At 37.7% G+C, this 72,089-nt stretch overlaps 1 protein-coding gene across 1 annotated transcript; it reads left to right on the forward strand.

Moving 5' to 3' along the window:
* ZC3H15 (zinc finger CCCH-type containing 15) lies at positions 25,349-45,550 on the forward strand. Its single transcript, XM_005675879.2, has 10 exons — positions 25,349-25,647; positions 33,961-34,062; positions 38,339-38,450; positions 39,097-39,249; positions 39,684-39,775; positions 40,857-41,039; positions 41,530-41,676; positions 41,991-42,092; positions 42,880-43,003; positions 44,732-45,550. Exons 1-10 carry the CDS (start codon positions 25,573-25,575, stop codon positions 44,920-44,922), a joined length of 1,281 nt encoding a protein of 426 aa, XP_005675936.1. The 5' UTR covers positions 25,349-25,572; the 3' UTR covers positions 44,923-45,550.

Genomic DNA, 72,089 nt, shown 5'->3' on the forward strand with positions numbered 1-72,089 from the left:
CACCCATCCCAGTCCATTTTAGTTCACTGATTCCTAAAATGTCGACGTTCACTCTTTTCATCTCCTGTTTGACCACTTCCAATTTGCCTTGATTCATGGACCTAACATCCCAGGTTCCTATGCAATATTGCTCTTTACAGCATCAGACCTTGTTTTCATTACTAGTCACATCCACAACTGGATGTTCTTTTTTGCTTTGGCTCTCTTCATTTTTTCTGGAGTTATTTCTTCACTGATCTCTAGCAGCATATTGGGCACCTACCGACCTAGGGTTCATCTTTCAGTGTCCTATACTTTTGCCTTTTCCTACTCTTCATGGGGTTCTCAAGGCAAGAATACTGAAGTGGTTTGCCATTCCCTTCTGTGGTGGACCACATTTTGTCAGAACTCTCCACCATGACCTGTCCATCTTGAGTGGCCCTACATGGCATGGCTTGTAGTTTCATTGAGTTAGACAAGGCTGTGGTCCATGTGATTAGGTTGGCTAGTTTTCTGTGATTGTGGCTTTCAGTCTGTCTGCCTTCTGATGGAGAAGGATAAGAGGCTTATGGAAGCCTCCTAATGGGAGAGACTGACTGAGGGGGAAACTGGGTCTGTCCTAATGACCGGGGCTGTGCTCAGTAAATCTTTAATCCAATTTTCTGTTCATGGGTAGAGCTGTGTTCCCTCCCTGATACTTACCTGGGGCGAAACTATGGTGGAGGTAATGAAAATAATGGTGACCTCTTACAAAATATCTCATGCACGTACTATTCCACTCAGGGCCCCCAACCCTGCATCAGGCCACCACCAACCCACGCCTCTGCTGGAGACTCCTGGACACTCACAGCCAAGTCTGGGTCAGTCTCTTACTGCAGAGCTATACAAGGGCTTCTCAGGTGGCACTAGTGGTAAAGAACCCATCTGCCAATTCGAGAGACATAAGAGACAGTGGTTTGATCCCTGGGTTGGGAAAATCCCCTGGAGGAGGGCATGGCAACCCACTCTAGTATTTTTACCTGGAGAATCACATGGACCGAGGAATCTGGCAGGCGTTGGTCCATAGAGTCACAAAGAGTTGGACATGACTTAAGGGGCTTAGCACGCAGCATACATGTACAAGGAGACAGTTGGTTCATGCCTTAAAAACCCTAAATTGCCAGGAAGCTTTCAGCAAAGTGGAAAACTGAGGAAGGGGCATGATTAGCTGTTACAGACTTCTTGGGGTCACAGCCTTTGGTCTTGAAGTCAGGCACAAAATAAATGTTATTTTCTGTTGTGAGAGGAAAGAGCAAGATCTCAAAGCTCAACTTTTGCCCTCTGGGGTCCAGGCCCTGGCTAAGAGGAGGGTGGTCCCTGCACAGGCTGTTTACCCTGTCCAGGAGCATTCATCCAGCACCTGATCCAGGTCCTCCCCCCAGGGTCCAGACCTATCTGAAGACACAGATCTTAGTGGGTAGTGTCCTCAGGGCAGGTCCCCAAACCCTGCCCAGTCATCAGAATTGAGGAACCAGGCATCCAGGACCCTGCCAGCCTTCAGGCTTTACATTTAACTGGAGAGAAACATTTATATAGGATCAATAAGAACATGTGTGTGCATTCGTGCTAGCTAAGTAGCTTCAGTCGTGTTTGACTCTTTGCGACTCTATAGACTACAGCCCACAGAATTCTCCAGGTAGGAATACTGGAGTGGGTTGCCATGCCCTCCTCCACAGGGCCTTCCCAATCCAGGGATTGGATCCACGTCTCTTACATATCCTGCTTTGGCAGATGGGTTCTTTACCACTAACACCACCTTGGAAGCCCCAGTAGGAATATATGTTGTAGCAAATACCAATCAGGTTAATTCCCAACTCACAACAACTGTCCTTTTTTTTTGTTTGTTTTCTTGAGAATAGCCCCAACCACAGAGGTGGGTCTGCAGTAATGAAATGCAATGCCCTTGCCGCTTAACCCTGACCTCTGGCCACCTGATCTAGTCAACTGATCTAAGCATACCAATTTTTGAAACTTGAAAGGAGAGAGTGAAGTTGATTGAAACTGTTACGTTAATGGCAGCGTCAGCGTACTTCAGTTGCTAAGACCTCCAAGAACTGCACCCCGTGGCAGAGGTGGGGATGAGGGACAGGTTCAGTGGTGCTTCAAGGCCTGGGCCTGGCCAGTGGGCTGCCATTGCAAGTGCTCTGGAACCCTGCAGGATATAGCCCCCTAGCTCACCTACCATCCCCGCGGTCAGAGGGCCTGGAGGACCCTGAGGATAAGGCCACAGGTGGGCTCTCACCATACTCGCTCTGCGGTGACCTCTACAAGCTGACTGTTGGCTGAGCAGGACCTCTAACCATAGTACACAGGATCTCGCGATAACAGTCGCAAGCTAACGGCTGCGTGCCCTGCTCCACCCCTATTACACTTTAACTACATTCCCTTCCGCCCTACTAGGTTTCTGCTAAGTAACCTGCTAACAGTCTTATGAGGGTTCCCTTGTGTATAACAAGCTGCTCTTCTCTTGCTGCTTTTAATTATACTGTGTCTCAGTGTGGGTCTTTTAGATTTATCTTTTTTGGAATTTTCCTGGCTTCCTGGATCAGTTCAGTTCAGTCGCTCAGTTGTGTCCAACTCTTTGCGACCCCATGAACTGCAGCACGACAGGCCTCCCTGTCCATCACCAACTCCCGGAGTCCACCCAAACTCATGTCCGTTGAGTCGGTGATGCCATCCAGCCATCTCATCCTCTGTCGTCCCCTTCTCCACCTGCCCCCAATCCCTCCCAGCATCAGGGTCCTTTACAATCAGTCAGCTCTTCGCATCAGGTGACCAAAGTACTGGAGTTTCAGCTTCAACATCAGTCCTTCCAATGAATACCCAGGACTGATCTCCTTTAAGATACACTGGTTGGATCTCCTTGCAGTCCAAGGGACTCTCAAGAATCTTCTCCAACACCACAGTTCAAAAGCACCAATTCTTTGGCACTCAGCTTTCTTCACAGTCCAGCTCTCACATCCATACATGACCAATGGAAAAACCATAGCCTTGACTAGACCTTTGTTGGCAAAGTAATGTCTCTGCTTTTGAATATGCTATCTAGGTTGGTCATAACTTTCCTTCCAAGGAGTAAGCATCTTTTAATTTCATGGCTGCAGTCACCATCTGCAGTGATTTTGGAGCCCCCAAAAATAAAGTCAGCCACTGTTTCCACTGTTTCCTCATGTATTTGCCATGAAGTGATGGGACTGGATGCCATAATCTTAGTTTTCTGAATGCTGAGCTTTAAGCCAACATTTTCACTCTCCTCTTTCACTTTCATCAAGAGGCTCTTTAGTTCTTTTTCACTTTCTGCCATAAGGGTGGTGTCATCTGCATATCTGAGGTTATTGATATTTCTCCCAGCAATCTTGATTCCAGCTTGTGCTTCCTCCAGCCCAGCGTTTCTCATGATGTCCTCTGCATAGAAGTTAAATAAGCAGGGTGACAATATACAGCCTTGACGTGCTCCTCTTCCTATTTGGAACCAGTCTGTTGTTCCATGTCCAGTTCTAACTGTTGCTTCCTGACCTGTATACAGATTTCTCAAGAGGCAGGTCGGGTGGTCTGGTATTCCAGTCTCCTTCCTGGATATGGATGTATATTTCTTTCCCCAAGTTAAGGAAAATTTCAGCCATTTTTTCTTTGAATAAGCTTTCTGCCCCTCTTTCTCTTTTCCTTCTTAGGCCCCATTAGGGCAGATATTGGTGCCCCTTAAGTCTCATAAGCTATCTTCACTCTTTTTTGTTTTTCTTTTTTGTTTGTCTGATAGAACGAATTCCACTTCCCTTATTCAAGTTTTCTGTTCCTTTCTTCTATTTTATCTATCCTTTTCTTGAACTCCTCTACTGGATTTTTCAGTTCAGTTATGAGTTCCTTCAACTTTATGATTTCAGGATAATACTTTTAATTTATTTATATATTTATATTTTTATTTATCTACCTCCTTATTTTGTCTAGTACTTATATTTCTACTTATATATTCTACTTATATTTCTCTATATTGAAATTCTTGTTTTATTCATGCATTGTTGTCTTGACTTCAGTGAGGACATCTTTATGCCCATTATTTTGAACTACTAGGTAAATCATTCCTCTACTTTATTGATATTTGTTTCAGGATATTTATCTTGATCATTTGTTTGAGACATATTCCTTTCTTCATTTTCCATGACTCTCTGTGTTGGTTTCTGCATATTAGATAAAACAACCACCTCAAGTCTTGACTGACTTCTGTACTTCTATAGGGTTTGAATCTCATCAGTCAGCTTGATTGGAGCTCTGTTTCCCTGTCAGATCTTGGTAATTGTGCAAGTTGGCATCTTTGTTCTTAATAGTTCCTAATATTTAAGGATGCGCCGAGACTCAGCAGTGTCCTAAAGGGGAGAATGGCAGTCAGCACCTAGATGCAGGCTGCATAGAATCCAGACCCTCAAGCAACAGCTGGGGAAGTATGCAGTTAAACCGTTTCCAGGGAGAAACTGGGAGATGGGCATTTTGGCATGCTCCCCGTAGGCCGAACCCAGGAATATAGCCAGGGTTAGAATAGAGTGCCTCTGCACCCACTTAAAAACTGCTTTTTTTGTTGCACTGTAGTCTTGTGGAACTTGTAAATACATACACTGTTGGCTATCAAAGCTATATGGTTTGGGGACTTATCCCTTAGGTAATGGCCATAAAATTTGGGATGCCGTATGTGTGGACAAGGGACAAAACTATGCCATTCCTTTTCCTATAGGCTCCCACAACAAAATAGCTTTAATATTATACAAGGTGATGTATTCAGAGATTAAAATAGCCCTTTAACACAAATGCAGCATCTTCACTGCGTTGGTCTTTTTTTCCAGCTTTGTGTATTATGAATTATGAATTTAACCAAAAACGTGTGGTATCCAAAAAAAACCTCAGTTATCAGTTCTGATATATTTCTTAAATAATATCATTAGTATTTTATGTGCTTAATTTTAACACTTCTGAAATATTCATTAATATTACAATTTATTCATTAATCCTACTGCTCTATAGGTAATTCTAGGTCAATATTCTGGCAGAAACCAATGCTCTGAAGGCAGGGAGAAAGAGGAGAAATGTATTCAGTTTGCTTTATAAAATACTCTGAAGAATCTCTTTAAAGCACACTTATACAATGAGATATCCATATTTAGAATTTCAACAGTTTTATGCTTTTAGTGATTGCTTCAATGCTGATGTTATTAAAATAGAGAAATCACATTAAAATTACCATAATAAAGCATCAACATAATTCATTTATTTCACAAAAGATGTTGGCTGCCATCTCCTGGACTATGTCAGTATTATACTTTCAAAAAGAGCAAACAAATTAGGTCTTCTGGCTTTTTTCATTGTTCAGTCACTCATTCAGGTCCAACTCTTTGTGACCCCCTGCACTGCAGCACACCAGGCTTTCCTGTCCTTCATCTCCTGGAGCTTGCTCTAACTTATGTCCATTGAGTCAATGATACCATCCAACCATCTGTCATCCCCTTCTCCTGCTTTCAGTCTTTCCCAGCATCAGGGTCTTTTCAGCTTCAGGCGTTACATGGCTAATATTTCTTCAAGAAGGAAATAAGAGGAATTCTCTGGTGGCACAGAGGATAAGAATCCACCTTGCAATACAGAGGACATGGGTTCGATCCCTGGTCCAGGAAGATTCCACATGCCTCAGAGCAACAAAGCCCATGTGCCGCAACTATTAAGCCTGTACTCTAGAGCCCTGGAGCTGCAACTACTGAGCCCATGTTCTGCAGGTGCTAAAGCCAGCACACCTAAAGCCTGTGCGCCACAACAAGAGAAGCCACCAAATTGAGAAGCAGCACACCACAGCGAAGACTAGCCCCTGGTCACCGCAACTAGAGAAAGCTGGTGCAAAGCAATGAAGATCCAGTGCAGCTAAAAGTAAATTTTTAAAAAGAAGGAAATAACAAAAATTGTAAAGAGCTGAGCAGCAAAAAATATTATTTGCATATACATATTTCATTAAAAATCTGGCTTCTAAAATATTTATATGTGGTTAAATTTTCCTAGTTGCATTCAAAGAGATTTATCCAAACAGAGGTGCACATGTGCACATGTGCACACACAACACACACACACACACACACACACAAAGTATACATTATCCTAACTTTAAGCTTTATGGGTTTTTTTTTTTTTTTAATAATACTAGTCACATATTTCCATTCAGTGATTCTTTTATATTCTCATATAGTTATAGCTACAACACTGGTCATTTCTCTCCTTAAAATATTGGTTATTAAGATGCCAAGGCTGATTAGTTTCCTCTGAAGCTAACTGACAATTGAATCCTCAAGAGATAATTATTGTTTCTCATTAGGATCAAGTTTATTTTTATTTTATGTACATCATATACCTGGAATTAATAGGACAAAGAGAAGGATTAATTATTGGTATAAAACTAGAGTACATCTAAATTATACTCACTTTATGGAAGTTAGTGATAAAAACACACACTTTAATCTTTTTGTTACTTAGTACTTCTGTATGATATCTGTATTTTTAATATTTTATAGATTAGTGATTTTCTAAAATTTAGGGAGAAAATATTTGAGATGCTTCAATCTCTAAATATGTATATTTAGTTTTACCTAGGAAATACTTAAAAGTACAAGACTGAAAATTAAAACCATAGAATATTAAAACAAAAGGAATTTATCCTTAATTTTAAAAGAAATCCTAAAACAACCTGCAAATAAGTAAATGAACATTTTAAAATGATTCTGTCTTTCAAAGTAAAAATGTTAATGAGCTCAAATATAATCTATTTAGTCTTACTGTGTGTGAGAAAAGTAAAAATGATGGCAATAAGTAAATTGCAGTAATAGGTATGAAAATTAAAGAACATTTTGTCACTTAAAAAATTTGGTTTTCTATTTTTAATGTGTTCCACTAAACAATTTGAAAAGGTAAAAAGAACACCATTTAATTGTGCCTGAGGTAGTGAAAATTGCCCAAGTATTTAAAATGATCTAACATTAAAATAATTTTTATTATGTTGTTGAGTATTGCAAGTGCATGTAATTATGAATTATTCACTCTCTCACTAGGCAGATCATCTCAGGATTACAGAAAAAGTAAGGAATAATGTGTCTCACATGCACATCATTTTGAATTCCGACTCATTTGTTTAAATAGTAAAATCTACTTTGCTTGATTTCTTAATTAGGCAACAAATTAAAGGGAAATTCTGAATACATGGAAGGTCAAAAATACATCAATAGAAATAGAATCCTAACAACTGATATCAAGAGAAGTTGTTGATGTCACTGTCTTAAAGTAATAAGCTCATTGTGACACCTGGTGGATATTGTTGAAAAAGCAATTAACAGCAGTTTGGTTCCAACACTTGATACGTTGCTAGCCCAACTTGAAATGTTGCAGCCCTTGAATGCAGCAGCACTTGAAATGTTGCTAGCCCAAATTGAGATGTGGTGTTGAAAGACAATGTTTTTAAAAGGCATGATATCTCCCCCATAATGTTCCATATTGATTACATGCTGAAATGATAATATTCTGGGCATAGTGATTAAATGAAACATATCATTAAAATTTATTTTGAAAGTTGAAATGTTAGTCACTCAGTCATATCCAACTCTGCAACCCCATGGAGTGTAGCCCACCAGGCTCCTCTGTTCGTGGAATTCTCCAGGCAAGAATACGGGAGTGAGTAGTCATTCCCTTCTCCAGGGGATTTTCCTCACCCAGAGATCAAACCCAGGTCTCTTGCATTTCAGGTAGATTCTTCACCATCTGCTGCTGCTGCTAAGTCGCTTCAGTCGTGTCCGACTCTGTGTGACCCCACACATGGCAGCCCACCAGGCTCCCCGTCCCTGGGATTCTCCAGGCAAGAACACGGGAGTGGGTTGCCATTTCCTTCTCCAATGCATGAAAGTGAAAAGTGAAAGTGAAGTCGTTCAGTCGTGTCCGACTTTTAGTGACCCCATGCACTGCAGCCCACCAGGCTCCTCTGTCCATGGGATTTTCCAGGCAAGAGTACTGGAGTGGGGTGCCATTGCCTTCTCCGTTACCATCTGAGTCGAAATTAATTTTATTTGTTTCTATTTACTTTTTCTTATGTGGCTACTAAAAATAAGTCTCATGTGGTTCACATTTGTGGCTTACATTATATTTCCACTAAACAGTGCTGTGATAGCATCTAAGCCTTAGATATTGTATAGGCATTACAGAATTTCTCAACTTCTTTGTGAAAATAGGAAATATATTTGTAATTTAAGATCGATATATGTGGAAGGCAGAATTTTAGGATGACTCCCAGTAATCCACACCCTTGTATAATCCCGACCCGTTGAGTAGAAGCAGGGCCTGCAAATATAGTGGGATAGCATCCCTTTGGTTGGTTACACTATACAGCAAAGCTGAAGGCATTTTTCAGATGTAATGACGGTGACTAATTAGTTGACTGTCAGTTCATCAAAACTGTGCTGGGTGGTGGTCTGCCCTAATTAGATGAGCCCTTAAAAGAGGCTCAAAGCAACAGCAGACACCATCGCATTGGTCTAGAAGCAAACTGCTGTCATGTTGTGGAGTCAGGGGAAGGATGGCAGGCAGTCCCCAGGAGCAAAGGGCCTTAATGCTTCGACTCTAAGAAACTGAATTCTCAGCAACTTTGGCAAATTTGAAAGAAAAGCCAAGCCTCAGATGAGTTGCAGCTCCATCTGACAGCTTTACTGCAGCCTTGCAAGACCCTGAGATAGAGGACCTAGCTAAGCTGTGTCTGGACTCCTGACTCATGGAAAGTGTAAGATATAACTGTGTGTCACTTTAAACTACAAAGCTTATGATAATTTGTTATGTAGCAAAGGAAAACTAATACATTATGCCTTTGAGTTATTTTTAGTTTATTTGTGTTACATTATTATAGTTCATATTTTTTGTTCTTTTTTCACCTGACATATTCATCACAAGAAGTCAAAATCAGCAGTGAAAACCATAACTGTATTATAACATACACTTTACTGTAACTTCATTCTAGCGGGTACTTTATCATAGTAAGCACAATAGAAAGAGAAATAAATACAAGGAAATAATAGAAAGGCTAATATAAATTTCTCATTAGAGATGTGCTGCTATATAAATCATGGTAACTCCAACCCAGAGTTATTTTAAATTTAAGCAGTGATGCATTTTTTTCTTCATCATTTACTGCTGTTTTGACATTTAAGGTCCCTTGACTTCTAATGCTGAAGAGACAAAGGGGTGCTAGCACAGGAAAATTTGGATATGCAGAGAGGTGAAACTAATCCCCTAACCTAAGCTGGGACATTTAAACAGAACTCCTACCTATATAAAAGTTCATCCATTATCAGAGACCTTTCACTCTGCTGCTTTGAATTCCTGAAATTTATAGCATACTCTTGACCCAAGTTCCTCAAGTTGAAGATTAGCTCAAAGAACAGTGGCACTCAAAGACTTGTGCCCTGTGACCTCACCAATGATTCTAAAGGTGACAGCTGTCACTAGCTCCTCCAATCAACTTCCTATTCACCAAACTCACCGTAATTTTTCTATGCTCTTGAGCCTTTGCACATGTATTTTGCTTTTCCTGGAATGAATTTTCCATTGCTTCCATGCCTGGGAAAGAGCACTTTTCTTGAGAACTTTTCCCACTATCCTCTGTTGACTTCCCGGCTTTTGCTTTTGCTTTTTTTCCCAGTCAGAAGTTTCTTCTATTCAGTGAGTCCACCTGGGAGGACAAGAGTGGTAAGATTATGTGACCATTTTGTGATGAATCATCTACACTGATTTCATCAGAGTCAGTGAGGGAGGCTACTTTAGGTTTGTATAGTACTCAAAAAGTCCCCAGGCATACAAGCTTGAATATATATATTTATACCAAAAAAAAAAAACCACAACTCCTCCTCTTCCCTTTGTTTCCTCTCTTGACCACTCACTCACCCAGGGGTTTCATTAGACCCCTGCCTCCTCCTATTTGCATACTGTAATAATACAGGGAGCTGACCTGTCCCCTTGGTATTTCTCCCTAAGGCCTGCTGGTATTAAGCCAATGAGATCTGTTTCCTTACTATCCTTGTATTTTCACTTCCAATTTTTGAAAGAGGCTTTTTTTTTCTTCATTTTTACTATGTCAACACATTTCCAAAATATTATAAAACCTACCCTTACATCACATTACATTTCTTGTCACCCCAAGATGCAGCTCATTGTTCTTGGCACTTTGGTTTCAGAACACATTGCAGACTTCTGTTACAAAATTTACAACGTTGTATCATAACTACTTCATGTCTATATCCACCATTACTAACAATAGGGGCCATACCTTATTTAATCTGGCATCTTTAATCTCCAAAAGGCAACAAATAAAATAAAATCTTTATTTATTTTTTTTTTATTATAAGCCAAATTAAAATAAAAACACTAACTTCTCGCCTGGAGAATCCCAGGGACGGGGGAGCCTGGTGGGCTGCCGTCTCTGGGGTCACACAGAGTCGGACACGACTGAAGTGACTTAGCAGAAGCAGCAGCAGCTTAAATGAAACATTTAAGACAAACTTGTGTTATCACTGATAGTAATTTTCGTATCCCTCTGCTAAAGCAATAGGCTGATGTTTCAGCTAGCTGAACCAGTGGGGAAGGGGGAGGAAGATGGAGGAACAACCATGAGATTGCAACCGCCTCCTTCCCCTCCAGCTCCCACAGTGACTAGATAATTGTCATTATCTAAGATTTCAGAGCCAGAACTTCTTTGACAAGTGCTTTTTAACTTGCTTAAAATGTGACTTCCCTACAGGTGAAGTTGACGTTGTAGCTTACAAAAGAAGAAAATAAGAAAAGATGGAGAGCAGGACATAGTTCCTAAGGGGGAAAAGAAAATTAAAACTCTGCTCCACTTTTCCACACTGAAGGTCATGAATACCCCTCAGGTGTTTTGGTTAGCTTCACTTCTCATTACTGGTGATATTTATTTTGATAATTATAGTGTAGAAAGATTTTTGTAAATGAACATTTTGTGACTATATTTATCTCAGTTATTATCTCTGTATGAACTGAGCTATTGTTTGAGCCTATCTCAGCCAAGTTCATTGGCAATTGCAGTGTATTTGCCAACATCTTAGAAGCACTTATTTTAAACTAAAGTACAGCCCAATCTTTAAATGCAATCTTGCCTCAGGTTCATAAAGCCAAATCAATAGGATCATTCAAATCCAAGGTTAACTCTTATCTTGGAACCAAGCTCATTTCTATTGATTAAACTTTTATTTTTGTCTTATTATGACAACCAAAAGGACCTTGGGATGGCTGTAGAAAGAAAGCACCAAAAACACTCTATTTATGTCCCTTTGTAATTCTAACTACTTCATACAATTTTTATTTCCAACTTCATTCTAAATATATATATTTTCTCATATATGATTTGTTTGATGGAAGACTTATTTCCTCAAAATATCAGGGAAACAGAGGAATGTGAATGAGTCAGATGTATAGCACATGAAACAGTCACACAGATTTCTATAAAACCAGAAACATGAAAGTATGTTTGCAGATGCTTATTTCCCATAATTAACGTTTTTACGTATTTTAATTTACACTAGAACTGTAATTGACACTAGAAACATATTTGATATTTTTATTCTCTCTACTTTTTCTTTATGGACATTCTGATATCCTTTTTATTTTGTCTATGATGACAAAAGCAAATATACAGGTAATTGTAAAGATAAAAGATGTATGAAATAAAACTAAAGTTTCCTAGAAAAGAAGGAATCCCACCTCAAGATAGTAGCAAGATTGCAACACGGACACTTGCCTGAGTTTCCAGCTGCCAGCTTACCCTACAAATTTTAGACGTGCTAGCTCCCAAAATTATATGAGCTAACCCCTCATAATAAACAAATACACTAGTAGGGCCACTATGGAGAACAGTGTGGAGATTCCTTTAAAAACTGGAAATAGAACTGCCTTATGACCCGGCAATCCCACTGCTGGGCATACACACTGAGGAAACCAGAATTAAAAGAGACACATGTACCCCAGTGTTCATCACAGCACTGTTTATAATAGCCAGGACATGGAAGCAATCTAGATGTCCATCAGCAGATGAATGGATAAGAAAGCTGTGGTACATATACACAATGGAGTATTACTCAGCCATTAAAAAGAATGCATTTGAATCAGTTCTAAGGAGGTGGATGAAACTGGAGCCTATTATACAGAGTGAAGTAAGCCAGAAAGAAAAACACAAATACACTATACTAACGCATATATATGGAATTTAGAAAGACGGCAATGATAACCCTGTATGCGAGAGAGCAAAAGAGACACAGACGTATAGAACAGTCTTTTGGACTCTGTGGGAGAGGGAGAGGATGGGATGATTTGGGAGAATGGCATTGAAACATGTATAATATCATATAAGAAACGAATCGCCAGTCCAGGTCTGATGCATGATACTGGATGCTTAGGGCTGGTGCACTGGGATGACCCAGAGGGATGGTACGGGGAGGGAGGAGGGAGGGGGGTCAGGATGGGGAACACGTGTACACCCATGGCGGATTCATGTTGATGTACGGCAAAACCAATGCAATATTTAAAGTAATTAGCCTCCAATTAAAATAAATAAATTTAAATTTTAAAAAATAAACATGTATGTGTACATGAACACACACAGACATACACAAGTTCACTGCAGAATTCTAACTGATATAGTGAGTATATGAGGTGCTTCCCAGGTGACTCAAAAGTAAAGAATCCACCTGCCAAAGCAAGAGATGCAGAAGATGTGGGTTCGATCCCTGGGTTGGGACGATCCCCTGGAGGAGGAAATGAAAACCCACTCCAGTATTCTTGCCAGGATAACCCCATGGACAGAGGGGCCTGGTGGGCTATAGTCTATAGGGTTGAAGAGTTGTACTGAGTGTGCACACATACATACTGAGTAGATACTGTATCTTCAACCACAAACAGGTGTGCAAGAAATGTCAAACTCCATTATTTCTTTAAAATCAAATTAATTCCAAGTTTCCATTCCACACACCAGGAAGAAATTCAACCTAGGTCCTTTAGAGTTCACAAACATCCTCTCAGCTTTATCGTAATCCCCTTTGATATCTTATTTTTCAAGGCCACTTGGCTCCTGAAGACAGATGGCTTTGCCCATTCCATGTCAAACCTGAGCACTGGAATCTCTGTCAAAGCGTGGAGTCCCATTTCCCTGCCCAGTCTCTCTAGGAGCTCCACACAGTAAACCCACTCGATGTCTTGCCAGGTCCTAAAGGTATTGCCAGGGCATGGAGTGTGGATTACCATTAGTTTTGGAGCTCATAAACCTTCTAATCAGTCTTGGGGAACTCCTCTTTCCTTCTTCACTTCCCTCAAAGGAATTCAACTCTCTTCTTTGCCCTAAATATTCTTCAGAAATTGGGGTCTTTCTATAAAACAAAAATGAAAAAAAAAAAAACAGCTCTCTGTAAGCAGTATCTGCTTTCTAGCAGGTAATACAAATTCTTTATGAGATGAGGAATCTGTAGCTACATCAATAAATTATCATACTCTGTTACATTAAAATGACCCATCCTGTATTTTGAATGGATCTTCTACACATCTCATTCTGTTCATTCATGCTTTGATCTTTTGAAAAATATCAGTTCAATGAGTTATATAGATCTACCAAATGTTCATTATAAAATGATTATTTTAAAAAATCACATCTGTTGATATCACCACCCTCATCATCACAAAAGTTTTTAGATATTATGAAGCTGTCAAGTCCATAATGACCAAGTTTTTTAAAGTTCTGAATTTTGCTTAAAGATTAAATTTTATCATTGGCAACAAATGATATCAAAGGTTTTTCTTGAAGTGACAGTCTCACCCATTCGTTTTTCAAGAAACCGTTTGCCAAATACCCAAGTCTAAATAATCATAGTTCATTCATTACTCTGTCAAGCAAAAATGCTGTTCCACAGAAAAGCAACTAATTGAGCTTCCAACTCAATTTCACAAATGCTTTTCTTTGAGATTGCCATTATATTTACATGTGCATCAAAAATAATTACTATAAATAATTCTGATTTTTGTCACACAGAATGCTACAAAGATGTATTTAAGGGCCAAATTTTAATAAAATTAATAGTTTACACCACTTTATCAGGGACATTCTTAAGTGAAGCTTGCCTTGTTCTGTATGTTGTAGTGAAGAATACAATGACTGCAAGTACTCTTGGGTGCCATCGCTTTGAAAAAATAGAGTGAAAAAGTGCTTACCTATAGCATTTGACATAATTCCTCTTAAAAACTTTCCTCCCGTGGCTGTTTCAACACTCCTCTTTCTGCTTGTTTCCTTTCTATCTCTCTGATAACTTCTTTTTTCCTTCAATGTCTTTGTATTAGTTATATATTACTATGTAAAAAAGTACCCTAAAACTTAGTGCATCTAAACAGTAAGCATTGCTTCTCAAAGCATCTGATGGTCAAGGAATTCAGGTACAGCTTGGGGTGGGGGAACTGGGACATTCTGGATCAGGGTCTCTGATGAGGTTGCAGTGAAGGCATTGACTGGGGCTGCAATTATTTAAAGACAAATAGGGCAGGAGGATCCACTTCCAGGAAGATTCACTCACATGACTGTTGGCAAAGGGCTTCAGTTCCTAACCTGTTACATGTGTCTCGGTTCCTCACTATATGGGTCTCTCCATGGGCTGCGTGAGTGTCTTCATGGCATGAAAGCTGGCACCCCCACCCACCCAATCAAGCCAAGACAGACAGACAGAAGAGCTGCAGTACCTTTTATGCCCTCATCTATGAAACTGTCAGAGAAGGAAATGCAACCCACTCCAGTATTCTTGCCTAGAGAATCCTGCGGACAGGGGAGCCTGGTGGGCTGCCGTCTATGGGGTTGCACAGAGGCAGACATGACTGAAGCAACTTAGCATGCACCCACGCATTGGAGAAGGAAACAGCAAACCACTCCAGTGTTCTTGCCTGGAGAATCCCAAGGACAGGGGAGCCTGGTGGGCTGCCGTCTATGGGGTCGAACAGAGTCAGACACGACTGAAATGACCTAGCAGCAGCAGGAGCTATGGAACTGCACACTGTTGAGAGTTAAGCACTGAATTCATCCCAGCACTGGAGAAGAGAGGAATTAGGTTCTGCCTCTTAAAGAGAGTCAGTTACACTGTGGACATATTTCCTTACTACCACAGAATACTACATTTCATTCCTTGAAGGTTACTACTACTTAGAGATCTTACCAGTAACTTTTACCATCTCACTTTATTCACTTACCCTGGGTGATCTCAACTACCCCTGGTTCCAAGTGCCATCTATATTGATGAATATATTCATCTATATAGAATCTCAAACCATTATTTCAGGTTCATTATTTTAGTCCTCATCTTTCTTCCAAAACCCATATTTATGTTTTCAGCTGCCAAAACCAAATATTTGTCTTCCTCTCTCTTTGTTCCCATTCAGCTTTCTTTTTTATCTTCAACCCAGTTACCCAAAATAGAAAAAATACAATTATCCTCAATACCTACCTCATATCTTTGATGTAGATTTATCCTCATTGTTTATGCCCCCCTAGATAACTCTCAATTTATTTCCTCTCTCCATCAGTACTATCTCTGTACAGGTTGTCACCATTTCTAAGACAACTACACTAGCCTGATAATTGATCTTTAGGTCTAGTCTCTCCTTTCTCTAATTTATCTTTTGTCAGATCTATCATGGCTAAAATATATATCTGAGATCATATTTCTCTATAAAAACCTTGAATGACTCACTAATAACTTCAATTTAAAGCCCAAGTCATTTAAAATGATATATAAGACCCTTTAAAATCTGATCCTAATATATTTTTAGCTTCATCTTTTGTCACTGTCTCAACACATCTTCCCAAATCATTGTCACTCCCCCAAAATATCACATACTTTCATATATTCATATATTTGCACATGCTGTCTTCTCTGCTTGGCATACCAACTAGCTCCACTTTGCTTGGTAAATTCCTATATTCCCAGTGCAAACAGCATCTCCTCCAAGCTTCTCTCTCTGACTTCTCTAGGCGAGAAGTCATTTTCATCTACTGGGGTTTCACATCATCCTGCATATACTGATGGCATATCTTTGTCACCTATATGTTGTGGACGTTTTTAGAGCTGTTTCGGTTTCAAATGTTCTGTCTTTATGTCCATATAAGAACATGAGTAAATTTATCTGAGTATACTTCCCACTTCTAATGCAGAAAATACAATTACTAGTGACATTACTTGTCCCCTCTAGGAATTCCAGAATAACCTATTACAGGAAGAGGCTTTGTTGTCTCTTAAAGAATTTTTGAAATCTTTTCTGATTTTATGTTGCAAACCTGCATCATCGAATAAGGTAGAATGTCATTTAAAGCCCAGAGCACAAGTAAATAATTTACCAATGTTTATATCCTTCTCCACATTGCCCATTCCCCGTTCACCACAATTCCCAGAACACCATTACAAACCCACTCCCACAATAAGCTTCAGAGTCAGGAGAACTGAAAGAAAGGAAGCCTGCAAGTGTGTCTGTACATCTAATTAAAGATGTTTATCCTCAGAAGTCTCATCTATAGTTTTTTCCTGTTCTTGTAGAATCTTGGCATTCAGTGACACACATCCTCATTATTGCTAGAAAATTCCCCAGCTGGATCTGGATTCTCATATCTGGGCACAGAGGTTTTTATTAAACTCATCAATAGATAAGATAAATACCAAAGCTAAATATACTCTTGCAGAGAAAATGGTAAAGAACCCTCAGCTCTCACCTTCGTTCTTGCCCATCACTCACTTTTTAACACATTGACTGAGATCCTTCTAAGAGGCTGGTTATGTTAGGCACCATCAAATGGAGCCGCAAACAAGAGATCCAGGGTCCCTACTCCCACGAAGCTTACATGCTGGGGTAAGAGACAGTTAATTAAGAAATAAAGACACAAAATCACAAAGTAGTTATAGATTGTGACAAATGATATTAAGAAGTGAAGAGAGTGATGAAGTAAACAGGGACTGAGGGAGGGAGGCCCCTTAGATATAACGGTAAGGGTGGGTCATTAGAGGAAATGGCACTTGATCTCAGACCTCTGGGATGAAAGCAAGCCAGATACGTGGAGATTTGGGAGATTAATATACCCTATAGAGGGAACAAGGGTAACCATACCCTAAATATAGTATCCTAATCAACAAACAAAAAACTAACAAAATTTCAGGTTATTAGCAGATGGCAATACCCATAAATACAAGAAATACAAGCCAAGACAGCTTAAAATATCTAATTTCAGATGTCTATGTCTTAAATTGGATGTCCAGTATGATTCACCTTAATTCTGATTGAGTAGTCACATTTTTAAGCCAACTCCAGAGTCAAAACTACTCTGCCAACAACCTCCAATTTGAAAGGCTCTTCTCCTTAAGCATCCCTATCATAGTTGCCTCTTCTCACTTTGCTTCCTGAGCTGCTTTTATGTATTTGCTTTTTAAATTTTATCCCTTACATTCTTACTCTTTTGTTGTTGTTCTGTGCAATTCTCCTCAAAGTTCTCCATTCCCATTGGCACCTATACGTTCCAAAGTCTCTCCTGAATTTCCAAGCCAAATATCCACATTCTGCTGGATTTCTACACACGAATGTCCCACTAGCTTCCCTAATTCAATAGAGTCAAAACTGGATACATTATCCCCTGCCCTGCCCAGACACTCCATTCACTCCACATGTAACCTTCTAGCAGCATCAGTGATCTTTTGCCCATGCTATCAAGCATGAAAATCTTCTGTTTTCTGACTTCTACCCCCTCAGCTCCCACACATAGTCACCCAATCCCCAATTTCACAAACTTAACATTTCTTTCCTGTGAGTTCCCTCAGAAATTAACAGGTCAACAATAAATTCTTTACTTCTTTACACTATGACCTGGAGTTATAGTAATATAAACTAATGATGTGCTTACTATGTGTCAGGCACTCTGAATGAGTCACATGCACTATGTCATTTCATCCTTCAAATAGCCCTGTGAGCTATGAACAGTATGATTATTTATCTTGTATATGTAAAGAAACCAAAGCTTAGAAGTGTTCAGCAATTTGCCTTAAGTCCCCTATGGAAGAGGAAGGGATAAGATTTAACCTACACATTTCTGACTCTAAAATCTGATCTTTTAAACATGTTATATTAGCTTTCATAACAGGAAAATTAAGCAATTAACTTCACAGTTTTTCTAGGAACAAAGTTATCACTTCAAAGACTTTTAAAATTCTGGGATAACAGGCACTAAATCTAGCTATGAAGGTGACATGGTGTTCGATTAATTAAATCAGTTATTCTGAAATGTGTTCAGTAGCAGACATCTGAAAATTGTGGTGTTATTTGGGTAATATGCAGAAAAAGATATGTTGAATTTCACCAAAAGCCTACACGTTTCTAACAAAAAATAAGATGATATTCTACATAAATAGCTCTACATTATGTGGAATGTATATGAAACACTTTCAGTTACACGAAATATTTTATCCATCCATTACTACTTGTTTCTTCCTTGTACATGTGTTTTATGACCCAATAACTAAGAATGCTAGCAGCCTACTAATTTTTAAGAACAAATGTGAAGGAGAAATTTTGAAATTGAGAAAAAAAGAGTTTCTTCAATAGCCCAAGCAAGAGATGTGGCCCTGAAGTAAAGAAGTGAGATAGGAAGATCATAATTTAAAAGATTAAGATGTACAATCAATAGGATTTGACTGGTTTGGAGGTTGAAGAAGGAATCAAAGATGACTCATCAAAGTTTCTATGTATGATAGATGGAAGGTAGATAGTTTTTTTTGAAGTTGTATACATAAAACCAGAGTAATTCCCATTTATCCAGTTTTTCTTTCCATGGTTCTAGTCAATTTGGTCCAAAAATATTAAATGGAAAATGCCAGAAATGAACCACAGTTAAGTCCCCTCTGTACAAATAAATTTTGTTTCAAGAATGTGTCTATGAGTCCAATTTGTTTATAAGTCCAACAAAGTTAGCCTAGTCACCCAACTAACACTTGGCTATATAGTACTGTACTGAAATAGGCTTATAATACTTTTCACACAAATAATATATAGGAAACACACACAAAAAATAAAAACATTTTTAATCTTACAATATAGTATCTTGAAAAGTACAGTAGTACAAGACAAGAGGGCTTTCCCGGTGGCTCAGTGGTGAAGAATCTACCTGCAAATGCAGGAGATACAGGAGACTCTGATTTGACCCATGGGTGGGGAAGACCCCCTGGAGCTGGAAATGGCAACCCACTCCAGTATACCTGCCTGGAAAATCCTATGGACAGAGGAGCCTTGTTGTCTACAATCCATGGGGTCCCAAAGAATTGGACACAACTGAGCACACAGAACACAGTAGAAGAGCTGGCACACAGGGGTTGGCAGCAGGTGAACAGGCAAGAAGAGTGACTGACTGGAGGAGGGAGAGAAGGTGGGAGCTGGCAGAGCTGAAGGATCGTCAGCAATAGGAGACGGAGGGCAAGCTGCAATTCCACTCATGCCTGACAGTGATGGCACAGGTTCTGGTTCCTTGCTGGATTCAATTCTATCCACCCTCTTTAAAAAACAATCCAGCGATGTTTGGGTAGTAGCTCTTTTTTTCATAGATGACATGGTAGCACTGGACTGCATTCTGAACCTCTGTGTACCATTCTGTGTTTGGGTCCTGTGCCTCAAAAGCTGTGTCTCCTTAAACAAAGAAAACCTCCCTACCATCTGCCATCTGCTGCATCACGAACCTCTGTTCTTCATTTACTTCTTCTTTTTGTCTCTCTTCGTCCTTTCTCTGGGACTCCAATTCCTGGCGATTCTTAGCAGTACCAGCTACATCACCGCTGCTTTTATGCTTGCTTCTCTACATCCTGGGCTTATAATAAAGATACAGTACTACTGTACAGCACAGTAAAGGGCACAAAAGCAAAACCACTTGTAGAGGATGCATGCCGTGACAACGTACACCAGACACTTGAACTAACTTACGTGATCGCACACGATAGCACGTGTGCATCTTTCAAATGTCACAACTTGAAGCTTCGTATGTAAGGGAAAGTTTCTATGCAGGGGACTTACTGTATTTGTAAGTATTAAACTGCATGACATTCTGAGTAGCTGTTCTGAGTAGCATAATGAAATCTTGCACTATCTCCCTACATTGCCCCCAGGACTTGAATCATCCATTTGTCCAGCGTATCAGTACTATATATAATACTTGCCCATTAGCAACACATAGGAAAAAAATAAAAAACATAGTCCATACAGGGTTTGGTACCACCTGCAGTTTTAGGCATACACTGGGGATATTAGAATATTCATATTCCCCATGGATAAGGGGAGACTATAGTATTAATGAAAAGCTCTAAGGCAGTGGAGAGTAATAGGGGTGTGGAGGTGAGAGATAGGAAAAGCTGACCTAAAATGGGGAGCATAAACTAGTAGAAGATAAAAAGCAGACATTACTGGGCTGAGGAAAGCACGGAATCCCTTGTATTACCTTCAAAAAGGCACGGGAAATCATCAGAAAGCTCTTAGTAGGGAAATGACATGATTGATGAGAATCATGTGAAATGGTTTTAGCTTCAATGAAGCAAAAAAAATATTTGGAAATTGTACATCTTGATTTCTTGACAAATGCCATAATAACTATTATCATAACGGCACCAAGAAATATTTCAAACAGAAACAGATAAGTCACCCATGTAAGTCACTCATTTAAGAAAATTTTATGTCAGTGTAGCTGAAGTGAAGGTTTATGAATTGAAACTCACACTGACAAGTCAGAAGAGATTTTACATGCATTACTGAAATAATGGCAAATCTTTTGTAATAGTTTATTATTTTGGAGAAGGAAAAAATGTTTTAAAGGAAAACTGCCAACATGTCAGAAGCATTCTGAAGCATCCAATATTTCAATCAAAATACTTTCTAATATATACTGCCTCAAGCCACAGAGTAGATCAGCAACTTACAGGAGCAGTCAAAATAATCCTGTCTTAATGAAAAGAATTTAGATAAACTAGTAGTCTGGCCTCTACTCACCATAATAGCAACACCCACAGCATACTTTGGTCCTTTATCAGTTAGGGTCTGTATTGGCATGCTGTGATAACACACTATCACAGTCTTGGTGGCTTAAACAACAGAAATCTATATTCATATAGTTTTGAAGGCTATAAGTCCAAGATCAAACTATTATCAGGTTTGGTTTTTTCTGAGGCCTCCCATCTTGGTTTGCAGATGGCTAGTTTCTTGCTGTGTCTTCATGCGGTACTTCCTTTTTTGCACATGCATACCTAATGTCCAAATTTCCTTTTCTTTTCCAAATTTCTTTCCTTTTAGGACACCCATGAGATTATATTAGAGCTCAAACTGAGAGCCTCATTTTAACTTAATCACCTATTTTAAGGCCTTACCTGCACATACAGTCACATTCTGAGGTTCTGAAGATCAGTGTTTCAACATATAAATTTGGAAAGGCAGGTATAATTCATCCCATGAAAGAGTCTTTAGGTGCAAACAACTAAAATCAAGCCAAATTTAAGTTTCAAAAAAATGACTGGAAATGTTGCCCACAGAATCTAAGGAATCTGGCAATCTTAGGATATCCAGAATTTTGGGAAACCTAGAGAATTCAGGTAAGGAAAACTAAAAGAGCAAGAGATAATTAGCAAAGGATGTAATTAAAGTATAGAGCAGGTGCTGCCACCAGCATATCACCACTGGATTTGCAATAAAATGTATTCTTCTAATGCTCTGAAGGACTCCAGAACTATTTCTGAGTCTTGTCTCATTTCTTTGAGATTAAAAGGTTAGGCATGATGGGGAGGTGGCAGCAAGAATCTGTTGGTGAAATCCTACATTATGTAATTGGTAGAATCTGGTTCTGTGGGATAAGAGAAAAGGAGAAACTTGCCCCTTTAGTTTCTAAAGTGGGAATTTTAACATAATGGGTAATCTCCTCTCTCTCTCTCTCTCTCTCTCACACACACACACACACAGCACCAAGGACCTTTGGTTTTGTTTGTTTGGGATCTTGAGTCTTTATTCTTTTCTCTTTCCCTCCCTGGTGAGCAGGAAGAGGTTACATCATCAGGCAAGGGCATGTCTAAGGATCAAGGCAATAACTCTCTTCAGTCCTCCTTCTGCAGTTTCAAAAGAGTGGAGTTGCTGAGATTAGGGTGTGTGCCGCATCTTAGGTGGTCCTGTCTCCTTAATCTTGATGAGTCTCTGGTCCCTTTTATCTTACCTCAGGTGGTTCTGCTGCTGCTTCTCCTTTGATTAGCAATTGTTCTACCCTTCAGGCTTCTCTAGGGCTTCCCTGGTGGCTCAGAGGTCAAAGCGTCTGCCTGCAATGCGGGAGACCTAGGTTTGATCCCTGGGTCGGGAAGATCCCCTGGAGAAGGAAATGGCAACCCACTCCAGTATTCCTGCCTGGAGAATCCCATGGACGGAGGAGCCTGGTGGGCTACAGTCCACAGAGTCGCAAAAGAGCCAGACACGACTGAGCAAGCAACTTAACTTTAGGCTTCTCTGGTGGCCCAGATGGTAAAGAATCTGCCTGCAATGCAGAAGACCCAGGTTTCATCCCTGGATCTGGAAGATTCCTTGCAGAAGAGTATGGCAACTCACTCCAGCATTCTTGCCTGGGCAATCACATGGACACAGGAGCCTGGCAGACTACAGTCCACAGGGTCACAAAGAGTCAGATGTGATTGAGTGACTTTCACTTCTTCCACCCTTTGGAACTTGAAGACGGTCATAGGGGCTGGAGTCATGCCTACAAGGATTGCCAGACAAAAAGGCCTCCATGCCCAGGAGTCCCCTGGGCCCTGCTCAGCATCACCAGGTCAGGAAGATCCCTGGAGAAGGAAATGGCAACCCATTCCAGTATTCTTGCCTGGGGAAATCCCATGGACAGAGGAGCCTGGTATGCTACAGTCCATGGGGTCGCAAAGAGTCGGACACGACTGAGCAACTTCAATTCACTTCACTTCACTTTGTATTATCAGTGATATGTATTTAGACTTTGAAGTGGAAGCTGTGTGACTGAGATTGGGACTTGAACCCATGGTATTTTAGTTGAAATCACTCATCTGGTTTCAGAACATAATGAAGCTCAGTCTTATTTCAGAAAGAGTTCAGTGAGAGACAAAGAGGTAGGTAAAAAGTGGATTTACCTGGAGAGGAGTACATTCGACAGGTGTGCACCAGTGGGCCATATCAGAAAGAGTGGCTCCAAAACACGGCATGGTTAGTCTTTCATGGGCTGGGTAATTTCATAGGCAAATGAGTGGATTATTCCACTATTTGGGGGAAAAGCATTCACTGCTCAGCCCCGTGGGACTCTTTGCAGCCCCATGGACTGTAACCTGCTAGGCTCCTCAGTCCATGGATTTTCCCAGGCAATACTGGAGTGGGTTGCCATTTCCTTCCCCAGGGGATCTTCCAGACCCAGGGATTGAACCCAGGTCTTCTGCATTGCTGGCAGACTAATCTTTACCATTTTAGCCACCAAGGAAGCCCATTTGTGGCAAGGAGCAGGGATTTCCCAGAATTGGACCAACACCCACTTTTGGTCTTTGATGGATTTAGCAAGCTGATTTGTTACCATTGAGTTAGCCACCATCTTGGACCTACTGGGTTCTAATCAGTTTCTGGCACAAGTCCTCCAGCTATGGCATTCTTTTAAAGTTTGTGGCCTGCCTCCTCCTGCCCCCATTTGAAGTTTAACTGCTAAAGTTGGAATTTCTAGCTCCACCTTTATTAGAATCCCGAATATGTTTCTCTTCTGTGCTTCACTTTAAAATGCTAACAGTAGCAACTTCTATCTCAAAGTCACTGTGATAACCAAATGAAATAGTGTGTATGCTCTGCCAACTAGTTTCTGGATTCAGTTCAGTTCAGTCACTCAGTCGTAGCCAACTCTTTGCGACCCCCATGGACTGAGCGCACCAGGCTTCCCTGTCTTTCACCAACTCCTAGAGCTTGCTCAAATTCATGTCCATCAACTCTGTCACTGTTTCTGGATTACCAAGCATTTAAATGGTATCTGGTCCCATCACTCTACGGCAAATAGATGGGGAAACAGTGGCAGACTTTATTTTGGGGGGCTCCAAATAAAATGGTGACTGCAGCCATGAAATTAAAACACACTTGCTCCTTGGAAGAAAAGCTATGACAAATCTAGACAGCATATTAAAAAGCAGAGACATTACTTTGCCAACAAAGGTCCATCTAGTCAAAGAAATGGTTTTTTCCATTAGTCATATATAGATGTGAGAGTTGGACTATAAAGAAAGCTGAGTACCAAGGCACTGATGATTTTGAACTGTGGTATTGGAGAAGACTCTTGAGAGTCCCTTGGACTGCAAGGAGATCCAACCAGTCCATCCTAAAGGAAATTAGTCCTGAATATTCATTGGAAGGGCTGATGTTGAAGCTGAAACTCCAACACTTTGGCCACCTGATACGAAGAACTGACCCATCTGAAAAGACCCTAATGCTGAGAAAGATTGAAGGCAGGAGAAGGGGACAACAGAGGATGAGATGGTTGGATGGTATCACTGACTCAATGGACATGAGTTTGAGTAAACTATGGGAGTTGGTGATGGACAGGGAGGCCTGGCATGCTGCAGTCCATGGGGTCCCAAAGAGTCAGACACGGCTGAGCGACTGAACTGAACTGAAGCATTTAAAGAAAGTTGTTGACATGTGCCCTCCACCCTCAAACTAGGTCTGGTAACCTCTCATTACAAAGATTTTAGGAATCATCTAGGCACTCTCCTAAAGCCTGAAATTAACTTGATAAATCTAATACACCAAAGGAGTTCACGGTTAGGCACTCCTCAAATAAAAGGAAACTTCCTCCATTTCTTCATAAACCTCCACAATAATCTGAGTGCACGCCGCACTCGCCAGTAAGCTAGCCCTGCTCCACCTGGGAACGAGAAGAAGGTTAACTCCGTACCCTGGCCCTCCAACCAGCCTTGAGTTGCTTTTGATGCTCGGCCGTCATCCAGAATGGAGATAATACAGATGACTGCTAATCCAGCCGGCAAGAGCCTCCACCCGAGACGAAGATGGGCAAAAGTCGCACATCGTCAGCGAAACAGACTGTGTAGGAACAACACAAACGCAGTGGGTTCCAATCTGTTCCCCCCAACTATGACCGAGCCTTCGGCAATCTAGCAAAGGCCAGGCGGCTGAGCGACAGCACGTATAACGCGCATTTTCCCACGTCTCGTCTCCGCCCCCTCCTGGCCCGCCGCTGCCTAAACGCAGGCGCAGATTCGCTTCCGGGTTCCGCTCCTCACTACCCACAATGCTCTGCAGTACCAACCTGTCGCAAAGGCCGCATTCCGGCGGCGCGTGAGCGAGTAGCTTTACGTGCGGTGCGGCGGCAACGGCGGCGCGCGTCTTCCTCCTCTTCCTACCGCGGGGCCAGAGTCCCTGAGGGAGTCCAGCTGCGCTTAAGTCTGGCCGGCGCGACCTGTCTCCGCAATGCCCCCCAAGAAACAGGCTCAGGCCGGGGGCAGCAAAAAGGCGGAGCAGAAAAAGAAGGAGAAGATTATCGAAGTGAGTACCTAGTCCCCTCCCCCCACTCACGCCGCGAGTTCTCAGGAAAGCCGTCTCCCGGTTCCCCGCTCCCAGACTACTCCTGTTCGCATCTTCCGGGCCCACGTGCCCCTTGCTTTGGCTCTGTGTGCCCGCAGCCCCTTCTCCAGCCTCCTACTGACGCTCGCTGCCTCTCATCGCTATAGTGACGCCGCGGGCGCCCCCGCACTCAGCCTTTGCTTCTCCGCCCCACACAGCCGCCTTCACGGACCCCCGTGCGAAACGACCCCCACCCCCACCCCAGTGCCCTCACAGGGTTGTGTCCTCTAGTCACCGAAATTGAAGACGTTTCTAGGCCTGTGTTAAAAAAGAAAAATACGCTGAACTGTCTGGGACCACACTCTTTCTGGAAGGTCGACTTATTACGAGCCTTTGTGTTTCGTGTTTCTTTACCCATCACCTAGGAGTAGTGGTTACTTCTTTCAAGCCAACAGATTACTTCTTCGTGACATTTTTCGATCCACCTCTAAACTGTTTCAGGTCACGTGAAGAGAGGAGATTTCTTTCATATCGTATCACACCGTCTTGTACATGACGCTTGTCGCATAGGTTCTGGAATAAATTAAATCGAAAGACATTTTAAGGGAGATGAGGTTTCTTGTCACTAGTTGTGTTGTGTTGTATCTGAATTTGTTATATATTTATGTAAATTCATTTAGTTCACTGATTCTATTGCCTTTTAGTGGCAGAGCGATGCTACTGACGTTCTTAAATGTTTTATATTTGTAGTCCAACGACTGTATCAGTGAATTTCCTTAAGAGAGTGAACCGTGTTTGAAATAACATAAACGTATCATATGGATTTCTCTGGTGACTCAGTGGTAAAGAACCCGCCTGCCAATGCAGAAGACGCGGATTCAGTCCCTGCCTCGGGAAGATTCCCTGGAGAAGGAAATGGCAACCCACTCCAGTATTCTTGCCTGGGAAATCCCATGGGCAAAGGGCTGGAGGGCTACAGTCTACGGGGTCGCCAGAGTCCGACGTGACTCAGCTACTAAACAAGGTATTCCTTCCCCGAATTCCTGCTAGTAATCACTCTCATAATAAACAGTTCCTCGTGTGCGTTAGAAATAGTTGGAAAAGCCATGACCATTTTCCTACATGAGATATATCTGAATAATTAATGGAGAGCCGTTTCTGGAATAACTAACTTTTCATTAGGAACACGAAAAACATGTTGGGTGTTTTGAAATGAGATATTTATTTGTAAATGATTATTTTAATGTTCAGTATTTATAGCCTTGAAAAATAATAGCAGTGGAAGTCCTCAGGGTTTCATTGTATAAACCTAATCAGAACTTGTGTTTGTCAAAATTTCACGAATTTTTTAGTGTGTTGATAGGATTTAACTAACATGCTTTTTTAGAATTCTAGTAGCTTTGGCCAGTTCCAGCTCTGAAGCAGAACATATATTCGCCAATTTGTGCTATTTAAGAACTGTCTTGAAGTAGCATAGCTAGCGATTTGAAAACAATCATTGTCACCTTCACATCTGTGTCTGCTGTACCTTTTTGAACAATCTGGACTCTGGACACTTGGTAAATCTCTGGGGATGGTTACCTGATGGCATTTGGTGCTATGTAAACCAAGGGCATTTTAGGGATGGCATTTCACTTGTTGGCTTCCTTTGCTGAGGTTGAATTAAGACATTCAACCATAATGCAAAGTAAAACTCACATATAGACATGGAATTAAATATTACATGACAGTTTAAATATACTTTATGCATTATTGAGTTTTATCTGTGTACAGTCTTTATTTTTAAATAAATACTTAATTTTGTTTTAAGCAGTTGTATTTGAAAATTACAGTATTCCCTTAACCAAAAATAATAGCTATGGATTTATTCATCTTGTAACAAGGCTATTTTTAAGGTAAAGAGAAGAGGACTTTAGTTTCATTAATGAAGACTTCACCAAAGAAAAATGGAAAATAGACAGCTGTATTCTTTAGCCAAAAATATTAGAATAGTGGAATTAAGCCTTTCTGCCCCACATTTAATATATGATGAGTGATTTTTTTTAATAGTAAATTTTTTTTAAATGGTAGTGTGCTGCTTATATTTTTACTACCACCAGAGAGGAACCACAGTATTGTAAATTGTAGGTTTAAGTTTTATCATTTTTTTGCAAAACTGGATTTATAGAGAATACTATGTTATTCAGCTTGGTTAGGGAACAGTATATTCCATTTCATCCAGAAAAGCACTTTTTCATTTTTTTGTACAATTTGCATAATTTGAATACTGTTAATAGAAAGGCTTTTTATTACCAAAGCCTTTAAAAGTTAAGATGAAGTTATATATATATTTTTTTAATTCTACACATTTTAAATTTAATTTTTATATACAACTTCTAAAGGTTACTTTCCATTGACAGTTATTACAAAATATTTATATTCCCCATGTTGTACTTGAGCTTATCTCACACAATATTTTGTACGTCACACTCCTCCACCCCTACATTGTCCCCCCATAACTGCTAGTCTGCTTTTTTTATCATCTTTTTTTGTTTTGTACTTTTAGAGTCCACATATAAGTGATTTGTCTTTCTCTGTCTTATTTCACTTAGTATAATATTCTTCAGGTCCACCCATGTTGCTACAAATGGCAACAGTTTATTCTTTTTTATGGCTGAGGTGTATTCCACAGTATATATACCACATCTTCCTTATCTGTTCGTCTGCGATGGACATGTAGGTTGCTTCCACGCCTTGACAATTGTAAACAATGCTGCTGTGAACACTGGTTTGCATCTTTTCAAATTAGTGATTTGGTTTGGTTTTTTCTAGGTGTATACCCAGGAGAGGAATTGCTGAGTCATATAATGTTTTTAGTGACAGTAAAGTATACTTTGCAACAAACTTACAGTGAACATGTGGCAGTTGAAATCTGGTTCATACTGATAATTGATTTTTATTACCATAATTTTTTTGGAAAAGGTATTGTCTATATTTGACATGTGAAAAGTTAATAACATTTCAGAGTCTGGTTAATTTTGGAAAGTTTATAGGCATATGACCAGAAATTTCTAAATTCACCAAAATTGATAGTTAAGTAGAACGTATACTTTTAAGCAGCGCTTTTGAAGAGATTTTAAAATAAATGGTTGCGCTACCCACCTGTCCCCTCTTCTAAACCTCTGTTGCTTCCACTGCCGCTGTCTTAGACATGCACTGTAGAACAGCAGCATACATAGGTTTTGAGAACTTTGAGAAGTAAAAAGAGGCATGAGAGGCAGCATAATTTAATGAAAGAAGCACCATCTCGAGGCCAGATAGATCTGGGTTTGAGTCCCATATTTTGCATTAAAATTTCAAACTAGTTTAGACAAGTTACCTGACCTATCTAAACCACAATTTCTCATTAGCAAAATAGAGCTAATTCCTATCATTCCAAAACTGTGGGTTAAATGAGATGACATGTAAAGTACCTGACATATGTTCAATTAATAACAGCTGTTAATTTATTACTATTAAGAACTAGTTAGGGAAATTAATCAGACTGACCTGCACTGTTTATACAGTGCTTACTTTCTGTCACTTAAAATAATTTATAGTGCCTGCATTTTTTTTCTTTCCCTGTTTAAACTCCCCAAAATTTCATGAATTCATTTGCATTTATAAGTATTTGCTTCCCTGGTGGCTCAGACAGTAAAGAATTGGCTTGCAGTGCAGGAGACCTGGGTTTGATCTCTGGGTTGGGAAGATCCCCTGAAGAAGGGAGTGGCTACCCACTCCAGTATTCTGGCCCGAAGAATTCCATGGACAGAGGTCCCTGGTTGGCTAACAGTCCCTGGGATCACAAAGAGTCAGACAGGACTGAGTGACTTTCGCTTTCTTTATGCAATGAGTATATCAGAAAGGGTTATGGTTCTGTTAAGCATTCATACAGTTGTTTCAAATGGTATATACTATTTGCTTTCTTTGGCTAAAATTTAATAAACAAATCAGCTTTGGGAAATGGAAGGTTTGTTAATGGAAAGGGGGAGATAATCTGGGTTAGGGCAGGCAAATAAAGGATGTCCAGCTAAGGCCTTGTAGCAGCAAAGAAGTAGTAATTGAGACTTAGAGGGACAGGATCCAGGTATGTAAAGGATGGAGAAAGAAGTGTTTTTTGTTGCCAGTGAAAAACTTCAGCTAATGACAACTGTTTATTACTTGAAGCTGGATTAACCAGAAGCAAAATATCCATTGCATAGATGGGCAAAAAAAATATACTAAGAGTGCATGTGGGGATGAAACTGAGGTAGAACAGTGCTGGCCTTTGTTCACACTGGTGAACAAAAGGAGGACTCCAGTTACCTTTGAGCACTCTTTATTATTGACCTGCCCTCACACCCTCTTCCTTTTTTCAAATATCTGAATTTAAGATGTAGAGGCTGGTCTGTAAAAGAAGTAGGATTACTTAAGGGTAAGAAGAAGAGGGAGAAGGTGTCAGTTTTAAGTCAGGTTTGGAGTTCACTAAATGTTAAGGCTTTTGAAGCCTCTGGGAGCCATCCTTTTAGAATTACTGCCTGATCTCTAAACGCCTTTGTATTTTATTTCCCATGCCTGAAACACACACTGTTCCTTCCTTATCACCTTACCTTTGGAACCTTATTAATCTAATGAGAACCGCTATTTCCCTAGAGTTGAGTGTAACCTCTAGTCTTCCCATCTACTATCCCTCAACCCTTAAATCCAGGTTAATCTTGAGATAAGGGTCTCTCCTGTATTCAAGAAGGGAGAAGGGAGGCTTTTAAGTATTCAGATTGCAAACTGTCCTGTTTTCAAGAGGTACTGTTGGTGTATCAGGTCCACAGTGTAGTATTCAGAAAACTTTGTGTACCAACCGACCCTGTAACTTAACTGGTTTCTCTGGGAAGTAGTTTTTCATGGAAAGAACAAGAACTTTGCTTAGACTCAAGTAATACCTGAACCAGACACAGGTCTCAGTGTTTGGTGGAAAGAAAGGAAGAGAAGCAAGGCATCTACAAGTGATAAATTTTACACAGCTCCTTTAATTTCCTCACTGAAGTAAGTAAGATTAACCTTTTTGCATTCGAAGAAAGAGAAACAGGTTAAATAACTTGCCGAAGGTTATTATTAAGGCAGCAAGTGGCACAGTTAGAATTTTGGTTCCCGAGTCCCTGTTAACCACTGTGCTCCACCTCCTTGTAATAAGTTTTGGCCTGCACTGCAGTCCTGAGATGCTAGTAAGTTGTGACCCACTCTACAAATAAGAAAACTGGCAAAGAAGGTAATTTGTCCAGTTCTGTTTGGTACTGGAGCTTAGGCACTCTTAACTCCAGAGCTTATACTCTTATAATCATTACACTGTACAGCCTGCCCCTTATTAGCAGTGTTACTTCAAAAGAATTGAGTTTCAATGTTCACATTTACAGAATGAGATAATATGGTCTTTAAGAGGATTCAATCAAGTTATATATTTGGAAGTTTGTATTTAATGAATGCTAGATGTAAATAAGTGTCCTTTATCTCTGGAAAAAACAATAATTTCCAAGTTCTAATTAGAGACTTTCAAAATACAACTCATTCATTATCTCTTTCGAGTGGTTAATTATGTGCTAATGCAGTGTAATTAAACCTGGAAAACTGTTTTTCTTCTGGGATCTGGAGCCTATACCTCTCTACAAGAAATACAAGAAAATACGGAAAGCATGAACTGAACCCCAGACAGGCTCTTCTCTGGCGAGGCATGTGTAGATGGTGTTGTACTTTCCTGCTAGTAATACTTTAATCTGAGGTTTTCCCTCCCTTCATGAGACCTCATTTTTTTGTAGCAGGAAAGTACTTTATGGCATTTCACACCTGGTTGCTGTATGCAGTCGTCATCTCCGTCACTTTACCGTTACCATTTTTTTCTTCTAACTGGATTGTGTGTTAAACTCTATAAAAACAAAGGAAGCCAACCATATTTTTTTAAAAATACAGAGAATATCAGTTTGTATATGCCACCTACTACCTTTTTTTATATGCATAGGCTGTAGGAAATTCATGTAGAATTTTGTAACATAATGCAATATTAAAGCATAGGCATTTAAGTAGGGAAACTGAAGTTTTGCTATATGGATGGATATAGATGAGATGAACAAAGAGCTGTTTCCCAATGAGAAATAATCTTTTAGAACTAAAATCCTTTTGAACTCTGTGATCTTGAGAGCATTGAAAGATATGTTTTATTAATTTTTTCCACTTCCAGTTTGTTCGCATATGTATGTAAGTATTCTTTACCTATAATAACTTTCTTCTCACTATCCTGTCCCTTCCCTTAGAAATAATATCTAGGATAAAGGCTTTAAAATAGCCACTTAATTTATTTCAGATTGAATGCCTCTCCAAAGATGTCAGGTGAATTTAAGACCTTTTTGCCTCTTTCTTCCTTTTGGAAACTCACTTATAAACAAGAGTATAAAAGAAATCCAAACTCTGACTTGAAATTAGGAGACATCTATAATTTTGAACCTCAGCATACAAAAACTGATAGTGGATGGATGATAAATTGCATAACTGATCTAGTAGAACAGAGCAGTTGGGCCTGAGTGCCCACCTAGGAGTGTGCCATTGAGAAGTAAGTGGATTTGCTCTGCAAAATTTTGCAGAAACTCAACCATGGCACATACTAGGTAATGCAGAAGGCAAGTGATTGAAAATTGAGGGATTAAAGTACAGAAATAGCTGATAGTTTTTATTTATTACCCCTGCAAGAAAGAGGGTGGAGGTTATAAATCAGGAGGCCTCTCTGTTTCTGTAACTAGGTACAAATAATGTGGGAGACATGGTTAAAATGTGAGCCTGGAAAAAGCCACTAAGGTGTCTATGTAGTAAACTAAGAGACACCTTCTCCTACCTGCTCTCTTTTCCAGTCCTCTAGCCAGGCTTGTTGCTCTCCTGGCTGAAAGATCCTTCTCAAGAGAAAGAGAAAAGACAGGAAAAAAGACGTTCAGATACCAGTGTTTGGTGGTTTCCTGATAGGCTTTTCACCTTGGGGTGAAGCTCACTCAGTCTAGCCTCCTGTGTTACTTTCCTAGGGTTCTCATACAAATTACCACAAATTGGGTGACTTGAAAAAACAGAAATTCATTCTCTCACAGATACGGAGGCTAGAAATCTGAAATCTGGTACAGGCAGGACAGTGCTCCCTCTGAAGACTCCAGGGAAGAATCTCCCCTTGCCTTTTCCTAGTTTCTGGTGGCTTCCAGCTCTTAGGCATTCCTTGGCCTGGAAGCTGTATTACTGTAATCTCTCTGCCTCTTTCTGCACATTGCCTTCTCTAAACCTGTTTACCTTTTTCTTCTCTTATAAAGATACTATTCATTGGATATGTAATCCAGTGTGTCAATTTATTATAGCTACAAAGACCTTTTTCCAAATAAAGTCACATTCTGAGGTCTGGTTAGACATGAATCTGGGGGGACACTCTTCATCCTACTATAGCGTAAGTAGTCCAAGACTATCATTTAGTGCACATTATGCTCATTCCACAAGTGATAGCTGCTACTGTAATAATAGCTTTCTCAAAGTACTATTTGATAATATTCCAAATTTAAAGTGTTGCTTTTTTAGTTAGGAATACTTCAATTTTAATATTTCCATTTTTAGCAACAGCTAGTAATGCATGCTTTTTAAATTTGAGTTCTTTAATTGTTTAGAGAGGATAGTTCTATTACCCAAGAAACCAATTCAGAACTTAATGTATCTGCTTATGCAGTATTCCCCAAAATGTGTTAGTAGTAAGTTCATAATCCCTCATTTTTTGCTGAGAAAAATGCTTTCTGAGGTAAAGTAAGATTTAGAAGATTTAGGATGCCTGCCTACCCTCTGGGTAAAGGTTTTCAGATATCCTATACTTAAGAATCAGAAACCCTGTTGAGTAAGCATTCCCCTACTTATTTGAAAGTGAAGTCACTCAGTCATGTCTGACTCTTTGCGACCCCATGAACTGTAGCCTACCAAGCTCCTCCGTCCATGGGATTCTCCAGGCAAGAATACTGGAGTGGGTTGCCATTTCCTTCTCCAGGGGATCTTCCTGACCCAGGGATTGAACCCGGGTTTCCCGCATTGGAGGCAGACACTTTAACCTCTGAGCCACCAGTTGAACTAATTATCCTGCTGTAACAACTCTGCATATCCTGTAATACTGATATTCTAAAACAATTCAGAAAAAGCATCATAGACTAACAAGTTTAATGATGATAGTTTTACGTATGTATTGAATCCTAATGTATCGTTAATATAAATTGCTAACATATTTCAATACTGTTTCTCATTTAGGACAAAACTTTTGGTCTGAAGAATAAGAAAGGAGCAAAGCAACAGAAGTTTATCAAGGCTGTCACTCATCAAGTTAAATTTGGTCAACAGAATCCACGTCAGGTAAGTAACTTAAATTTCTGCATTTTCTTCATATGGATGTAATACAACATTGTTGCAGATAAAAATGTTTGGTGCTATAATTGTGTTTCAAAACAGAATCCTACTCTGTAAACTTACCTGCATCTTGTCTTGGTTACTCAGCAATCAATATCTTCTAGATATTCTTTGAAACCATTTTTTAATATAGCTCTAATTTATTCTAATGGCTGCATACTGTTCTATGATGTGGATGTACTATATCCATCTTTTTACTCTTTATAAGTAATCACTTTGTTTCCAGCTTTCTGACTTTAAGAACAGTTCTACAAGAAATTCTGTTGTACTGGTGTTTTTACGTGCATTTGTGCTTTTTATTTATGTAGCATAAATTATCTGGTGACGCATTTCTAAATAAAGGGAAATGAGCTTCTAATTTTAAGAAGTTTGGCTCATCATTCTTCATAGAGATTGTAATACTTCACATTTTCATTTGTAGTACATGAGTTATATGTACTAAAGCTCTTTTTAATGTTTTCCAATCTGATTAAGTGATACTTCATTTTTCTTTTTCTTATTCCTAGTGAGTTTGGAAATTTTCTTAAGCTTTTTGACTGTTGGAGTCTGTACTTCTTTGACTTTTCTATTCAGATCCTTTGCTTTTTTGGTTTTTTGTCTGTTCATTGGCAACTTGTTAGAGAGATACAGATAATTTGTGATGTTTCTGTTACATTTTGCTGTGCAACAGTTTTTAGTTTTTGTACTGTCGGATATGTCTAGCTTTTCTTTTAGATGGTTGAAGCGGTCTCCCCTGCCACTAGATCATGTGTTTATCCCAGATTTTTTTTCTGACTATTTACAGTCTATAATTTATCATATAAATTCATTTTGCATGATATTTCCTTTCAAATAAATAGCTAGCATCATTTATCTCACTGAATTGAAACATCCCTATTGACATATATTAAAGTCTCATATATATTCAGATCTATTTGTAGATTCTCTTTTCTTTCCCTAAACGAGTACCACATCGATTTTTATTATAGTAGCCTAGTAACATATTCTGTTAGCTGATAAGGCAAGTCCTTTCCTTTAAGATGTTACTCCTTTTCTGTTTTTCTTGGCTGTTCTTAGGCATTTATTTTTCTAGATGAATTTTGGAATTATTTTTATCAATTGGCAACTCATTCAAAAAACTTTAGACACATTTTCTTCAAATCTCTGTATTCTCATTTCTTTTTTTTTTTTAATGTAGATCTTTCGCTTTGAGTTTAGGATTTTATAGACACAGACATTTATTTTTAAAAGTATTTTTTTCACCACCATATCTCCTTTTCCTTAATTTGGAAACACTTTTTTTTTCCATCTGAAAATACCAGAATATGTATTCATAAGATGGTTAACTTCTATCACTGATTCTGTCTACAGATTAGTACTTCCAGCACTTTTCTTTCTCTTATACACGGTTTGACTCAAGAGCCAAAAGCTTGATCTTCTACGTTGCTGACTTAGTAGCCTGGTCTAATAAAAATGTATGCTCAGGCTTTGGAGTATGCATCCCTCTATCTTATTTTTTTTAATGATCTTAAATTTGTCTGACTCTTTGCGACCCCATGGACTGTAGCCCACCAGGTGCCTCTGTCCATGGGATTCTCCAGGCAAGAATACTGGAGTGGGTTGCCATTTCCTTTTCCAGGTATTTAATGACACTGGTCTTCAATTTGTAGTACAGTGAAAGGTCAATTACCCTTGTAGGGTTTCTGTGATAGTTAAATGAGAAGATAATGTAAATCTTCCGGCATAATGTAAAGATTCATTTCAAACATGTTTCCTCTTCCTGTTTTTTTCTTCCAGTGGGAAGTATATTGACTGGTAATTTAAAATGTCATCAACCTGAGAAAGCCATAAAATGTCTTGTGGACTTGCGAGTACTTTCAGTAATACATTTTTGATAATCTCTTGGGTAACTGGCCTTTTATCTGTGAACTTGAGGTATCTTAACCACCACACTTAACACTGGAAATGAGCAGCAGTCTTACTGTTAGAGCCAGGCAAAGATCCTTCCCCCCACCTCCACCCCTACCAAACCCTGTGCTGCAGAGGAGGACCCTACTTTATGTCTCTTCTAGACATGTTTCTCCCCACACCAGCTCAGGGCCTCAAAGTCCCTTACCCCAAGTCCATCTTAGGATATACTTTACTGCCTGTGTGGCTGACGTAGTCACAGAGAGGGTATGTGCTGGGAGTATGGGCAGAGTCTGGATCTAAACCACGTCCTCCTCTGCTTCTTCTGTCTCCCCGCATACATGTGGTGGGATGAAACTCAGGGTAGAAAGAGGAGCAGCCAGGGATTGATTCTTGCTTTACTGCCGTGCTCCATGTGGAACTCCATGAAACCTGAGTGTTTTAAATTTGAACCTTCTCTTCCATGTCACAAGGTGTGTTTGTCAAGTAGGGGTACACAAACCATACTTTATTTAACAATAGTTTGATTTCTAACATAAATACTTGCAAAAATGGTTCTGGTCCCCACAAACGTCTGATACAAAGAATACTTTTATTAAAAATAAAGTGACTTAAATTTTTATTTTTAGAAAACTTTTTTCATTGTTCTGTTTTAACACATCTGACCACATCATCAAAGCCAGGATTTAGAATGTCTTTAACCCTATTATAATACTCGGCCAGTTCTTTCCTAAAATTTCCTTTCCCTTTAATACTTTTTTGTCCTGAATTTCTACTTATTTCTTTGATGTTTCTTTATTCCTTTAACAGACTTTTTAGGTTCTTTTGGCTTGTTTAATATTGATATTATTCAGGGTACTGTTCTCTGCTCTTATACTTTTTTATGGTGCCCGGGCATAATCTCATACACACCCAAAGTTTATTATCCGTAAGCAGCTATTTCTAAAATCTTTATCTCAAAGCACACTTCTGTCCAGGAATCAAGATCTATGTCCAGTGTCGTCCTAAATAATTCCACCTTTCTGCCCTGTCAGCATCTCATACCAAGTATGTCTAAAACTGAGCTCATCTCCACCTCCTGCCATGAAACCTGTTCCTCCTGTATTCCCAGTCTTGTTTAGCATCACTAACCATACAAATGATAATCCTAGACTCCTCCCTTTTCCTGATACTTCATGTCCAGTCAGTCACTTAGTCCTAACAGTTTTACCTCCTTAACAGCTTTCTTCCACCTTTTCTCCATCCTTGATACTAATGCCTGTTTTAAGTGCCTATGCTTTCTTGGCTACAGCAATTGCATTAGCCTCCTAATTTTCCTTGCCTTCATTTGTGGACTCCTTTCAGTCCACTCTTCAAAAAGTTGTTATTATGATCTTTATGAAATGCAGTCTGATTGTGTCACTGGCTTACTTTAAACTCTTGAATCTCACCCTGTCCACCTGTTGATACAGTCAACATTTTTCATTGATGTCTATCATACCTGATTCATCTTTGCATTGGTTGGAGCTTCTGTTTCTGCATTTCTTGCTTATTGAAAGAATTCATCCATAAAGTATTAGCTCAGTCTAATTTTCTTAGACGTATAAGCATTCTTTGTTTCCAGAGCACCGTGTATTATATTATAGTTGCTGACATGTCTGTCTTCCCACTAGATTCTGAGCTTCTTTAAATAAGCATCTTTGTCTTTTCATCTTTGTATTCCCTGTCATCTAACATAGGACCTGACATATAAATGTTTGGATGAAACCTCTAATCATATTAGGTATGTAAATTGTGTGCCTGGAGCTACGTTTTATGTCATGTTTGTTTTGTTTTGTTTGGTCTCCCACATTGACCTAGCCCAGTGTTTTTCCCAAGGGTACTTACAGGTATTTGGGTTGGTGCAATTCTTTATTTGTGTGGGACTGTGCATTTTAGGATGTTTATATCTCTGATCTTCAAAATGCACCTACTTATTTCTGGGGAGTAGGTTGTTGTCACAAGAAGAAATTCCCAGGTGAGAACCATTTGCTAAAAATGCTGGCATGTAGCATATGCTTAATAAATGCTATTGCTGTAAGCTTTTAAATACGCTCTTAACTCGGCATGGTACCATGTATAGGTTTTTTTATAAGAGTCAGTTGCTCTACAGGATTTAGCAATTTCATTTACTAGTTTGACACACCATTTAATGTATGCTGGAAGGCCATTATAACATTGATGTTAAGGAGTAAGAACTATATACATGTAAAATGTGATTGTCTTTGTTATGTCAGTGATATAGATATTACTGTGTAGTGAAAACAGTTTTATTATATTACATCAAATTTATATATCATACCTGGTAATATTATAGGTAGCGCAAAGTGAAGCTGAAAAGAAGTTGAAGAAAGATGACAAGAAGAAAGAATTGCAAGAGCTAAATGAGTTGTTCAAACCTGTAGTTGCTGCTCAAAAAATAAGTAAAGGTAAGCTTTACGTTTCAAAAGTGTTTTTACCAATGTAATTCATATTTGAAAACTCTTAAATGTTTTCGGCAGTTGTATATGCTGTGAAAGTAATACTCTGTCAAAATTATCTATGCTGATTCTTGTTATTCCTTTTACATATGTGTATGGCTGTGTCATACAACTGTTAAATCCAGCCGTTAGCCCCCACCCCGCATAAGGGCAAACTTTTAAGGATTTTGGCACTCTACTAGTTGATTTATAATCTCTGATCTTTGGTAGTAGACAAAACAAACCTGTGGTTATAAAAACTGCAAATCCCAAACTCTTGGCACTGCAAGTACATTTATATTTATATTTCTCTTTTGCCTCTTACCTCATTGACTCCCAACTAGACAAGTAACTATAGAATAACATATGTGCTTACTTAGTTTCCTACCCCCTTGCTCTCTTTTTTGGGAAGAATAAAGGAATCAAATACAGATGTAATATGCTATAGAAAGAACCTCAAAGAAATGTCTTAATATTCACCTATGTGTGTGGTATTTCCTTTCACACCAGTGAACAGAAAATAACAAATTAACCAAAAGTAATTATATCTTAGAAAGAAGCTGTACTTTGTTATCTGGCAGTTTTTAATGTAAATACCATGTGCTATTTGACTTAGGTGCAGATCCCAAATCCGTAGTATGTGCATTCTTCAAGCAAGGACAGTGTACTAAGGGAGATAAGTGTAAGTTCTCTCATGACTTGACTCTAGAGAGAAAATGTGAAAAGCGAAGCGTTTACATTGATGCAAGAGATGAAGAACTTGAAAAAGGTATTTTTTTTTTAAGATATATTCTTAAAGTAAATTTATTTTGATTTGTTGTTACTAATATATTTAGTAGCTTGAAGACCATTTCAGTCTTAGTAGGACTATTTGTCCTGAAGAATAGTTTGTTGTTTTTGTAAAATCTGAATTTATCATATTATGGCCTTTGATTAAGTAAATGAAGATATTTAAAAACCAGTGGCTTGTTTTGTATTTGTCTTTCACACTTTGTTCTAGTACTACCTTCTCATTTGCCTGAATTACTTAGATTTGGTGAAAATCTCACAACAGTGTTTATTCTTACCTTTGGTATTTTAAAGGAAATGTGTTAGGTCATTAGTTTTATAATACGGCTTTCTTGTGTAAGGATATATGCAATGTATTTTGGGGACAGTAAACAAAATTAACAGTATTTAGTCTCCACATCTCTCTCTATTTAGATACTATGGATAATTGGGATGAGAAAAAGCTGGAAGAAGTTGTGAACAAGAAGCACGGTGAGGCGGAAAAGAAAAAACCAAAAACTCAAATAGTATGTCCTTTTCTTGAATTGAGTTGCTTTGGTATTTATCATTAGGGAGAGTTATGTGGCAAGATATTTCTGCTATTTTCTACTAGGTTATTATTTAAGTTACTGGATCTTTTCATAAAGATAAGGTGATCAGGCTTTGTGTTTGGAATATACAAGTGTCAGTTATACATAATTCTTGGTCAAAAGTTACTTGAAAATCATGTGACTAAAGTTCTTCAAATGCTATTTTCTGAGATGGTTTTACTTGCTTAAACATGGATGAGTACACGTTTTCATGTAAGAATTCTTAACTTTTCATACAAAACAAATCGAGGGAGAACTGTTAAACTACCCTAATTCATAACTTACTCTGTTTTAATGGTAGAGAGACATTTACTTATAAAGGTAAAAATATTATTACATATGAATTGCAGAATGAGTTTTTGGTACATAATGGTTTTAGTATTATTCCAGGAAATATACTTTTACAAATCAGAGCCTTATTTCTCAGATGCTGCATTCATGTCCACATACTCATTCTGTAGTATATTTACAAGTGAAAAGCTTTGCTGTGTGAGAAAAATTCAGAATATTGTTTTTACTTATCTCTTGTAGCCTTTTAGGAAAAGAATATTGCTTATTAGTTAATTTTTCCTTCTTATTTGTGACTGTAATTTCAGATAATTGAAATATGTTTGTATCTTTACTGCATGTGGTTAGTTTTTAGAAAAGATCAAACCAAAACAAAGTTACTGGTTTTATTTACTTGTAACCATTTTTAATTTCTCATATTTAAAAACCAGTCTTTTGATCCCATTTACAAAGACTAAATGGCAGCAAATCCTTTTGTATAATTCAGTTTAGAGCATTGTCAAAAATAAGTATTTTATACAAATCCTCTCTAAAGGAAAGTTACCATTGTATTAAGTATTTTAAGATTAATGTATATTTACATTTCTGTACACAAGGTATTCTGTACCTGAGTGGTTAGCTTAAAAAAGATGTGAATTGAATGTACCTGTTCCATATATACCTAAGCATTTACCTTGGAAACGGACCACCCTGAGCCACTACTTGTGTATTAATAATACTGTCTCTCTAGGTGTGCAAGCATTTCCTTGAAGCTATTGAAAACAACAAATACGGCTGGTTTTGGGTATGTCCTGGAGGGGGTGATATTTGCATGTATCGTCATGCACTTCCTCCTGGATTTGTCTTGAAAAAAGATAAAAAGAAAGAAGAGAAAGAAGATGAAATTTCATTAGAAGATCTAATTGAAAGAGAGGTAACTGGTATCTTTTTCCTACCATAAAACTCTATAGCAGTACTGTGAAATTCTAATATTTACCACTTGGGGGCAACAATAGCATGTTGTTATGAAAGGGAAAAAATAATATGAATTTTTCTCAAAGCTTCCTTACTTTTTATTTGATTACTCTCACATGTCAAAAATGTAAACCTAGCCATAATCATGATATTTTAGGATTGTGAAACAGTTTTTTTAAGTACTAGCCACTGGCTTATCAAATAAATTGTTTTCATAAGAGTCATATACTGGTACATCAGTTCATGAAAATGCTTAGTGTTCAGATTGAAGTTTTAGATGTTTTCCTTGATGTCTTTATTTTTTCACCATTTTACCTAGTTATTTATTGGTTATTTTAACATGTGAAAGGAGACAACTCCACTACAGCTTTTCAAGTATGTTTCACCACTCTTGGACTCAAGGACTCGATAACTTTAGGGGGAGAAAATTAACTTTTTTATCTTTGCAGCGTTCTGCCCTAGGTCCAAATGTTACCAAAATCACTCTAGAATCTTTTCTTGCATGGAAGAAAAGAAAAAGACAAGAAAAGATTGATAAACTTGAGCAAGATATAGAAAGAAGGAAAGCAGACTTCAAAGCTGGGAAAGCATTAGTGGTATGTCCCAAAATCCTAAATAGGTTTTCTATTCTCTCTTTCATTTTATAATTTCTGTATTATGGAAGATTTTCTCTCTATTTAATTATGTATATGTCTGAAGTCAATGACCAGCAGAGATTTCCCTGGCAGTCCAGCAGTGAAGACTCCACACTTCCACTGCCAGGGGCATGGGTTCAATCCCTGATGGAGGAACTAAAATCCCACATGCTTTGTGGGACCGCCAAAAAAATAAAGGCTTTTTAAAAATAAAACCAGTGACTAAGAAATGTTTGAAGTTTGTCCTGAGTTGATATATGTGTGTATTTGAATAGATCAGTGGTCGTGAGGTGTTTGAATTTCGTCCTGAACTGGTTGATGATGATGATGAGGAAGCAGATGATACCCGTTACACCCAGGGAACAGGTGGTGACGAGGTAAGAACAGTGCTTTGGCACTTCATCTTCTCATGTGGATTGAGAGAAACAGTAGAGCGTGACAACAGAGCAGTATAGTCAAGAGTACTAACTTGGAGGCCTTGGTTCAAATCCCTACTCTGCCCTGGGAAATTAGCTACACCCTAGGCCTCCATTCTCATCCATAATACTGCCATAATGATAATCCCTTCAGTCACAAAGTGCTTCTGAGAATTAAGTGAGTTAGTGAGTTCATATTTGTTTATACTTTATACAGCTTGGGACAGTGCCTAATATAGTGTTAAATGCTTGAGTGTATTAACTGAAATGTTTTACTCTCCCTCTCAAAAAAAGGTTTTTGTTTAATACTTTATAGTAAAAAAAATCATGAGACAGAGACACTAAAAAGTACAGAGAAGGGAGCAGAAGACAGCAGCAGAATTATTGGTGATAGATAAACTTAATATTATTAATATTAATATTTTAACTTAACTATATTGTTTAATAAAATAGCAAATAGCTTTTGATTTTTCATATGATTATCATAAAATTCTGACTTCTGCCTTTGAGTTAAAAGATTAAAATATATTGTGTATGTAAAACTATGATGTCAGGAAGAAGCGTCAAGTATGATATTTCTATTCCTTTCTCAAAAGTGTATAAAAGAAGTAAATTTTGGCAGTAGTCATTTGTTTTCATTAGGCACTATTTAATTTTCTGTCATTAAGATAAATGTCAGAGGTAAAGGGCAAGTAATTTATGAAAACTATTTTTATTAGTAACACTCCTTTTCTATGTGTTTTTAAAGGTTGATGATTCAGTGAGTGTAAATGACATAGATTTAAGCCTGTACATCCCAAGAGATGTAGATGAGACAGGTATTACTGTAGCCAGTCTTGAAAGATTCAGCACATACACTTCAGAAAAGGATGGTAAGTATGCTAATTTTCGTGTAATTCTACAAACTAAGAAACTGTCTAAAGGAGGTTAGACCAGTCTTGGCAAACTTAGATGGCTCAGGTACCAGACCAGTAACATAAATATATGATTTGGCTGAATATAAAGCTAGTAAATAGTGGAGGCTGTGGAAATGGGTGGCTGGTTGGATATTGAAGCCGTTAACTGAAACTTGAAGGGAATGAAGATGAGTTTGGACATTTAGCTAATGAGTTCAGTTTGGGAGCACACGAATATGAGATATTTTGGTTATCAAAAGTGGCGTTGTCTAGGATACTGTATAGACATTCCCAGGAGGAAAAGGTTTGAAAGTCATCTGGATTCATAGTTAACAGTGAATGATTTCACTCAGACACAATACATAGGATGAGAATGTTCTAGGACAGACTGCTGAAAGCATTAATGTTTTAGAGTAGTAGAAAGGAAAAAGCTTGGGAAAGTTACTGAGAAGAACAGAATTTCAGGAAGATTAAGTCGGATGAGAATTAGAAATAATTATGACTAGGGAAAGAATTGTAAGAATAGAGTACACAGTTTTCATTGGGACTACAGTGGTGTGAGGAATGAGGAGAAAAAGTGAATATAAATCACTCACTTTTAAGAACTTTTAGAGGGAGACATGGTCATGAGGGAAGGGTCTTTTAGAATATAGGAAATCTAAATATTATCTGTTGGGCAGAGAAAAAGGATCTGAAAAAGACAGAAAAATTGAAGATGAAACAATAGATATAGAATCAAAATCTGGAACTGTAAGTAGTTAACTTCAATTAAGAACAAGAATGGAAGGGAGGCTGACTTATGTATATTTGGAAATAAAAGATTGCTAATACAATTTATATCTAATTGTGTCTTGAGTGAGAATTAAAAGTTTGGCACAGTTGCTGTGAAAGAAAAGGGTAGACAAAAGTTGAGAGGGGAAAAAAAAGCTAAACCTTATTTTTACACTGAAGGAATAAGTAATAACTGGAAAAACTGGCCTGCCCTCCTGAGATTTGAGAATGCTATCAGACTGTTTGTTATCTTAATGCCAATTGCAAACTAATTTGCTCCTTTTAGAAGTAGGGCTTTGGTGGTAATAGGCACAATTGCAAGTACCTCAGAGGTTTTAATTCCTAAGAATTTGTCATCAGAGATGTATGAAATAACTTTAAGCTATTGAAAATTCTCTTCTGTTCATTATGGGTGTCATTGAACAAGAAAGGGAAGCATTTTTGTTTTGTCAGTCATAAGAAGTAGCTGCACAACCCCAGGGGTTTTTTTCCCACAATTTGATGACAAATGTTCCTGTATTTATACCACTACAACTCGTGTGACTTTACTATTTGTAAAACCAAAAACTCAGTAGCTGCTTGGATCATGAACATTTTCTAGATCACATGATCATTTATCAAAATACATGGAGGTTGACTTCGAAAACCTAATTGTTGGGTCATGTAGAGAATACAGAGTTGTATAAGATAACTCTTGCCCTCAGGTGTATGAACCATTGAACAATCAGCTGTCTTCAGTGAAAGACATATTTTATAGTAGGTTTAGAAAAATGATACAGATAAGCTCAAAAAAAGAAAAATCAGTTCTTATTAGAGTAATCTTAAGGAAGGCTTTCATGGAAAAAGGAAAAGAAGTATATCAGTCTGTAACTATTCCTGATGGACTAGTGTTTTCTTTTTCTAGGCCTTATCAATTTTAATTTTTATTTTTAGAAAACAAATTAAGTGAAGCTTCCGGAGGTAGGGCTGAAAATGGTGAGAGAAGTGATTTGGAAGAGGACAATGAAGGGGAAGGACAGGAAAATGGAGCCATCGATGCTGTTCCTGTTGATGAAAATCTGTTTACTGGGGAAGATTTGGATGAACTAGAAGAAGAATTAAACACACTTGATTTAGCAGAATGACACCAAACAAGTAATGAAAAAATTGAGCCAACTCAGCAAGAGTTGAAATTGACTATATTAATTTTTTTCCACCTAAAACTCTTCAACAGGATGTTTGTTTCCCATGCTGATTCTGGAGAGCTTAGTTCCTCCAAAAAAGGAATATTCTCCCTACGTCTTGTTTTCTGACTTTGGCTACATCTCATAGTAAGTTCAGAGTAGTTCATGACAAATTAAAGATAAATGGTCATTGCAGGAAATGATTGATTGTAATTGTCCACTCAAATAGGAAGTGTAAACTACTTTTCCAGCTTTTGATTTTCATTGGGCATGTGTTGTTACAAGGACAACATAAATTTAAATTACCCTTCATTTAATGCAGTTTTTAATGAGTGATTCTATTTCCTTTGTATTTATATGTTTAAAAGACTGCCTAAGATATGAGCCTGTACTTCATCAAGGAAACTGCATATGCAGATTCAGTATTGTATATCTTTGGACAATTAGATGGACATTTAAAATGAAACTTCATTAATCTGACAGATCAACTGCAATGCCCTGTGTTAAACTGTTTGAAACTACTCCCTTTTCTTTTTTGCCAATAAAGTTGTAAATAAAAACAGTGATACAATAAATTCCAAATACAGACCTTTTTTTTTAATGTTTTTCTGTGAAAGTCTTCTGACTATTTCTCACTTGAGAATTTTTACTAAATATCTATTAGAATTAACTATCACAAAAGACACACTTAAAGGATTCTCTTAATACCGATTACAGGACTGAGTGCTGATAGCACTACTGTGAGTTTAGTGACACAAATACTTAGCCTCAAAAAGAGACTATGGATGGTGTTATATGAAAGGGTAATTACTGAATTGATAGATCATCAACCTAATAAAGTATCACCAGCATGCATGTGTGCTAGCAGTGCAGGTAAAGCAGTTGTACCAAATACCGCTTAAGCACCATTGTGGAGATCCATTGTGTTATAATCATGTATGATGAAGTTTGATAACCTTGTTTAAAAGAGTATAAAAAAATCCACGAAAAAAGTGGGCTGGGGGCCTTTGACACTGATAAATTTTCAAATACGAATACAGTGCTGCTTTTGTTATTTGCTAACCTAATGGATTTTAAGGCAGTTAGGATAATGTAAAAGGTCAGGTCACCTAGGCCCTAATTATATGATTTTTAAATCTCTGAACCTTAGTTTCTTTGTCTGCATAAAGAAGTTAAAGTGTTTCTGAATTGTGAAAGCTAAGGAAACATGATTGTAAATCTTAATCAGCGATAACTTCACAGTTGATAGAGAAATTGAGTTCTTGACAGTTCAGTATTATTAAGGTTTAGACTATCAGGAGCCAAGTCTCCCATCTGCAGTGGGAGTATACTTTCATACTTTCTATGAAAGATTTATTTCATTCTTTTTATTAAAAAGCTCTAAATACTTTAATAATGAAACATTTCAATTTGAGGTATTATTTATTTACAGCAAGCATTTGATTTTGAAAACCAGTTTTAATCAGTAAGTTAAAAGGAAAATGCTATAGTGTGAAAGTAATTTTCATTACCCACGATTCTTTACGTATAGGACAGCCTTCATCTAATTTGCCTGTGTCTTCCATTAGGAAAAAAAATATGCTCAGAGAATGCAAAAAAATAATTAATATGAAAAAAATCAGAATGCAAAATTAAATCATATACAGGCATGCCTCAGATATTTTGAGTGTTCAGTTCAGACAGCTGCAGTACAGCAAAATATTCCACTAAAGCAAGTCACACAATTTTTTTTCCTGTTGCATAAAAAAGTTTTATTTACACTATATTTGAAGTCTTAAGTGTACAGTACCATTATGTCTATAGAACAGTGTACATTCCTTCCTTAAAGATATTGCTAAAAAAAAAAAAAGGCTAACCATCATTTCAGTCTTCAGGAAGTCACTATTAATATAAAAAAATCACAGATCATTAAAACAAATATAATAATGCAAAAGTTGGCAATGTTACAAGAATTATCAAAGCATGACACAGAGACACAAAGCAAGCAAATGCTATTGGAAAAATGGCTCCGATAGACTTGTTCAGCAAAGTACAGTTTAAAAATGCAGACACTGGATGTTTATCAAATTGAAGGCCTGTGGCTTCCCTGCATCAAGCAGGTCTATCAACGTTATTTTTCCACATGTTATTCTTAATGTTTGTTTTTGTTTTTTAAGATGTAATACTGTTATACACAATAAATTAATAAGCTGCAGTGTAAACTTTTATTTGTACTGAAAGTAAAAGTGTTAGTTGCTCAGTCATGTCCAACTCTTTGCAATCCCATAGACTAGCCCACCAGGCTCCTTTGTCCATGGAATTCTCCAGACAAGGATACTGGAGTGGGTTGCCATTTCCTTCTCCCACGGATCTTCCCAACCCCCAGGGATTGAGCCCGGGTCTCCCCGTATTGCAGGCAGATTATGGTCTCAGCCACCAGCAAAGCCCTATATGTACTGAGAAACCAATAAATTTCTGTGACTCAGTTTGTTGTAATAAGCACTTCCATGGCATATTAATGTCATATTGCACATATGTAATATGTGGTGATCTGGAACTGAACCTGCAGTCTCTCCAAGGTGTTCTGTATTGTTAACAGTGCAGTTACCCTGTCTTGGTACAAAAATCTGACATTGGCACTTGTTTTTCAAGACCACTTACACATAACTTTAGTTGTTTTTTTTTTTTCTCCCACACATTGCTCTCGTATAGTTTCCATTGTTAACATAGTATGTCTCTGTAATCTAATTTTAATTATTTGATGATTTAGTTTCATTTTTAAAGATTTGTGATTTAGGAACTTATAATGTAAGCCCTTCACAGAGGAACTGTGGCTTTAGCCTTATTTCCCTTTAGTTTGTTAATGAGATCATTTTCCCAAACCTAAGACCATTTTATTTTCTTTAACATCTATGGGGTTTCGTCAGTCAGCACTTTTTATCCTGTACTCAATAATTGTTACTATCATGATCCGATGTTTGCCAAAATCTTTCTAATGCAAACTAATTAAATTATAATATTAACTTCTTTTTGCACAGATAATTTATATAATACTATAGACCTAGGTTAAAGCATCTGCTTGCAATGTGGGAGACCTGGGCTTGATCCCTGGGTCGGGAAGATCCCCTGGAGAAGAAAATGGCAACCCACTCCAGTATTCTTGCCTGGAGAATCCCATGGATGGAGGAGCTTGGTGGGCTACAGTCCTCAGGTCACAAAGAGTTGGACACGACTGAGAAACTTCACTTTATAGACCTACCATGGATGGACTGATGCAAATTTGTGTAATTGTTATATTTTTTTAATATTTGAATTAGGCCATTCTGACCATTAAGTGGTTTAGAATGTGATAAAAAGGAATCTACAGCATCACATTTTCATGTAGCAGATCATAAAGCATTGCGTCCGTCCTCAGATTTTAGCACAAAAGGGAGTTTGTGACGGAAGTAGTTATAGACAATTAATAGTATGGAGTGAGTTCTATTCATATTCTGTGTAATGAACTTTGTATAAAGAGCTTTCAGGATCACAGGCTAAAAACTGGTCTTTATATATTAAAGTGGAGATCTGGGATTCTGATACACATACAGATATCTATCTGATACCTATACAGATACATATACTGTTAATGTTAAAGCTTCCAGATATGTGCACACTGTTCATACTATATGAACTTAGGTACATGTAGCAATAAATTTATTACTGCAAGGAATACCATGTGAGAGGTAGTAGGTAGACTACCAAAATCTCATGTTTTGGGTTTTTGTCTTTTTTTCAGATGCATATCCCATTGGTAATAGCAGTATTTTCTGAATGAGGATAATACCTTGTTTCTCAATTAATAAAAACTACAAAGATAACTTTAAACTAGAATTTAGTACCATCCACAAAATTTCATGGCCTCCCTGGTGGCTCAGATGGTGAAGCATCTGCCCACAATGCGGGAGACCTGAGTTCAATCCCTGGGTTGGGAAGATCCCCTGGAGAAGGAAATGGCAACCCACTCCAGTATTCTTGACTGGAAAATTCAATGGACAGAGGAGCCTAGTAGGCTACAGTCCATGGGGTCACAGAGAGTTGGACATGACTGAGCCACTTTACTTCACAAAATTTCATAGTATCTTGAGAAATAAATCTGAATACAGCTGAGCATGCATGCACACACACAAACCTGAATGGCGTTAGTACAAAATGCATTTCCAAATACTCCCCCCATTTTAATGTATGTTTACCCTTTCACTGTTCATTGCTTTCTGTTAATAGGCAATTTATTCATTCAATTAATAGGTTTTTGTGTCTTTTCACAAATAAGATACTTCTCATAGGCACTGTAGCATGACTTAGCTTAAGACTTTGTGCCTGATTTAACTATACATTTTAGAAGAGGAAAATCACAGCCATGTAAGGCTATGAAGTATGAAACTGAAATAGCAAGTACATAACTGTTAATAGAAATGGCTTTTCTATCAGACTAGAGGCAAACTTTTCAGTCATTTTGTATTTACATTTCATTGAGTAGATTTTTTTAAGTAAAAATGTCTTTTGTGAAAGGATTGTGATGGATATTTTTCAGGCAAAGGTGGTTATTTTATACTTGGTCCCCAGAGACATATATTGGTTTTGAAGCAAATGTATGTAAAATTAAGTGGTACTTAGGGACTTAAGCACTAGGACTTAATTTTGTTAGCCCTGTCTAGTTAACTTTGTGCTATAATTCAGAAGACAGTTAATACCTGACCACTTTTTTCAACAGTTAATCTTGAGAAAAAGGTATGCAAATGTTTTCAAAGGCGCATATATATACCAGTTTCAATTTTACATGTGCAGTTGTGTCTCTTTTTACCTATGAATCCTTAAAACTGCACTTAATCTTACCTAATTTTTAGGGAACTGTGTATTTCAGTGACAAAGATTAGCACTGTTACATATTTTAAGAATTTTGTGATGCTGTTACTGTGTTTATTTCGTATTTATTTTGAGTAATCTGTTTATAACTTCACAGCATTATAGAAATGTATCAAAGAATGTGTAACTGAAAGGTGTATAATACACTAATTGTGTGGATCACCTCATGATTGTGCATTATTGCATATATTGTATGTGTGTGTGCATGCGTGCATGCAGACTCAATCATGTCCAACTCTCTGCAACCCCACAGACTTAGCCCGCCAGTCTCCTCTGCCCATGGAATTTTCCCGGCAGTAATACTGAAGGGGTTACCATTTCCTTCTCTATAGGATAGACCCAACCCAGGGATTGAACCTGTGTCTCTTGCATCTCCTGCATTGGTAGGCGGGTTCTTCACCAACTGAGCCACCAGGGAAGCTCATATTGTATATATTTCAGTTATTTATCCTTGAATTTTTACTCGTTATTGAATAGATATTGAAAGTTAAGACTTTAGTAACTAAATCGTTTTGATAACTTTTCAAGTTAACGTGATTGAGAAGCAAGTTAATTTCTATAGATAATCATAAGTAAACCAACTCTCACTGATTCAACTGTGTATCAGCTGATTGACCACATTGTTTGTTCACTCTATGGACCTTTTTTGTCTGATAATGCTATTCCTACAACCTCTTGCACTGGTTACCCATCATAAGAAAGAAAAGTGAAGTTGTTCAGTCATGTCCGACTCTTTGCGACTCCATGGACTGTAGCCTACGAGGTTCCTCCGTCCATGGGATTTTCCAAGTAAGAATACTGGAGCGGGTTGCCGTTTCCTTCTCCAGGAGATCTTCCCGACCCAGAGATTGAACCCAGGTCTCCCGCATTGTAGGCAGATGCTTTACCATCTCAGCCACCAGGGAAGTCTAAAGAGAACACCAATCATAAAGGAAAAGTAAATATTAGCTTCTTTTCTACTCCAAACTTATCTTTTAGCTCTGTGGTGGGTGGGGTGGGGGCGGTCATTAATAGCTCCAGCTTGTTTATCTTCAATTTAAAACTAGGACTAAAAAGAATTATATCTACTTTGAACTATTAATTACAATTTTTAAATTATTTGGTTGGTCTTTTTAACTTTTTCTCCAGAGCAGTCTTCTAGTGGGAAGGGTTTCTCGACTATCTAATATGTAGCCTTTAAGAACCATTTCATGTATGGAATGGTTTATATACAGGAGACCCCATTCATCCCTTGATACCCATCTCCTTTTCTTCCCAGGAAGATTTCTGGCAGCAAAGAATTATTTTAAATTATTAATCATTCAACATTGGCGGTATCTAAAAAGATTACTTAATTTGTAGGCTTACTACAGATGTAGTTTCTGATGATATTTATAAAAATCAAAACTATGAAGGATGAAAGTTGATACCCTTATTTATTTAAAAAAATATATTAGAAGTGACAGAAGTATGAACACAGATGAGTCGTCTTATCAGAAGAAAAGTTAAGTGGACCAATTGGATGTCAGGTTTTTGTCAACAAACAGGCTACTAACAAGTTTATTCCCACACTTACATTTTTATATTTGATTTAAATGCATACATAAATATGATTCATCATAAGTGCCTGTAGAACTGAGAATAAGCCCTTCTGTGAGAGCTAGAACTGTATTTTGGACACTGGAGCAATTAATTTGTTGTGCAATGGCTTTCTTATGGGAGAATTTTGCCAGCATTTTAAATAAACTGTTTAAATGAGCTTATTTAGTGAGTTAAGTCAAATTTAAAGATGTAAAATCAGTCAGATTTCAAAGAGATAAATTGATAGAATCATCTATTAATTCCTCCATTCAGATAAACGGTTTTTCACAAATTTTTACTGAATTATTTAAACAGCTTCATTGAGAAGGCATAATTAATACAATAAATTTATACATGATTAAAGTGTAAAATTTAATATTTGACAGATGTATATACCTGTGAAGCCATAATCACAAGATACAATATGCATGTTCATCTCCACTGAAAGATTCCTCATGCCCTTTTGTAATTTTTCCCTCCCCAAGCAAATACTCATAACTAAGTTAATTTACATTTTTTAAGATTTTATATGAATGGAATCATACAATATGCAATAAAGTGAAAGTGAAGTCACTCAGTCGTGTCTGACTCTTTGCGACCCCATAGACTGTAGTCTAGCACACTCCTCCGTCTATGGGATTTTCCAAGCAAGGGTACTGGAGTGGGTTGCCATTTCCTTCTCCAGCAACAGTCCTCTATTTTTTTCTCCTTGCTTTCATGCAGCATAATTATTTGGAGATTTATCCATGTCTCAGATACTAGTAGTGCATTCTTTTCTGTTAGTCAGTGGTACTCTTTTGTATGTCTATAACACTACTTATCCATTCACCTGTTGATGAAATTTGAGGTTGTTCCCAGTTTGGAACTATCATTGTAAAAAGTTACTATGAACTTTCACATACAAATCTTTGTATGAACATATAATTCATTTCTTTTAGGTAAATGCATGTGGAATGTTTGGTTCATATGTTTAATTTCTTAAGGAATTTCCACAATGTTTTCAAAGTGATTGATTGCATCATTTTACATTCTCATGGCAGTTTGAGTTCTGCTTGTTCCATATCCTTACTAACACTTGATGTGATCGGTTTTAATTTAGATCTCATTCATTTTGGGTTAATGTTTTTATGTAGTCCAAAGTATGAATAAAAGTTATTTTTTGTTTTTGCATTTGGTGAACAATGTAATCATTCTAGCACCACTTATTGAAAGGGTTATTATCTCTCTCTCTTGCTATCAGTACCATACTTTCTTCATGACTATAGCTTTAGACCAGTAAAGCCTGAAATTAGGTATAGAATAAGTTCTCCAACTTTATTCATCTTTCACAAAGTTCTTTGTATTTTCATGTGCATTTTAGAATGAGACTGTTGATTTTTGCCCAAAATGATACTGGAATTTTGATTGGGCTTGCATTAAATCCATAGATCAGGGAGTTCCCTGGTGGCCTAGTGGTTAGGATTCCAGGCTTTCACTATCATGGCCTACATGTAATCTCTGGTTGGAGAACTGAGGTCCCACAAGCAGTGCAGCACAGACGAAAAAAACCATAGATGATATCTGAAAAGAATGTGCATCTCAGTACTGAGTCTTCTGATTCATGAATACGGTGTATCTCTCAATTTATTTAGGTCTTCTTGAATTTCAGCAGGTTTGTAGTATTTAGTATACAAGTTTCAGATATCTTTCATGGTATTTAAGTTTTTGTCATACTAAAGTATTTCATATTTTTTAATGCTGTTGTAAACGATACTTTTTAAAATTTCAATTTACAATTGCTCATCCCTACTATATAGAAATATAATTTTTGCATTTTGATTGTATTCTGCAGCCTTGCTAAACTCATTCTACTTTTTTTAAAATAGATTTTAAGAGTCTTCTACATAGATGATCATTTGATAACCATCTGTGAATAAAGATAGTTTTCTTCCATTTCAACCTGGATACATTTTCTTTTTTTGTTTGTATTTTCCATTATTTCATGAGTCAGCAAACCTGTTCTTATAAATAAGGTTTTATTCAAACAAATTTATATATGCATTATCTCTCCTGCTTTCATGCTACAGTAGCAGGTTGGGTAGTTGTAAAGACCAAATGGCCTCACAAAGCCTAACTTACCATCTGTTTCTGTTTTTTAAAAATTGAAATTGAAGAAATGCTTCCTTATTGTCCTGGATAGGACCTTTAATTAAGGTATTAAATAAAAATGGTAAGAGCAAACATTCTTGGCTTTTCATAATATTAGATAAAAACATTCAGTCTTTCATCACTAAGTAATGATGTTCAGTCAATTCAGTTCAGTCGCTCAGTCGTGTCCCACTCTTTGTGACCCCATGAATCACAGCACGCCAGGCCTCCCTGTCCATCACCAACTCCTGGAGTTCACCCAAACTCATGTCTATCAAGTCAGTGATGCCATCCAGCCCTCTCATCCTCTGTTGTCCCCTTTTCCTTCTGCCCCCAATCCCTCCCAGCATCAGAGTCTTTTCCAATGAGTCAACTCTTCACATGAGGTGACCAAAGTATTGGGGTTTCAGCTTCAGCATCAGTCCTTCCAATGAACACCCAGGACTGATCCTTTAGGATGGACTGGTTGGATCTCCTTGCAGTCCAAGGGACTCTCAAGAGTCTTCTCCAACACCACAGTTCAAAAGCGTCAATTCTTCGGCACTCAGCTTTCTTCACAGTCCAACTCTCACATCCATACATGACCACTGGAAAAACCATACCTTTGACTAGACCCACCTTTGTTGGCAAAGTAATGTCTCTGCTTTTCAATATGCTATCTAGGTTGGTCATAACTTTTCTTCCAAAGAGTAAGCGTCTTTTAATTTCATGGCTGCAATCACCATCTGCAGTGATTTTGGAGCCCAGAAAAATAAAGTCAGCCACCATTTCCACTGTTTCCCCATCTATTTGCCATGAAGTGATGGGACCAGATGCCATGATCTTCGTTTTCTGAATGTTGAGCTTTAATCCAACTTTTTCACTCTCGATTTTCACTTTCATCAAGAGGCTTTTTAGTTCCTCTTCACTTTCTGCCATAAGTGTGGTGTCATCTGCATATCTGAGGTTACTGATATTTCTCCTGGTAATCTTGATTCCAGCTTGTGCTTCTTCCAGCCCAGCATTTCTCATGATGTACTGTGCATATAAGTTAAATAAGCAGGGTGACAATATACACCCTTGACCTACTCCTTTTCCTATTTGGAACCAGTCTGTTGTTCCATGTCCAGTTCTGGAACTCTCTTGCTTTTTTGATGATCCAGCAGATGTTGGCAATTTGATCTCTGGTTCCTCTGTCTTTTCTAAAACCAGCTTGAACATCTGGAAGTTCACGGTTCATGTACTGCTGAAGCCTGGCTTGGAGAATTTTGAGCATTACTAGCATTTGAGATGAGTACGATTGTGCAGTAGTTTGAGCATTTTTGGCATTGCTTTTCTTTGGGATTGGAATGAAAACTGACCTTTTCCAGTCCTGTGGCCACTGGTGAGTTTTCCAAGTTTGCTGACATATTGAGTGCAGCACTTTCACAGCATCGTCTTTCAGGATTTGAAATCTATTCAACAGTAATAGCTTTGCTAATACTGCTGCTTCTGCTAAGTCGCTTCAGTCATGTCTGACTCTGTGCGACCCCATAGACGGCAGCCCACCAGACTCTGCCATCCCTGGGATTCTCCAGGCCAGAACACTAGAGTGGGTTGCCATTTCCTTCTCCAATGCAGGAAAGTGAAAAGTGAAGGGGAAGTCGCTCAGTTGTGTCTGACTCTTCACGACCCCATGGGCTGCAGCCGACCAGGCTCCTCTGTCCGTGGGATTTTCCAGGCAAGAGTACTGGAGTGGGGTGCCATTGCCTTCTCCGTTGCTAATACTAAGAATATTCATATTCAAAAACTTGTTATTTTTCCTTAAAATTATTTTTTTAATGATTAAGCATTGCAGTATATATTCTCTGTATGAGAATATAGTATAAAGTATTAAAATCTCATAAAAATTATTTTTTGTATGTGAAAATAACTCAGGTGTAATATAAATGGGTGTCACGAACTTCAAGGGAAAGAACTTCAAGAGTCTACTGAGTGACTGAGAAAATGCTCTTTTACATAGTTCTTGAGGTCGCTGTTGAGATATATCTGTATTTAAAGTGATTTTATGAAACAAGGAAGATCTCTTGAAATTACTGCTTTCTCTTTCCCAGATATTTTTATGTAAAACCCATAATAACTATAGAACTTTATAGAAGTGGATGACCTTCTCAGAGAAAATAGAAATATATCTTTATGTCTTCTTTTCATTTCCTTATGTTTAAAAACTGTTGCCTTAAATTGGATCTTTTGGTATACAAAAGAATTCTTTGGACACATTTGACTGCTTTGGTTTTCTTGGTTTGTTTACGTGCCCATATGTTGATGAGGCAAACTGAAGTTAATAGCACCCTAAAATTGAGGGAAACACTTGAAGTGATAATAACCTGTTCAAGATCTCAACTTTAAAATGTGAGCTTAGAAATTCAGGGAACATAGAAAATAACAGTTTATTTTGCCTTATCCTCTGAATATATCATTGACATAATTATTTAGCTGTATGATCACCCTAGGATGTTCAGCATCTGCATAGATTGTTTACTAAACATATTACTTGCCAAAAATGGCTTGCAGAATTTTTCTAATGACATGAATTTTGCAGTTCATTTTCAAAAAAGCAAAGATAAAACCATTAATAATGTCCAACAGGTTATTGTCTAGAGAAATTCTAGCCAGTCATTTAGTTACTGTTTACAACTTATTACTGAATGTGCTTTATCATCAGGAACAAGCTTCCCATGGTGGTTGTATTGAAAATTAGCAGTTTTACACTGAGAGGCCCAGTGCCAACCTGGAAAAATTGGTTGCATTGATGAGTAACAAACTGCATGTTGCAGATTCCCATATTGCTTGAATTCATTCACAGTATTGGCAAAGAATCTGAATTTTTAACTGGAAACACATGATTCTCTTCCAAGCAGGTATTAAAAACACATTGTCTACTTTTCAGAGAATCACAGAGTTGCTGCACTTTGTCATTTTGACAGTAGTTTAAGGTTTGAAATATATTGAAATTGCTTGAAAATATTCATTATCTTGCTCTATTTTCTCCTTCATAAAGTTAATATGATTCCAGTGCAATGTACCATTTGTTTTTATATATATGAAGAAATACATGGCCTACTTTAAAACTGTTTTTCCTCAAAAAAATGAATTTTTAAAATGAAGGAAAAAGTAGTTAAATAATTGCAAAGCCACTGTTTTCAATTAGACTTGTAGATTATGTATATTCTTGATACTGAAACATTGAAGTTTCTTTTAAAGGAGACAAGCTTAAAAGCAGGCCAGTATTCCTGTGGTTTAATTTCAACTTTCTGGACAGTTAAATAGAATTTTGTACTTAAAATATTTTCATATGGCTTTGTTTTAAGAGCAAAAAAATATGAATTTGCCTTACAAAATGTAAAAGTTTTAAATGCACTTTTTTTCCTCACTTGTCAAAGCAACCTTAAAATTAAACTCAAATGTCCTTATATATGTGTTTATCAACTCCATATCGTAATTTTAAAGTGTACATGGTCTTTCCTAGGTAAAATTTATATCTCCCTGTAAGTGAAACAGTAAATCCTGGGCTTTCATATATGGACACTAAGTAATTTGTCAATATACCATATAGTTCTGAACGCACTAATAATACGAAGCTTAATTTTGTTCTTTAGTCTTGATGTATTCACTGATAATAGTGGGCAAGACCTCAGCTTGGCAATCTACAGCAAGTTAGTTAGGAAAAGATAACATTATTCATACACACATGCTGAGAAAATGACAGAATGTAGGTACTTGAGTGGCCGGTGTCACTGCTGTTTATCTTGTATCAATCACTCTAGTCCTAAGCTAGAAGTACATTTATAACATAACACTCAGAAGTTCACATTCAAAAGAAAAATGTTAGGGATTTCCCTGGTGGTCCAGTGCTTAAGACTCTGCACTTCCATTGGAGGGGCCCCGGGTTCAAGCCCTGGTTGGGGAACTAAGATCCCAGAAGCCACATAGCATGGCCAAAATATATAGTCAAAAAGAAAAAGTTTATAAAAACTTTTTAAATGAAGTGATAACAAGCAGGAAACAGTTTGTGAAGTTGCCATTTGGTTTCCTGATCAGCTACTTTCAAACTCAGCATTCTGCATCTGCAGTTGGTAATTTTGACTGAGTTCAAGATGATCAAGAATTATAGAACTGTTAACCTCATTTAGTATTTACAAGATGAGAGTTGTAAATAGGTACTACTTGACATCCTCCAGGCCTCTTTGCCACCTTTGATTACTCTCTATTCCTTGGCAGTGACATTCACTTTATGATTTCAGTTATCATTTCCATATGTGTAGCTATATCTCCAGCCTCACATTTCCCATAAACTGCAACAAAGCTCAGCATATCCTGCCAGTACATCAGATTCCAAACTGAAGTCATCATTTTCTCTCCTAAATCTTTTCTTTTTCTTTTTTTCTTTACTTTCTTTTTTAACCCATTATTGAGGGTTTTTTTTTCTTTTTTTGTCCAGCCACTTGAATCAAAAAAGTACTTATTATTCTACCATGCCAAGATTTCTCTCACATCGTTCCTCCCTTCTATTCACCCTGCTACTATCCTATATCACTCAGGTTCTCATTTCCCTTCATATTTGGTCACATGGTTATGTCTCTTCCAAACCAGGACCCTTTTGAATGTAAAGGGACATTATGCAGAATGAAGAAGACTGTTAATACATACAGTAGGACAACTGTTACACAAACTATCCTTTGCAAATCTAGGTATATGATCACTGTTAATCTGTTTCCTTCCTTCCTGTAACTAATCCACTAGTTTATAGCACTGCCAGATTTATCTTCTTTTTTTAAATTGATGTTTAGTTGACTTACAATATTGCATTAGTTTCAGGTATATACAATACTGATTTGATTTTTTTTTTGCAGATTATGCTGTATTATAGGTTATTACAAAATAATGGGTATAACTCCTGTGCTAAACAATATATCCTTGTTGCTTATCTTTTTATGTGTAATAGTTTGTATCAGATAATGCCATCACCTTAATTTGCCCCTCCCCTCTTCCCTATCCCCATAACCAAAAGGGACAATTTGGAAAGTGAAGAAGGCTCTTGTAATACTTAAACTAAGACAGCTGTTACACACTCAGACTGTCCCTTGCAAACCTGGGACAGTTTTAATCACTGTACTCTGGTTAATCTATTTCCTTCCTTCCTGTAGTTAATCCATCTACTGCACTACCAGGCTTATCTTCTTTTTTTGAATTGATGTATAGTTGTTTGTTTTCCGTGTATCTGAGTCTGTTTCTGTTTTACATATAATCCATTTGTATTATTTTTTAGGTTCTATATATGAATGATATCATAAAATATTTATCTTTATCCACTTTATTTCACTGAACTTAATATTCTCTAGATCTAGTCACATTGCTGCAATGGCAGTATTTCATTCTTTTAATGGCTGAGTAATATTCCACTGCATATGTGTACCACATTTTTGTAATCTAGTCACCTGTTGATGGGCATGGGGCTTGCTTCCGTGTCATGGCTGTACACATGGTGCTGCTATGAGCATCAGGATGTAAACATCTTTTTCAATTAGTGTTTTTGTTTTTCCAGATACATACCCAGGAATGGAATTGTTGGATCATACAGTAGTTCCACTTTTGTGTTTTTAAGTAATCTGCATACTGTTTTCCAAGGTGCACCAATTTACATTCCCCCCAACAAGATGAGCTTTCCTCATAGCTCAGTTGGTAAAGAATCTGCCTGCAATGCAGGAGACCTGGGTTTGATCCCTGGATTGGTAAGATCCCCTGGAGAAGGAAATGGTAACCACTCCAGTATTCTTGCCTGGAGAATCCCATGGACAGAGGAGCCTGGCAGGTCACAGTCCATGAGATCACAAGAGCTGGACATGACTTAGCAACTAAATCACCACAGCACTATGTGAGGGTTCCCTTTTCACCACATCCTTTCCAACATTTATTTGTAGACTCACTGCTTTGCATTTCTCTAATAATTAATGATTTTGAGCACTTTCTCTTATGCCTGTTAGCCATCTGTGTGTCTGGGGGGAAATGTCCAGCTCTCCTGCCTATATTTTGATTGTTTAGTTTTTTGATATTAAATTGTATGAATTGTTTGTCTATTTTGGACATTAACCCCTTGTTGATCACATTGTTTGTAAATATTTTCTCCCATTCTGGAGATTGTCTTTTCATTTTGTTGATGGTTTTCCTTTGCTGTGCAAAAGCTTTTAATTTTAATTAGGTCCTATTTGTTTATTTTTGCTTGTATTTGTTTTGCCTTAGGAGACTGATCCCAGAAACTATTGCTGTGATTTATGTTAAAAAGAGTTCTACTTGTGTTTTCATCTAGGAGTTTTATGGTTTCAGATCTTATATTTAGGTCTTCAAACAATTTTGAGTTAATTTTTTTTATATGCTGTGAGAGAATGTTCTCATTGTTTTACATTTGGCTTTCTAGTTTTCCCAGTACCACTTGTTGAAGAGACTATCTATTCTCCATTTTATAGTCTCACCTCCTTTGATATAGATTAATTGACCGTTTTTGTGTAGCTTTATTTTAAAATTTATTTTATTCTGACTTTTCATTATTAGTATATAGAAATACACCAGATTTCTGTATATTAATCTTGTGCCCCACAACCTTGCCGAATTCATTAGTTCTGGAGACTTCAAGTTTTTCTATATAGAGAGTATTATGTCATCTGCAAATAGTGACAGTTGTATCTCTTCCCTTCCAATTTGGATACCTTTTATTTCTTTTTCTTGACTTATTACTGAGGCTAGGACTTCTGATACTGTTATATAGAAGCAACAAAAGTGGCCATTGTTGTTTTGTTCCTGAATTTATATGGAAGGCTTTCAGATTTTCACTGTTATTTTCGTTGTAGGTTTGTCATAAATGACCTTTGTTATGTTGAGATATATTCCCTCTGTACCTACTTTGCTGAGAATTTTTATCATTACTGGATGTTGAATATTGTCAAGTGCTTTTTCTGTCTATTGAGATAACCAAGTAATTTTTTATTTCCTTTGTTAATATGTTGTATCACATTGATTGATTTACTTATGTTGAACCATCCTTGTGACCCAGGAATGAATCCAGCTTGATCATAGTATATGATCCTTTTTATGTATTGTTGCCAATATTTTGTAGAGGATTTTTGCCTCTATACTTATCAAAGATATTGGCTAGTAATTTTCTTTTTTGTAGTGTCCTTGGTTTTGGTATCAGGATACTAGTGGCCTCATAGAATGATTTATTTCTCTTTGAATTTTTAGGAATAGTGTGAGAAGGACAGGTGTTAGTTCTTCCTTGTATGTTTGATAGAATTTCCTTATGAAACTGTCTGGCCCTAGACTTTTGTATACAGATTCAACTTCACTTCTAGTGATTGTTGTTGTTCAGTCACTCAGTCATGACTGACTCTTTTCAACCCCATGGACTGCAGCACGCGAGGCTTCCCTGTCCTTCACCATCTCCCAGAGCTTGCTCAAACATGTCCATCAAGTCAGTGATGCCATCCAACCATCTCTTCCTCTGGCATCCCCTTCTCCTCCTACCTTCAGTCTTTGTGAGCATCAGGGTCTTTTCTAATGAGTCAGCCTTTCATATTAGGTAGCCAAAGTATTGGAGCTTTCATCTTCAGCATCAGTCCTTTCAGTGAATCTCAGGATTGATTTCCTTTAGGATTGACTGGTTTGATCTCCTTGACTCTCAAGTCTTCTCTAACACCACAGTTCAAGAGTATCAATTCTTCTGTGCTTCCTTCTTTATAGTCCAACTCTCACATCCATACAGACAATGGGAAAACCATAGTTTTGACTGTATGGACATTTGTTTGCAAAGTAATGTCTCTGTTTTTTATTACACTGTTAGGTTGGTTATAGCTTTTCTTCCAAGGAGCAAGTGTCTTTTAATTTCATGGCTGCAATCACCATCTGCAGTGATTTTGGAGCCAAAAAAAATAAAGTCTGTCACTGTTTCCATTGTTTCCCCATCTATTTGCCATGAAGTGATAGGACTGGATTCCATGATCTTAGTTTTTTGAATGCTGAGTTTTAAGCCAGCTTTTTAACTCTCCTCTTTCACTTTCATCAAGAGGCTCTCTAGTTCCTCTTCACTTTCTGCCATAAGGGTGGTGTCATCTGCATGTCTGAGGTTATTGATATTTCTCCCAGCAATCTTGGTTCCAGCTTGTGCTTCATCCAGTCCAGCATTTCACATGATGTGCTCTGCATAGAAATTAAGTAAACAGGGCAACAATACACAGCCTTGATGTACTCCTTTCCCAGTTTGAAACCAGTCCATAGTTCCATGTCCAGTTCTAAGTGTTGCTTCTTGGCTTGCTTACAGATTTCTCAGGAGGCAGGTCAAGTGGTCTCGTATTCCTATCTCTTGAAGAATTTTCCAGTTTGTTGTGATCCACACAGTCAAAGGCTTTAGTGTAGTCAATGAAGCAGAAGTAAATATTTTTCTGAAATTCTCTTGCTTTTTCCATGATCCAGTGGATGTTGGCAATTTGATCTTTGGTTCCTCTGCCTTTTCTAAATCCAGCTTGAACATCTGGAAGCTCTTGGTTCACCTACTGTTTAAGCCTAGCTTAGAGAATTTTGAGCATTACTTTGCTAGTATATGAAATGAGTACAGTTGTTTGTAGTTTGAACATTCTTTGACAGTGCCTTTCTTTGTGATTGGAATCAAAACTGACCTTTTCCAGTCCTGTGGCCACTGCTGAGTTTTTTAAATTTGCTGACATATTGACTGCAACACTTTTGCAGTATCATCCTTTAGGATTTGAAATAGCTCAACTGGAATTCCATCACCTCCACTAGCTTTGTAGTGATGCTTCCTAAGGCCCACTTGACTTCACATTCCAGGATGTCTGGCTAGGTGAGTGATCACACCATCATGGTTATCTGGATCATGAAGATCTTTTTTGTATAGTTCTTCTGTGTATTTTTGCCACCTCTTCTTAATATCTTCTGTTTCCTTTAGGTCCAGACCGTTTCTGTCCTTTATTGTTCCCTTCTTTGCATGAAATGTTCCCTTGATATCTCTAATTTTCTTGAAGAGATATCGAGTCTTTCCCGTTCTATCATTTTCCTCTGTTTCTTTGCATTGATCACATAGGAAGGCTTTCTTATCTCTCCTTGCTATTCTTTGGAACTCTGGATTCAAATGGGTATATCTTTCCTTTTCTCCTTTGCCTTTTGCTACCAATTTTTCTGTACTCTCACTTTCAGTCTATATGTGTCAGGTTTCTTGTAGGCAGCATATATATGGGTCTTGTTTTTATATCCATTCAGCCATTCTGTTTCTTCTGATTGGAGCATTTAATCCATTTATATTTAAAGTAATTATTGATATATGTGTTCCTATTGCCATTTTCTTAATTGTTTATGGTTTGTTATTGTAGATCTTTTTCTTCTCTTGTATTTCCTGACTATGTAAGTCCCTTTAACATATGTTGTATATAGCTGGTTTGGTGGTACTGAATTCTCTTAACTTTTGCTTGTCTGTAAAGCTTTTGATTTCTCCATCAATTTTGAATGAGATCCTTGCTGGGTAGAGTAACACTGGTTGTACATTTTTCCCTTTCAATACTTTAAATATATCCTGTCATTCCCTTCTGGCCTGCAGAGTTTCTGCTGAAAAATCAGCTGTTAAAAAGATCAGCTTTTAGTTGGATAAGTTAGGTTGTTTGAGATTTCTCTTGTTTCTTGAAGAAAGCCTTTATCACTGTGAAATTCCCTCTTAAATGTGCTTTTCCTACATCCCATATATTTTGGAAAGTTATGTTTTCAATTTCATTTGTCCCAAAATATTTTCTGATTCTGTCTTTGATTTCATTGTTGATGCACTAGACTTTAGTAGCACATTGTTTAGTCTCTACATGTTTACTCTTTTCCTGCTTTCCTTTCTGTAGTTGATTTATAGTTCATACTTCATGTAATTTCTATCCTCTTACGTTTGTTGAGACTTTTGTAATCTAGTATATGACCTACCCTGAAGAACATCCCATGTGCACATGAAAAGAATGTGTTTTTGAATGTCATGTCCTGTAGACATCAATTAAGTCCAACTGGTCTATTGTGTCCTTTAAGAACACTTGCCTTATTTTCTGTGTGTATGATCTGTGATTGATATCAGAGGAGTATTAAAGTCTCCAACTATTACTGTATTATTATCAATTTCTCCCTTTATGTCTGTTACTATTTGCTTCATATATTTAGGTGCTCCTGCGTATACATGTTAAGAAGTGTAATATTATCTTCCTGTCCTGATCTCTCCTTTATCATTATATAGTGCCCTTCTTTGTCTTTTGTTATAGCACTTGATTTAAAGTCTAATTTGTCTGATATGAGTATTGCTAGCCCCCAGACTTATCTTCTTAAAACATTGTTTTAGTCATGTCTTCCATCTTCATAATTCTTTAGTGGTTCTAAATTATAAATTACCTACCAAATAGAATCTAAATGTTCAGGCATGATCTTCAAAGTTGTCTTTAGTCTAATTTCCATTTCCCTCTCCTACATGATTTCTTTTACAGTTTTATTGAGATATAATTGACAGACAGCACTATATATGTTTAAGATGTAGAACATAATGACTTACATACGTTGTGAAATGATTACAATGTTAGTTAACATCTGTCATCTCATTGATATAAAAAAAAGTGAGGGAAATATTTTTTCATTGTGATGAGAAATCTTAGGATCTACTCTCTTAACAACTTTCAAACATACCATATATCAGTGTTACTGTAGTCATTGTGTCATACATTACATTACATCCCCAGTACATATTTATCTTGTAACTGGAAATTTGCACCTTTTGACTACCTCTATCCAGTTTTTCCACCTCCGACTCTGGTAACCACAAATTTAATCTCTTTTTCTGTGAGTTTGGGATTTTTATTTATTTTTAGATTCCACTATTTATTTTTTAGCTGGAAAAGGAAATGGCAACCCACTCCAGTATTTCTGCCTGGAAAATCCCATGGACTGAGGAGCCTGGTAGGCTACAGTCCATGGGGTCACAAAGAGTTGGACATGACTGAGCAACTTCACTTTCATTTATTTTTAGAGTCTGTGTATAAGTGAGATCATACAAATATTTGTCTTTCTCTGTCTAACTTATTCCAGTTACCATAATGCCCTCAAGGTCCATCCATGTTGCATTGTTACTCTTTCCTCAGTCAAGCAACTCACAATGTTAAAACTTAACTTTCCTGATCCTGATTATCTCATTAGTAAAACGGAATTAAAATGTCTGTTCCTCACTTATGAAGCTGAAAGTGGTATTATATGTTAGAATGTAGCTTAGTACATAGATAGTACCTACTGCCAAGGACTTGGTACATGCACACTGAGGAACTGGTAACTACTATTACATACGATAATTTTGTATATCTTCTCTACCTTTTTCTACTCTGTGAAATATTCTCATCCTCTTCTCTAGCCTCTCTATCTCCAAATTCCTTAATCCTTCTTATCCTTGATTATTCCAAAAGTGCATTCCCTGGAAACCACTTTTTTTTTACATTTTTTTATTGAAGGATAATTGCTTTACAGAATTTTGTTGTTTTCTGTCAAACATCAGCATGAATCAGCCATATGTATACATATATCCCCTCCCTTTGAACCTCCCTCCCATCTCCCTCCTCATCCACCCACCTAGGTTGATACAAAGCCCCTGTTTGAGTTTCCTTAGCCATACAGCAAATTCCCATTGGCTATCTATTTTATATATGGTAATGTAAGTTTCCATGTTACTCTTTCCATACATCTTGTCCTCTTCTCCCCTCTCCCCATAAGTCTATTTTCTATGTCTGTTTCACCATTGCTGCCCTGTAAATCAATTCTTCAGAACCATTTTTCTAGATTCTATATATATACGTTAGATTATGATATTTATCTTTCTCTTTCTGACTCACTTCACTCTGCATAATAGGTTCTAGGTTCACCCACCTCATCAGAACTGACTCAAATGCGTTCCTTTTTACAGCTGAGTAATATTCCATTGTGTATATGCACCATAACTTCTTTATCCATTCATCTGTCTATGGACATCTAGGTTGCTTCCATGTTTTAGGTATTGTAAATAGTGCTGGAGTGAACAATCGGATGCTGCTGCTGCTGCTGCTGCTGCTAACTCGCTTCAGTCATGTCTGACTCTGTGCGACCACATTGACAGCAGCCTACCAGGTTCCGCTGTCCCTGGGATTCTCCAGGCAAGAACACTGAAGTGGGTTGCCATTTCCTTCTCCAATGCATGAAAGTGAAAAGTGAAAGTGAAGTCGCTCAGTCGTGTCCTACTCTTCACAACCCCATGGACTGCAGCCTACCAGGTTCCTCCATCCATGGGGTTTTCCAGACAAGAGTACACCCGTGGTGGATTCGTGTTGATGTATGGCAAAACCAATACAATATTGTAAAGTAAAAAAAATTAATAAATAAAATGAATGGATTCTCAAGCTACAAAAAAAAAAAAAAAAAAAGTACAGGAGTGGGTTGCCATTGCCTTCTCCAAACAATGGGATACATATGTCTTTTTCAATTTTTATTTCTGCAGGGTATATGCCTAGAAGTGGGATTACTAGGTCATGTGGGTGTTTTATTCCTAGTTTTTTAAGGAATCTCCATACCGTCTTTCACAGTGTATCAATTTACGTTCTCACCAACAGCACAAGAGCGTTCCCACTTCTCCACACCCCCTCCAACATTTATTGTTTGTAGACTTTTTGATGATGGCCATTCTGACCAGAGTGAGGTGATATCTCATTGTAGTTTTGATTTGCATTTCTCTAGTAATGAGCAATGTTGAGCATCTTTTCATGTGTTTGTTAGCCATCTGTATGACTTCTTTGGGGAAATGTCTGTTTAGGTCTTTTTTCCCACTTTTTGATTGAGTTGTTTGTTTTCCTGGTATTAGTTACATGAGTTGTTTGTATATTTTGGAAATTAATCCTTTGTCAGTTGTTTCATTTGCTGTTATTTTTCCCTATTCTGAGGGTTGTCTTTTCACCTTGCTTATAGTTTCTTTTGCTGTGCAAAAGCTTTTGAGTTTAATCAGATCCCACTTGTTTACTGTTGTTTTTATTTCTGTTGCTCTAGGACGTGGGGCATAGAGGACCCTGCTTTATGTTGCCTAGTGTCCTGCCTATGTTTTCGGTCTTACATTTAGGTCTTTAATCCATTTTGAGTTTATCTTTGTGTATGGTGTTAGGAAGTGTCCTAATTTCATTCTTTTACACATAGCTGTCCAGCTTTCCCAGCACCATTTATTGAAGAGGCTGTCTTTGCTCCATTGTATATTCTTGCCTCCTTTGTTAAAAATAAGGTACCCATGGGTGCATGGGCTAATTTCTGGGCTTTCTATCTTGTTCCATTTGTCTATATTTCTGTTTTTGTGCCAGTATCATACTGTCTTGATGACTGTAGCTTTGTAGTATAATCTGAAATCCCGAAGGTTGGTTCCTCCAGCTCCATTCTTCTTTCTCAAGAGTGCTTTGGCTATTCGGGGTCTTTTGTGTTTCCATATGAATTGTGAAATATTTTGTTCTAGTTCTGTGAAAAATGCCATTGGTAACTTGATAGGGATCACATTTAATTTGTAGATTGCATTTGGTATTTTCACAATACCAATTTTTTCATTTCACAATATTGATTCTTTATTTTCACAATATTGATTCTTCCTACACAGGAACATGGAATATCTCTCCATCTGTTTATGGCATCTTTGATTTCTTTCATTAGTGTCTTATAATTTTCTGTGTACAGTTCTTTTGTCTCCTTTTGCTATTGCTAAGTCACTTCAGTCGTGTCCAACTCTGTGTGACCCCATAGACAGCAGCTCACCAGGCTCCCCTGTCCCTGGGATCCTCCAGGCAAGAACACTGGAGTGGGTTGCCATTTCCTTCTCCAATGCATGAAAGTGAAAAGTGAAAGTGAAGTCGCTCAGTCATGTCCAACTTAGCGACCCCATGGACTGCAGCCCACCAGGCTCCTCCATCCATGGGATTTTCCAGGCAAGAGTACTGGAGTGGGTTGCCATTGCCTTCTCCTTAGGTAAGTTTATTCCTAGATATTTAATTCTGTTTGTTGCAGTGGTGAATGGGATTGATTCCTTAATTGCCCTTTCTGATTTTTCATTGTTAGTATATAGAAATGCAAGTTATTTCTGTGTATTGATTTTATATCCTGCAACTTCGCTAAATTCACTGATTAGCTCTAGTAATTTTCTGATACTATCTTTAGGTTTTTCTATGTACAGTATCATGTCATCTACAAACAGTGAGAGCTTTGCTTCTTTTCCAATCTGAACTTTTTTGTTTCTTTCTTCTCTGATTGCTCTAGCTAGGACTTCCAGAACCATGTTGAATAATAGTGGTAAAAGTGGTCACCCTTGTCTTATTGCTGATCTTAGGGGGAATGCTTTCATTTTCTCACCATTGAGAATAATGTTTGCTGTTGGCTTATCATATACGACCTTTACTGTGTTGAGGTAGCTTCCTTCTATGCACATTTTTTGAAGAGTTTTAATCATAAATGGGTGCTGAATTTTGTCAAAGGATTTTTATGCATCTATTGAGATTATTATATGGTTTTTATCTTTCAGTTTGTTAATATGGTGTGTCACCTTGATTGATTGTGTCACCTTGTATATTGAAGAATCCTTGCATCCTAGGAATAAACCCAACTTGATCATGGTGTGTGAGCTTTTTGATGTGTTGCTGAATTCTTTTTGCTAAAATTTTGTTAATGATTTTTGCATCTATCTTCAGCAGTGATATTGGCCTGTAGTTTTTTTTGTGTGTGTTGTCTTTGTCTGGTTTTGGTATCAGGGTGATGGTGGCCTAATAGAATGAGTTTGGAAGTGTTCCTTCCTCTGCCAATTTTTAAAAGAGTTTTAGTAGGATAGCATAGCTCTTCTCTAAATGTTTGATAGAATTCTCCTGTGAAGCTATCTGGTCCTGGGCTTTTCTTTGCAGGGGGTGAGAGGGCGGTGGTGGGGGGGAGAGTTTTGATCACAAAAAAGTACAATAGATTTCTCTGGTGAACAAAGGAAATCAAAAATTATGTTTACCAGTTAAGAATAAAACTAACTAAAGCACAAACTGGATAAAAAGCTAAAGCAAAGTGCCAATTGGGGAATAAAGCAATGAAAATAAAATTAACAAATACGTTGAGAGGAAAGGAAAGAAAGAATAGATATGCAAAGTTAAATATAGGTAGATTAAAGAACATTTATATATATTAAAGACTAACTGTAAGGGTAAAAGAACAGTAGGAAAAGCAAACAAAGGAATAAATGTAGAAAGAAGCCACTTTTTAATCCTCCCAACTGAGAGTGTAAAATTCATGTAGTGATTAATATATATGTCATTATACCTTGTCTATTCATGTGTGTATCTTTGCTGCCATAATAGAGTATTGTTTGCTTGAGGAAAGAACCTCTTATCACTCATTATAATGCATCCCCCACACCCTAGTGCTGGACTTTTAGGTAATGAATATTGTTAATTATTAAAACGTTTACAATTAAAGGGCTCATTCTTTTGGACTATGAAGCAACTGAGACCTACAGTACTATGGTTTTCAAATATGGTACATTTGTATATGAAATATTATGCAGTTATTTAAAAGAATGAAGTAGATTTTTCCATGTACTAGCATGAAAAGATAACTGTGGTATTCTATTGAGTATTAAGAAAGAAGGCAATTATGAGACTGTTGAAAAGTATATATGTGTGTATGGAGTGGCTGTATCTGTATATTCCTTAAAAAAAAAGATTTTAAAACTATATACTTGTTAACAGTGTTTGTTGTATTTATGTAGTACATTTATAATTATAGTAGGAAGGGAATATAATTACAAAAAACTTTAACTTTCAGATTTTTTCTTTTTGCGGGTGTGTCAAAAAATAAATAAATAAAAGTAATCCACAAAATACATACATTATATTTACCATTTTTAAGTGTTCTGTAGTGTTAAGTATGTTCACATTATTTTGCAACAGATAATATAAGTGTATTAATACAGTATGTGTATATGTGATGATTATTTCTTAGCATAATGTTCTCCAGGTCCAGAAGTGGCATTGCTTCTCAGTTTAGTCAATCAGTTCAGTCACTCAGTCGTGTCCGACTCTTTGCGACCCCATGAACTGCAGCACACCAGGCCTCCCTGTCCATCACCAACTCCCGGAGTTCACTCAGACTCACGTCCATCGAGTCAGTGATGCCGTTCAACCACCTCATCCTCTGTCGTCCCCTTCTCCTCCTACCCCCAATCCCTCCCAGCATCAGAGTCTTTTCCAATGAGTCAACTCTTCGCATGAGGTGACCAGTGTATTGGAGTTCCAGCTTCAACTTCAGTCCTTCCAATGAATATTCAGGACTGATTTCCTTTAGGATGGACTGGTTGGATCTCCTTGCAGTCCAAGAGACTCTCAAGAGTCTTCTTCAACGACACAGTTCAAAAGCATGAATTCTTCAGCACGCAGCTTTCTTTACAGTCCAGCTCTCACATCTATACATAACTACTGGAAAAACCATAGCTTTGACTAGACGGACCTTTGCTGGCAACGTAATGTCTTTGCTTTTTAATATGCTGCTGTCTGCTGCTGCTGCTGCTGCTAAGTCGCTTCAGTTGTGTCCGACTCTGTGAGATCCCATAGACAGCAGCCCACCAGGCTCCCGTCCCTGGGATTCTCCAGGCAAGAATACTGGAGTGGGTTGCCATTTCCTTCTCCAGTGCATGAAAGTGAAAAGTGAAAGTGAAGTCACTCAGTCATGACTGACTCTTAGCGACCCCATGGACTGCAGCCCACCAGGCTCCTCTGTCCATGGGATTGCCCAGGCAAAAGTACTGGAGTGGGTTGCCATTGCCTTCTCTGTCATTTACAAGCTGGTGAAATGTAATTTATATCTGAGGGTAGGACTTGAAAATATGCTGTCTAGGTTGGTCATAACTTTTCTTCCAAGGAATAAGCATCTTTTAATTTCATGACTGCAGTCACCATCTGCAGTGATTTTGGAGCCCAAGAAAATAGTCTCTCACTGTTTCCATTGTTTCCCCAACTATTTGCCATGAAATGATGAGACCAGATGCCATGACCTTAGTTTTCTGAATGTTGAGTTTTAAGCCAAATTTTTCACTCTCCTCTTTCACTTTCATCAAGAGGCTCTTTGGTTCCTCTTCACTTTCTGCCATAAGGGTGATGTCATCTGCGTATCTGAGGTTATGATATTTCTCCTGGCAATCTTGATTCTAGCTTGTGCTTCATCCAGCCTGGCATTTCACATAATGTACTCTGCATTGAAGTTAAATAAGCAAGGTGACAATACGCAGCCTTGACATGCTCCTTTCCCAGTTTGGAATCAGTCTGTTGTTCCATGTCCAGTTCCGACTGTTGCTTCCTGACCTGCATACAGATTTCCCAGGAGGCAGGTCAGATGGTCTGGTATTCCCATCTCTTGAAGAATTTTCCACAGTTTGTTGTGATCCACACAGCCAAAGGCTTTAACATAGTCAACAGAGCATTGCTTAATCATATAGCAATTCTATGTTTGTTATATTCTGTTCTTTTGATAGTGATCATGCTAATGGGTGTGAGGTGATATAGTGGTTTTGATTTATATTTCTCTTATGATCATCTGTATATCTTCTATGGAGAATTGTCTTTTCAAGTTCTTTGCCCACTGTTTAGTCAAATTTTCTGTTTTTTGTTATTGAGTTACAGAAGTTCCTTATATATTCTGGATATTAGCCTTTTTTCAGATGTGAGATTTGCAAATATTTTCTCCCATTCTGTTAGCTGCCTTTTCACTGTGTTGATTGTTTCCTTTGGTGTAGAGAATTTTTAAGTTTGATATAGTCTGTTTTGTTTATTTTTGTTTTTGTTGTTTGGGCTTTTGATGTTTATCTGAAAAATTACTGCCAATTCTAACATCCTAAAGCTTTTCCCTTACCTTTCTCCTAGGAGTTGCAGTTTTAGGCCTATGGTTTAGGTCTTTCATCCATTTTGGTGGATGGTCTTTCATCCATTATTTTTAATATGGTATATGGTAAGCTTCCAAATTCACTTTTGGCCTGTGGGTATCCAGTTTTCCCAACACTATTTATGAAGAGACTATTCTTTTCCTTTTGTGAAATCTTGTACAGATTCTATGGCCGTATATGCAAGGGTTTATTTCTGGACTGTCTCTTGGGATCCTTTGGCCTATATAACCTGTCTTTATTTCTGCACCACACCATCTTAATTGGTCATCTCATGTATTCTTCCTAACAACTATGTGAGCCAGGTACTATTATCCCCACATTCTATAAAAGGTAATTGAGTTCTAGAAAGGTTAAGAAAATGCCCCAAGGTCAAATAGCCAGTAAGTGTCAGAAGCAGAATGAAATCTCAGTCGGTTTTAAGGGTATTATTTTATGAATAGTTCTTTGTTCTTAACCTTAGCTAATATACTGTGGGGCTATTGTGATCACCAATCAACATTACTGTGATTTAATTAGAAGAATATCTGAGTCTATTTGACTACTCACTACTGGGCAATGGATTTGCAAGATGAAT

The sequence above is a fragment of the Capra hircus genome, chromosome 2, assembly GCF_001704415.2.
Source record: "Capra hircus breed San Clemente chromosome 2, ASM170441v1, whole genome shotgun sequence".
Classification (NCBI taxonomy): domain Eukaryota; kingdom Metazoa; phylum Chordata; class Mammalia; order Artiodactyla; family Bovidae; genus Capra; species Capra hircus.

Bases quoted from the DNA above. Each gene is read 5' to 3' on its own strand.
- ZC3H15 (XM_005675879.2), top strand. From the start codon at position 25,573: ATGCCCCCCAAGAAACAGGCTCAGGCCGGGGGCAGCAAAAAGGCGGAG. The intron at 39,250-39,683 runs GTATTTTTTTTT...CTCTCTATTTAG, and splicing joins AGATGAAGAACTTGAAAAAG to ATACTATGGATAATTGGGAT. The intron at 43,004-44,731 runs GTAAGTATGCTA...TTTTATTTTTAG, and splicing joins ATACACTTCAGAAAAGGATG to AAAACAAATTAAGTGAAGCT.